Source organism: Ptychodera flava, chromosome 17 (assembly GCF_041260155.1).
Source record: "Ptychodera flava strain L36383 chromosome 17, AS_Pfla_20210202, whole genome shotgun sequence".
Lineage (NCBI taxonomy): Eukaryota > Metazoa > Hemichordata > Enteropneusta > Ptychoderidae > Ptychodera > Ptychodera flava.
Window position 1 is genome coordinate 1,860,416 of NC_091944.1, and position 72,089 is coordinate 1,932,504.

General features: G+C 38.4%; 2 protein-coding genes and 1 long non-coding RNA gene across 10 annotated transcripts; all 3 read right to left on the minus strand.

The window, feature by feature from the left end:
• Window positions 1-821: 821 nt before the first annotated feature.
• Window positions 822-4,611, minus strand: LOC139116582 (uncharacterized). Its single transcript, XM_070679178.1, has 3 exons — window positions 4,558-4,611; window positions 1,454-1,800; window positions 822-1,025 (listed from the first exon to the last, which is right to left on the minus strand). Exons 2-3 carry the CDS (start codon window positions 1,592-1,594, stop codon window positions 822-824), a joined length of 345 nt encoding a protein of 114 aa, XP_070535279.1. The 5' UTR covers window positions 1,595-1,800; window positions 4,558-4,611.
• Window positions 4,612-12,939: 8,328 nt separating this feature from the next.
• Window positions 12,940-57,473, minus strand: LOC139116583 (uncharacterized). The gene is made up of 9 exons (XM_070679179.1): window positions 57,046-57,473; window positions 56,335-56,666; window positions 54,367-54,558; window positions 53,422-53,598; window positions 52,731-53,214; window positions 51,681-51,828; window positions 14,095-14,259; window positions 13,524-13,752; window positions 12,940-12,947 (listed from the first exon to the last, which is right to left on the minus strand). Exons 1-9 carry the CDS (start codon window positions 57,471-57,473, stop codon window positions 12,940-12,942), a joined length of 2,163 nt encoding a protein of 720 aa, XP_070535280.1.
• LOC139115124 (uncharacterized) lies at window positions 28,402-36,633 on the minus strand. Of its 8 annotated transcripts, none has more exons than XR_011548057.1 (4): window positions 36,427-36,633; window positions 35,388-35,474; window positions 31,368-31,475; window positions 28,402-28,902 (listed from the first exon to the last, which is right to left on the minus strand). It is a non-coding gene; the product is annotated as an uncharacterized lncRNA (long non-coding RNA). The 8 variants fall into 8 exon arrangements; XR_011548054.1 differs by having other exon boundaries at window positions 31,368-31,481; XR_011548055.1 differs by having other exon boundaries at window positions 36,159-36,633.
• Window positions 57,474-72,089: the final 14,616 nt, after the last annotated feature.

Sequence of the window (72,089 nt, forward strand, 5' to 3'; positions counted from 1 at the left end):
ATCCATGACAGTCAACTCTCTGAAGCCCTCTGTAGGCCAACCTTCATCATCGGTTGGTTCAATGGCAACATGAGCGTACCCACCAATGTCCAGTATATCTATGATGTAGTCTGATGTTGCATTTTCTGGCATCGTTATCCATGTACGGCGACTCTTTAAGTTCAAGAAAACATTAATATAACAGCCACCTTGATAATGTTATTTGAAAACGTTTCGTATCACCATGGATCGGAAACTTTAAAACCATATTCTTTCAAAACCAAGAATAAAAGTTAGCAGCTACCATGTAAACTTTGGTAGAAGAGAAACAAAATAACTTTTTTTCACTGGTATTTGAAATTAAAATGGCAGCCACTCCCTTATTAACTCTATAAAATTTTGTTTTTGTCTCACAAAGAAAATGTTTGTGAAAATTTCACAGGCTTCAAAATGAGTTCCGATAAGCAGTAGACCAGAAAACGTATTGTAAAATCATGAAAGTCAAAACATCTGTGGCATCGGAACAATCAACCTTCGATTTCAGTAAACGTTAGAAAGTATACTTGACAGAATGTCTGACTTGTAGTAAATGAACTGTCGTATGTTGCTAGCCAAACAATCTGTGTTGTTAGTCGTATTTTTACATAATAATTTGCATAATGAGAGATACAGAAGAATGTTTAGTTACCAGAACATCGTGGCGGGACTTTGGGAATTTTAAAACAACATATCATATCAAAAATATATGTATCAGATTACATACAATGGCAATGCATTTTTGTTGGACAACTGTTTATAAATATTAATCGATTTTGAGAATGGCTTCATTATTTACCTGTTTATCAGCAAGTCAAAGTCATTATAAATGCGGAGGGTGTTGACTCCTCATCTTCAGAGATCTTCTTCAGATAGACTGTTCCTGCAGCGCCATGTTCATTCTCACCACTTCCTCCTGCCGACTCAAAGACGCCATCAAAGTCATCCTCCTCATAGTAGAGGGCTAACCGTCCCCCACTGCCACCACCATGGCCATTACCACCGTTAACCTGAAACAAACAGTTGAAAATGAGTGTCTGTCACAAGAGAAAAGCAGAAAGTCAACAAAAGTCTAAAGCCTTTGGGCTTCATCAGTCTAATGTGTGGTATCAACAGATCAATTTGCTCTCTAGAATCAGATCCTGATGTCTTTTTGGTAAATTCCACAGAATATTCATCATGCTTTTAATTATGGAAATAATCAGTATAAAAGACACTTTTCAAATATTTCAAACCAGCAGATGATTTTATAAATAATCAGATCAAAGTTACAAATATTCATATCAAAATTATGAACACTCATATCAAAGTTATGAATATTCATATCAAGTAAAACTGGTGTCCCCATAGTTGCCTTTGCATTGTACTATAATGTATTATGTGTAAAACTAGGGCTGGACAGGAAAGTGGCATTAGTAAAGCGTCTGTTATTTCATACCTGAATACTACCCATTCCCTCAAGTCTTTTCGTGATAATGCTTAAACTACCACCACTTCCACCACCAGAGTATTGGTGTGGTGCGTCAGCTCCATTAGTGTGAAGAGCGCCCTCAACCCTCATGAAACTACTGATATTCATGGTCAGAATGCCTCCTCCCACACCGCCATCATGATGGTGACCGTGGTGGTCCACTCCTACTCCTCCGCCAGAGCCAAACTCTCTTGGAGCAATGAAAGATCCGTATCCAGGAGGGGATTCTTCCACGGCACTGTGACAACTTCCGCTACCCCCGTGGCTTCCTCCTGTACCGTAGCTTCCGTATGTGATACCTGCTCCAGGGCCTTCTGGATATGGGATGAGATACACATTAATTTTGTATGCTGTGTCAACTGCAGGCCTAAGGCTGGTTCAAAACATTGTCCAATATCAAAGATAAATAAATTCTTCATCAAAGAAGATTACATTTTAAAGCCAATGTGGAGAACATTTTAAATTGGGTCATAGGGATTGTCTTTCTTGAGGTGCAATAATAGATAAGAAAAAAACCTTTCTGCTTTGTTCTGAAGTTTGTTTTGTTCTGGTATAATTAGAAAAGTACACTCAGTCTGGCTAAACAATAACATTAATTTGCAATTCAACAACTCTTAACAATGTTGTGGAAGTACAGGTATGTACGAGTATCTCAAACCATACACTCCGAGTTCCAAAACCGAGTCGGATTTGCAAGTCTGAGTACTCGGACTTGCATACTCTGAGTAAAACTGCTTACTCGGACTTGTATACTCCGAGTACATGGCCTACTCGGACTTGTATACTCCGAGTACATGGCTACTCGTACTTGAATACGCCGATATGTGTTCCTTAGTGCATATTTTGCCATACCGGTCAATAAACGATCTGTCGAAAAATGTATTTATTACTCACGGAGTTTACGGCTAGCGCGGATCGATATGTCGAAAATCTGCTCTTTTGAAAAAATAATTCATTTTCACGATGTCTTGTAATCTGTTGCGCAATGTATTTAACCACGGTCCCTCCACAAGGAGCGACCGTGATTTTTACCATCAGAAGAAAGCTACTGCCACGGCCGGCAGCGAAGTTTTTGAAAGATGACTTAGACGTAACATTTACAGTAAAGCCAATAAACTTCAGGCAAGTCCAGCCAGTTACTCAGTTCGATATCGCACAATCGTTTGATTAGCGAAATAAATGCATGACATCACAGGTCAAGTCAGGTCATTGTTTACGACCAAGTGGTCACTCGCACTGGGTTCATACTATACACGAGCGCACTGTGCTCATTTTATTTTGAAAAATATTAGTTTAATTATTTTATCAAGACATAAATATGCCTAAAATGCTTGGGAAAGTCTATCATGGCCTCGCAATGCCAGCAAACTAAGGCCATGACGTCACAGGTCGACAGAATTCTATTCGATAATGGCGTCCGTGTTCTAATACATGTAATTCGCCGCGATGCATCGCGGTGATCATGAAACGTTGTTGTGCCCATTCAAGTCATGTATCAAATCAGGATCTGATCCGGTAATGAAACGAAAAGACAAGACAAACTAATAATTTGCGTGACGGTAGCTACACTCGACAACGACAATGACTTGAGCCACGGACCCACAGGCGCTCCTTAGCTGGGTCGTCTGCTAAGTAGATCGATTTCGGATCGATTTATCGATCCCGTAGTCGATATGCCCGCCACTGCAACCTAAATACTCACAAGGTGTGCAACACAATCACTCAAAAAACACACCACCCCGTTTGTCTACGGCCGTGCGCTCACACAAAACATTCAGAACTACACTCCAATATACCTAGTTGGATCACAAATTTAACCATCTCCTCGAATATCAGGCCAAAGAGCGTGTTACTCGCGTCATCTTGAAGAAATCGGCCGTGTTTTGAGACTAAGCGGGGTGAAATGCAGCCTGCAGAACGATTCTACCATATGACGTAATTTTTTTCCACTGCTGATTGGTTCAACTGTACTCACCAGTGACGTCTTGCAGTGACCTTTGTTTAGGCCGTTGATTAGCCAATCAGCAGTGGAAAAAATTACATCATATGGTAGAATCGTTCTGTAGGCTGCATTTCACCCCGCTTGATCTCAAAACACGGCAGATTTCTTCAAGATGACGCGAGTAACACGCTCTTTGGCGTGATTTTCGAGGAGATGGTTAAATTTGTGATCCAACTAGGTATATGGGAGTGTAGTTCTGAATGTTTTGTGTGAGCGCACGGCCAGTAGACAAATCGGGTGGTGTGTTTTTTGAGTGACTGTGTTGCACACCTTGTGAGTATTTAGGTTACAGTGGCGGGCATATCGACTACGGGATCGATAAATCGAACCGAAAATCGATCTACTTAGTAGACTAACCAGCAAGGAGCGCCTGTGCACGGACCGTGCTTGAGCGTGTGTTGTACAAGATGGTATTTTACACAGATCAGAGATCAGACAGATCGCGTTAACAACTCTTTTCTTTGAGCGACTGGAAGTACATGTACTGTATACGCTGTTTGCAAATTTTTATCACAAGATCGAATATTTCCTCTGTTTTTCCAGCATTGTTTTTCTATAAGGAAGTGTAACTCGGCGTATTAAACTCCGAGTAGGCCATGCACTCGAGTATACAAGTCCGAGTAAGCAGTTTTTACTCGGAGTATGCAAGTCCGAGTACTCGGACTTGTAAGTCCGACTCGGTTTTTGAACTCGGAGTATGCTGTTGAAAGCACTCTTACATACCTCGGAAGTACTTGAAGCTTTTTCTTGAATGATATACCGGTACATTTATGCTGACAATAATTATAATAGTGACAATTACAGGCAGTATTCATGAACCCTACATGGCCATTCCATATTGTATATTTTAATGGCTAATACCACAAGTTCAACATTTGGTGAAAAAAGGAATTCCTCGGACGATGATAAAAAGTAATAGCTGCCAATTCAGAATTTTAGCAGAATTTATATGTAGTTACCAAGTAACATACAGTGAAAAAGGTGGGAGGGGCTATTCCTGCATGGTCAGTTTCAGTTTTTTTCCAGCTGTGATAGAGGAGAAATAAGTGGAATGGAAAGAAGCATGTACCTTGACTTCCATAGCCAGCATTGTCAACGTTGAGTGACCCAAGGGAATCAATGATGACCTTGTTGCTTCAATGTGGAGGTTCACGCCAAACAGTTCTGCACCCCCATAAACACGAATGGATTCTCCCTTCAGAGTGCGTCTGTTGTTGCCATTGTGTGTCTCCATGGTACCATGGTTACGAACGTTGCAATGCTTAAAGACCAGTGTCTCAGTAGGTCCCCTTCAATGTTGATCATTTCATGCATGTGTAAAACACCTATAGTATACACAAAAAAATAAATGTCATCGCTGGAAACAGTAAAATGCACCAATTGGTACATGTACTTTGAAATTTTAATTCCACAACATGCGATACATCGAAGAAAGCATAATCTAATAATTATTAATTACTCTGTGATTCAAAAACATAGTTTCTGCATTAAAACAAATAGACAACCCTATCATCACTTTGTAATGAACTTTTTATCATTATTCCACATAACTATTTTTATGTAGAGTCAACCATGAAACAAAAGATTAGAATTAAATGTCTTGATTAAAACCAAACGATACAAACAGCAGGTATCTCATCAACCGTTTTTAAATCAAGGTCAAAATTTAAGTGTCAGTACACAGAAAGTCACTTGAAATTCACAGACTTTCAATGACCTTTTCAGCAATTGTCTCGGACTGTATAATATATAAAAAAAACATTTTCCGAGTAACATTTTATGGTAAATCATCTCTACATCTCATTTCAACTAATTTCCACAATATCATGACTAATCACTTTGCAATTTTTGAAAGTCAATATCGCTTATCAGCTTTCCAAAACGTTTCAGGATTTGACTTCAGTTTTAAGTACTGTTTCATACAATTTCATGGAGGCTTTAAATATCAAGGTCGTTCCAGGAGTATATGGAACCTGTTTTAAATACATAGTATATGGCTACCTCTTATTGACAAACAAACTAATTGGCAATGGTGAAGTTGTATGTTGTGAGATGCAACATACCACTGTCTGATATGGAAATATTTTCCAGGTTTTCCAAAACACCTTCCACATTTACAGTTACTCCATCCACTTTCAGTTCACCATGAAGTGTGGCTAAACCTCGCCTGTACACAAACATGTCCATCGGCATGGGAGAATGCACGGAATAATATGTCTGGTTCCAACCAACATGAAGACGTCCTGTGCGATCACCATACACAGTTCCTAGTCTTATGTCTAGTTCATCTGTTGGTCTTTCTGGCTCTACGAATGCAATATGGCTGCCGCCATATACATGAAGCTCATCAATAATATGTGCTCAGTGAAGTTGTGACTTGGTTCATTTCTGTCACTTATCGGTGAGGGTTCACCCGGGATGATCCATGTCATTGTTGACCCAAGCTCAAGATTGCTGTAAATGTCGGTCAAATTACGCATCATGTCTCGAGGGTATCGTCCCATGTTATTGATGTACAGTGTTCTGTTGGACAGGACCCGGTGACGTTTGAATCATGAGAAATTCGGGCTTCTTCGCTGGTCCCGTCAAGAAATGTAGTTCCATTGATTTGTTGAAGTTTATGGAGGTATACAGTCCCTGCACCTCCTGGTTCATGGCTGCTGTCACCACCATAGGCAAAGAAATCACCTGCACCATGGAAAAATTGAAATAAACATCAATCATTTGGTGCTCACACTTTGCTTATTTGCATTATGATTATCTAACCAAGATTTGATATAACCTGGTAGTTTTTAATGCGTATAACTTCAAGTATATTTCAAAATTATATTGAAGAAAATGATATTTTCTCTTTCACAAATGTATTTTTCATCCATGAAAACAGACAAGGAAAGTACATGTATTGACTTACCAATGAAATGATTTTCTGCATAGTATACAGCTATTCTTCCTCCTCCACCGCCACCACCATTCATGCTGCTACCAACATAACCATCACCCCCTCTGGCTTCAATATACCCATCACCGTCAAGGATTTCAGTTTCAATCCATATACTGCCACCGCTACCACCTCCAGCCCTTGGAGATCTCCACTGTCCACCATTGGAAGTGACGTAGCCATCAACAACTAGCCTCCCTGTGACGTTGAGGAAAAGTCTACCACCTCCAGCCCCTCCAAGGTGTGGGAAGCTTTTGTGTCCCCCATCTCGACCAAAGGTGTCTGGCTGGAGGAAAGAGCCAAAGGCTGTGCCAACAATTGATTGACCTCCCCCTTGACCACCACTACCGCCATGTCCACCACCAGAACAACCCGTGGAACCCGTCTTTCCATGGCCAACTCCTTAAGATGTAGAAAAAGTTAAAAGTAGTATCATTAACAGGTAAAATGTTGCTTCTTGTCCTTGCAGAACGTGAAAGTGGTGGTGTTGTTTTATGTACTCTATCTTATTTTTGCATTATCTTTGGCTCTTTTGTACACTACCATTTCAAATGTAGTGGTAAGAAACAAAAATTGGATTTTCAGCTCAAAAATCACAGCAATAAACAGAAGCTTTTGTCTTCAGTTCAGAGAAGAAAGCGTGGTACCAGCAAAGAAGGATGTTTATCATTGATCTTCAAGTTTTTCTTAAGTATTTATGAAGTAGGAAACAACAATGTACAGAGTACATAATTTGAAAAATATTAATGTTTAACTCTTAAAAAATGATCAAGTTGACAAAGATGTAAGTAATTAAATAAAGCTACCTTTTTCTCCAATTGACAATGGAACACTTTCATCAGTTGACAGATATGCATATGGCTCCACTGTCACGTTGCCATAGTGAAGCACAAGATCATTTGAATACACCTGTTATAAAAGCAAGTATTTCAAATATTTCAACTTAGCCGTAGCATGATAATTCACACTAAAAAAACTACAAAGGAAAGATTAAACCTAGAAAAAGGAGCTTTACAAAATATTACTTTACACACGTTCAAAACTAATTTTGGAAATCCGACCAAATTTTGGAATTTCCTTTTAATATCAGATTTTCTTACTAGATATTAATGTTACTATAATACTGAATATAATTGTACCATAACTTTCCACATAAGATATTTCATATCCAAAAAATTGTCGTTTTAAAATTCATATTCACTAAAAAATTCAGCTGAATTTTTGGATGAACAGGTTGTTCAATAAAAAATTCAGCTGAATTTTTGGATGAACACCTTGTAAAAATTCGGCAGAATTTTCAGACAAGCACATTGTTCAGCAAAAAAAATTGCTGAATTTTTAAAAATCGGCTGAAATTTTCAGCTGAATGAAATTTTCTAACAATTTCTAAACAATCAGCTAGATTTTTGTCTAAAAACAAGATATGCGACTGATTTTTCAGATAATATCTAAAATCCACCTGATTATTCTGTTAAAAAAGAAATATTCACCAGAATTTTTCAGCGTGGAAAATCATCTGAAAAATTCCGCTGAATTTTGACAGATTAAAGTGATCCCAGGAAATTTCAGCTGAATTTTTATGCTGATCACATACTTTTGGAAGGGTGTGGCACAAATTCTAGTATACAAATGTAAATCTAGGGTCATTGTGTTGAATTGACCCTTCATGATCCTTACTAGATTTTCAGAAGATCGGCCTCTATCTTTCTTAAGGCCCTCTGACACAAAGGTCAAGAAACTTCTTGGTAAAACAATTAAAAGGTTAAAGATTAAATTACACCCACGCAGACACGTTTTTCTTCCACTGTCTTAAAGCAAGTAGACATGCCACGTGGATCTCACTAACACTCCAGCCAAAAGTAGGACTGTAGGCGCAACGATGTAAGTTGATTTCCTTTTATGACTTTCCAATTATTTAGAGGACCATTTTGAATGCAGTGCTTAGATATTTTTAGTAGAATTTAGTTCTTTTATTCCGTTTACTTTGAACTTGATTTACCTCGACTCTTCGATGTAGACAATGAATGACCTTGTATTTTAATCTCTTTATTTACCCAGTTTTCACCGCTTCTTGAATAAATCTACTCTAAACTAAAGCAACTGAGGGTGGTTATTTCTTGGAGTGGTTGGCACTTAGCGGATACAAAAGTAACTGGACTCCGCCACAGTCGTATTTGTACACCTCCTAAAAACATACACTCATCACATAATATGGATTCAAGTAAGAGTAGTATTATTTTTCGGACTTCAGAATTCCGAAATTAGTTCGGATTCTGTTTTTATATTGTTTCTGTGTATGTGTTACATAATATTATACATGATCAGAGGGTATACAGTCCCTGCATCTATATGCATTCCGATCAAATAAATATTTATTTTTAAGTAAAAGTAGCTGGGTGCTGTTGATGTCAGAATATTAAGAACATTGAGATCTTAGACTCTAACAAATTATTTTCTGATCCTCAGAAGATTTACTTGAAAGCTGCTGGCATTCATTCTAGAAAGGTCATAAACTGAGATTTTTGGCAGTATTGTCAAATTACAGTAAAATTTATGTAAAAGAAATATCAGAATGCTTTTAAAGCTTACCAGGCCTCCACTTCGAATTGAGAATGAAGCGCCCTCTAGAGCTGTCTTGCTTTCTCCTGAGTGGTTACTCTGAGTTCACCATTGGTCTTGACAACCACGTGATCAAGAAACATTGTCATAGATCTAAGATGCTCCAGGGTAAATTGCATCCACTACTGATTGTAAGGTTTTCCATGTTGTCAAATTCACCTGTCATTGAACAGATACCAGTAAGATATATGATTTAATAATAATAATAATAATAACAAGGCAGTATTGCTGAAGGCAATGAGTACTTGGGCCGTGATAGAGTAATTTTGAGGACAATATATACTACTATTCAAATATGGTCTTGAATTTCCTCCTGTCAATGAGGCATTTGATTAACTGGTTATTAAACGAAGCAATGGCATGACAACGGCAAAATATGTCTAGCAACTTTTGTGGAGTTTGAGGCAGGGGTTCTTTATTTATAGCGGGAATTGCTTAAACTCCTTAAATATTCAAATTACAGCAAATTTCTTTTGTTCTCGATGGTAGATGTCTAATATTTAGATGGGCATATTTAGATTTCTACCCTATAGTTATCCCTATATACCAAAAATCGGACATCCAGCTCTATTGGCGCGCTCAAAATTATATATGCGCATAATTAATGAGGTACAATATGTGGTGTCATAAGGTGTCTTATCATACCAAATATGAAGGATGTAGCACTTGTGGTTACTGAGTTGTGGACAAATATATATATTTGAGGTCAAAGGTCATTGAGGTCACGTGACATTTTGTCATAATAATTGTATTGCTAAGTTATTCCTATATACCAAAAATCAGACCTCTAGCTCTATTGGCTCGCTCAAAATAAGATATGCACATAATTAATGAGGTACAATATATGGTGTCATAAGGTGTCCTTTCATACCAAATATGAAGGGTGTAGCACTTGTGGTTACTGAGTTGTGGACAAATATGTATATTTGAGGTCAAAGGTCATTGAGGTCACGTGAAGTTTTGTCAAACAAATTATATTGTTAACTTATCCCTATATACCAGAAATCAGACCTCTTGCTCTATTGGCTCGCTCATAATTAGATATGCACATAATTAATGAAGTACAATATGTGGCATCATAAGGTGTCCCGTCATACCAAATATGAAAGGTTTAGCACTTGTGGTTACTGAGTCATGGACAATAATGTATATTTGAGGTCAAAGGTCACCAAGTTCACATGATATTTTGTCAAAATGTCTGAGATATCTGCGTGAACCGATGGACTCACTCAGCACTCACTGACGGATATGAGCCAATCTATAAGCCCCCTGGACTTTATCCGTGGGGACAAAAAAACTGTGTCACTGCATCCTTTAGGCAATATGAATACCATGAGAAACTAAATTTTTATTTTTCTTGGCATCATACATGCGAGTCTTTGGAGAACTGCCTTATACATGGGAGTCTATGGAGGTGTAAACTAAAAAGTCCTCTAACACGGCCAAATTTGATAGCATTGTGAAACAAATCGACGTGCATCTGTATGGGGTTGGGTACTGTAGGCGTGAACGGACGGACGGACGCACGGACATGACCAAACCTATAAGTCCCCTCGGACTTCGTCCGTGGTGATTAAAAACAACACAACAGTTATTACAGCTACACCGGCGGTAGGTTCATATCCAGAGCCCCGTACGGTCTGCCGCCGTCGCTTGAAAACAATCTCATGCACCCGGCCATATGGGCAGCTGGCCGGATCACAGTTGCTCGAGAGCTATTCAGCTCTGGGACTATTCGCCCCATAGACGAGTACACAGAAGCGAGGTATTTCTCGCTTCTGTATACTCGTCTATGGGGCGAATAGTCCCAGAGCTGAATAGCTCTCGAGCGACTGTGGCCGGATGCATGACTTCCCGGAGAAGGCGAGCTGTCACGTTCAAGCTTAGGATTATTTGTCGATCAAATTTCAGTAAATTTACCTTACCTAGATGAAATTTTGTCTATAGGCTGAAATTTCGCCGAAGTTTGACAAAATTACATCGATTTTTCAGGTTCATATGCGACATTTTTTAGTTTTGAGTGCAGACAGAAATAAGTTTTGAGGCAACATGGCTGCGACCCCATGTTGACCCCTCGCCCTGCGTACGATGCTATGTGCTACAGCTAACACACAGCATCGTACGCAGGGCCAGCGAGAGAGTTGCCGACATCGACGGTTATTTACGAGAAGTGAATAAAAGACTGTCATTTTTGGAAGCGATCGAGTAGCTGAGGTAGGCTGGATACGACTTGGGCCCAAGAACGCTGAATTTCGGCAGTAATTTGGCTTTTTACGTCAAGTCCCAAAATGGATTTGAAGTCACCGACCCAACGTACGGGTCTTTGCAGGGCTGTGGTGGCGGGGCGGTTAGCTGAAGCGGAACACACAGCATCGTACGCAGGGCTAGTTGACCCCCAAGTGAAAATGTGTTCGCGATCAAATCTTCCTATATTTTTTTCAGAATTTTCAACAAAATCATTGCTTCTTACATCTTTTGTAAAATATAAAATACTAAAATAAAACTGCGATGTGCCATGTCTCCAGATTTCTAAAATATTGTTCGTTGACCGTTCGACGCAAACTTGTGACGCAGTTGAAATTCAATACTGACCGCAAAATAAATGAGACGAGATCAGTCTAGACATCCTCCAAATTATCCAACCATTCTCATCGGAGTTCAGCTCGCTTAGAGTATCATAACATTTTTCGGCCTTTTAGATCGACCCTAATATCTCCCATTTAGGAAATAAATACACAAGCTACCTCGACAAAACTTCGTGCACCATCCAAGACCAAACGCACTACAAATCTGTCTTGACGTCATCATCTCCTTACATGGTAATCGGCATACCGTATTTTTTAGCAAAGGGGACACAGAATACGTCGGAGTATTCAGTTTCAAAACGTATTACATTGTGTGATGTTGTCAAAAAAAAGTCATGTTACTGCAGTGGTATAAATTACAAAACACAAAAGTTCAAATCAGTTTATTTTGGACTGGCTTTACCCAACATTTCATATTGTTTCTTATGCCAGATTTGACCACGTGCTTACTGGCGACCCCTTTTCATGCAAATTTTGTGTCAAATGATGTGTTCCCCTGGAAAAACAAACGTACGATTTCTACATGAAGGAGGCGAAATTTGCCCTCAAGACTCGAAACCACCCCTTACGGGGTGTACCTAGCTATTTTTAACGAGCTTCTCGAATCTGCAGCTCTATTTCGAAATGATGGTCTGGTTTTCTCAGCTCAAGGATAAGTGTTCTCCATCGCTGTGGGCGTTACTATTCTCAACCGGGGGTACAGTTTCCAGTCGTAATGTTTTTCATTGTGTCCAGGATATAAAACCTTTCCTTTTCAAACTTTCTCTTGATTAACACTAATCCACATCTTGTCAGTGATTAAACATGTTTCAAGTTTAAATGTTAAATTCTGGTCTCGAGCCCTCCTGTTCGACCAAACCGAAATTACCCCTCCCACTTTGGCTCGTCCAGTGGGTGTAGCAAGGGTCGTGTCATCGCCTAGTAAACGGAGGGTGCATTAATTGTTGCATTTCGATGCACATTTTGATTATATTCAGAAGATTTTGTGGCAAAAACTCAGATAGAGAAGCATTATATTCACATCTCACTTATTCAGACTGGCTGAGAGCAGCACTTCCATTCAGTTAACATCATTACGCCATTTATTATGCCAAGAAAGATGAAGCCAATACATTTTGCCCTCCCTGGTCTCAGCCAGAAATGGTTATACCTTACAGTTTTTTCCCACGGAATGAAAACAAATGTACTTGGGCTGAGGCCCAAGTACAATAACAATAATAATAATAATGGGTTCTTATATAGCGCACAGATCCACAAGTACTTGTGATTTAGACATTTTACGATTATTATTACCCTTAGTCACTTCCACTCAACTCCCTGGGGAGCAAACAACAGCACACATTACAACCATTGTCTTACCAGGTACCCATCACTCCTTGGTGGGGAGATGCAATGAGGAATAAAGTGCCTTGCTCAAGGACCTGACATCACTTCTTGGTCTTTTGGCCAGAGGTCCATATATCTTTCTTTCATGAATTTGACTTTCTTTGAGTACTGTCTATTTACTGTCTGTTCTGTGTTGTTTTGTGTCTTTGTTTACAACTATTATCATACGAATTCTGACTTAGTGTTATTGGATTATTAATTGGTATGATTGTGATTATTTTACACAACAACATGGCCATGCCTGGGATCGAACTCACCATCCTGTGATCATGTGTCCACTGCTCTAGCCACTGGCCCATGACGCCTCCATTAATTTAATTCCTTATATATACCAAATGTACAGGCCAGGAAAGTGGCCTCCATTCCACTCACAACAGCAGTGCTACTCAAGGTTTTACCCTGATGCAAAATAGCTTGACAGTCATCAGCTTCTTATTATCATGTATCACTTAAAAGGTTAATATCTTAGAATATATTTTGTGCACCCTGTTGAAGACTTTTTCTCACCTCGAATGATGAGTTCAACATTTTTACAGTCAAGGTATTCTGGTAAAGTCACAGCAGCCCCTGCATGTACCAACACTGAGAATGGCATTACTTCCCGGGAGAAAGTGGTATGGAGTTCTTGGCCTTCCCGTATGGTTGCCAGTCCACTGTGGTCTCCTGATATTCCATGTGCCGTGAGAACAGATTTTTCCTGTGTCATTCCGAGTGCTGCCCACCCTAATACTGAAAGCTGCGAGAAGGAATTATGAATGTTACAACTCTGGAGATGGATTGAGCATTCAGCAGGATTTTCCAACTCAACCACAGTAATATTTTTGTCAATTGTTTGGGTACACAGGTAAATGGTTTGGGTACACAGGTAAATGGTTTGGGTACACAGGTAAATGGTTTGGGTACACAGGTAAATGGTTTGGGTACACAGGTAGACGATTTAAGAACCCATGATCAATTTCTGTTGTCCCTTGATAGCATTGCATTGATTCAAGGTAGACAATGCCGGTAACATGACATGGGTAAGATTAACTGGAACACACTGCCATTGAAAAAATAAACACTTTTGAAGTTATCTCACCTCTTCCAGCTCAAAGTGGGAAACATTCTCATCCTCAGCAACTATCATTGCTGCTAGTCTGGAAGTAAATGGATCTTGTACAGTGGAGTTTGGTTCCTCTCGGATGTAAATTTCAACTTCATTCATTGATGCACGACTCGACAATGCTTTGAGATTGATAATAATCTGAATCATAAACAAAAAAGGGTAATTACAGTTTAAAACATTGAAAAGTCAGTTGATTATTTCCTCTTGTTTTGTCAGAGGGAATACGGTTGACACATCTGTATTGCATGTAAATAACTGACTAAGAATTCTATTGGACTCCATGGATTTATATCACTGTATATTGAATAAATTTGCAAGGTATGAACACTGGACGTAGCTTCTGTGGGCATTTATTATTAATTTGTGATATTTTTGTAACAAGCATGGTTCAAATTTTATGATCTGCATAACGAGTTTGGAAGTGACTTTGAGCATTTCCATTAGCTTTTAATAACAGTTTGTGAAGTGGTTTTAAAATTTGGTCAAATTCACCCATTTCAAATGACAGAAATTTAAAGAATACATTTATACTGGGCATCAAAAGAATTCGATTGATTTACACAGTTCATGATGAGAAAGAGAGAAAATAGGTAATTTATTCTGATTTTCGTCAATATTAAAGTGGCCATTTCAAAATTTAGTAACCTGGAATATGTCAGTTTTGAGCCCTCACGAGAACGTCATTGACTTTTTGTGTGAGCCGGTACAGGAGGTGAAATTGACATGATGCCATAATTACTGTGTATAGATTATGGTCATGAGCTTTTGAGTAGTTTCCTTGCAAAGTGATTGGATTATTAGGCCACAGTATCAGGTCTTATTGAGGTTTTTGTGAGTTATGATAAGAGAGAGAGTTTGTACAAAGGGTTCTTTCTTTGTGTGAGTGAGTTGGGTTTCCATTGCAAAGTGTATGGTCGACATAAAAGTACATAGACATCGAAAGAGATACAAAAGACACCTAACTCGATGGACCAGAGATTCAACCTGTTACGGTCAAATTCAACATCCCTTTATTTGGCCATAGTTCAAATTCAAAGTCATGTGAAATGATCGAGTCATCACTTCATTTCCGCCTTCAATGTTTACCTCTTGTATTACACAATGCACACATGTACCCATTAAAAGCGCGCTTTTAGCCACTTTAAGTTAGACCTTTGGAGAGTGGACATGTCTCTGAAGGCGACCGGCTATAGTTCTCGCCAAGATTGCTTGTAAAGACCATTTTGATGGAACAGCTTTGAACCTGTTGATGCGATAGTCTTATACAGCTCTACATAAATTCGGTGAGCGCTTCAGTTGATTCTTTTGTGACTTAAGCAGACATTCTTGAAGGAACTTTGAATAGCCTTGTTCCATTGTGAGACTATTAGCACGTGCGCCTAACAAAGGGCCAAGGACTCATTGAAGTATGCGAACAATGAACATTATAATGGACACATTCAATGGACTGATTACGTTTATAGTACATCTTTTTGAGACTTTTCAGTTAAAGTAGTTTTTAGTGATTGTATTCTTATGCAACTTTGAGTTAGTGATTGTTTCAAAGCAGCTAAATTGTTCACTCGTTAAGTCAAGGCTGCTTTTATGCAAATGAGATTTTGTCAACAAAAGTAAACGTTCAGTCACCGTTAGAGGGCATTTACTGAGGTGGGTCACGTGACCATCCCACCTATTATGACCTTTGACCCCTGAGTCATCTCAGAGGAGTATTACTTCCTGTTAGTTACTTCCTGTTTCCAATTTCCTGTGTCATAGAGTGTATTTACTTCCTGTGTCATAGAGAGTATTTACTTCCTGTGTCATAGTGTGAACGTAGCTTAGTTCTCACTTCCTGTATCCTTTTGTTTGATTTGTTTTCAGTTAATCGTTCCAATACGTATAGAGAATTTGTTATTCTCTGTCTGGAAGACATGCTTATATTCGAATAAACCACGTGAAACTTAGATCGGATATTTGCTTCGTCTTATTTAAGAGGGAACGCATTACGGAATATCAGCTGTAGACGACTATTGCAAAGTAGTTGCAGACAAATAATTTTGAGTCTTAAGGAATTTGTTTGCGCGCTACATTTCTCATTAACGATTTTTACATCGGACTTGTGATATTCACCTAAGTCAAACCATGGAAGACGAAGAACAGAATTTACAGGCTTCGCTATTGGAAAAGGAATTGCAAGAGCTCAGGCGTAGCAGCCGTGTCAGAACACCGTCTGAAAAAGGACTTGAAAATATGTTAGCTACTAAAGCTAGCTTCTTAGAGAAAACAGCGAGTTCACTAACCAAAAAGTCCAGTGAAGTACAAGCACTCATCGCTGATAAGGCAGACTTATTCACAATCAAACTGAAGTTTGAAGTGTGGAAGGAGCTGCATGAAGGCTTTGTCTCCACGGGCCATGAATACGAAGAATTACTCCCAAAGGATCAGGTGCCAGACGAACGCCTTCTTTGGCTGGTCGACGTCGAAGACGTTTTTTGGACCTTCTTTAAAGACACCAGTGCATGGTTGAGCAAACATGAAGTGAACCCAACACCAGTTCATCCACAAGATGATGTAGAACCAGAAGATAGTGTCTCTCAAGTGGGCACACCGAAACCGTCTATAGTCGGCAGACTGAGTGGAGTCAGCCACCATATGTCAATCAATCAATCTTTATTTACTCGACACATACTAACAGAGAGTATGGTATGGTACATCAAGATGTGTTACAAATGTAAGTGAACAATACAGAGAAAGAAAAACAACCATTCATCTCTGTAATACGAAAACATGCAATAATTATATTCATTGGAGCTGCTTCAGCTCAGTATAAACATGTGCTCTTTAAGAAAACAGTAAAAGTCTGAACAACAAATGAACAAAAGTTACCAGGACATTTTTCAGCCCGGAGCTGCTTGAGGGTTCAGCATACATTTGTATTCTTTAGAAATACAGCTAGATCAAGAACATTTTGTTCCATTAACTTTTTAACAACTTCTTCTTTTTCTAAGAGACTATAACATTTACAAAAATCTGTACCACTACTTTGTCCCAATAAAATTCTTTCTGAAGTATGATTTTTACATGCAAATTCGGATAGTTTTCAATCGGATTCGAACCCACAACATACGGCATCAGTCGCCTAGCTGAAAGGCCACAGACAGAACCAGTCGGCTATATCTCCACTCCCAAAAAAGAGTGGTTCAATAGCCGGCTAAGTTGTTACATTTTTCTGACTGATGCCGCTCAACACGTTGTAGAGTTCGTGAAGCACTCACGCACGCATGCTCACTATCATACATCGCACATACACACTTTATCGAAGCGAAGAAACGAATTTCAACGCTTTTAACTGAGCGAACGATAACCTCGGGGACAATTCTGTCCACAGCAGTGTTACCTACCCAGGGTAGAAAATTCGGATAGTTTTCAATCGGATTCGAACCCACAACATACGGCATCAGTCGCCTAGCTGAAAGGCCACAGACAGAACCAGTCGGCTATATCTCCACTCCCAAAAAAGAGTGGTTCAATAGCCGGCTAAGTTGTTACATTTTTCTGACTGAGGCCGCTCAACACGTTGTAGAGTTCGTGAAGCACTCACGCACGCATGCTCACTATCATACATCGCACATACACACTTTATCGAAGCGAAGAAACGAATTTCAACGCTTTTAACAATAATAAATGAAACTCATCATCAATTTCATTATAATCACATCTCTGACAGATTCTTTCATTCAAAGGTAATCTAGGTTTACTTTTTCTTCCCATTTCAATACCCAAGTTATGGTCACTCAATCTGAATTTGGACAAATGTTTACGGAGTGTAAAGTCAGACAAGCATTCTAAGTAATTTTCGAAGACAAACTGAGTTTTGAAAATTCTATATGTACGTAATTTGTTACCATTTCCATTTTTTCTTACATCATCAAACAGATTTCTCCTCCATGAACCCAAATATTCACTTGTAAGATTTTCTTTTATTTTCTTCTTCAGTTGACAATATGATTTCACTCCCAATGAACTGAAAACATGCATATGATTACAATCCCCCAAATTGCGATTAATAAATTTCACCCAAGGAGATTGAATTTTTCTGTTTTTCTGTGAGTGCCTTTTTAAGAATGTGATTTGAAGGCAAACTGTTCAGTCTACACCAATATCTTATAACAGACATATAAAGTGAGATCTTCAATGGTAGTCTACCCAACTCAGCTCTTATGCCTTCCAAAGGAGTACGTTTACTGACTCCTAGAATAAATCTGTAAAACGACATACAAAGACTTTCAAGACAATTATCAGTACTAGTGATTTCTGTTGCCCAAATTTCAGAAGCATATGAAAGAATTGGAACAATCAATGTGTCAAAAAGTTTTAAGCAAAGTCTAGGATTTAACATTCTTTCACATAAAATTGACTTTTTTATGCTGAATAAAGCTTTCATTGCTTTGTTTTAAGATTATTCTGTTTTGTTTGAATTTTCATTAGGTGTAATAAGAACACCAACATATGTAAAATGTTTCACTGTTTCAATCAAATTGTTTCAAAGTAAAATTGCACATTGTTTATGAAATGATTACTCTTGTTAAATACCATTGTTTTTGTCTTATCTACATTAACTGTGAGACCCCATAATTTACTATAAGAAAGTAACTTATTCAGACAATTCTGTAAACCTTCTGCAGATTTTGACATAAGTATTAAGTCATCAGCATACAAATACAACTCATTTTCAGGTCTCCACATGTGTGCCATATGTGCCACAGTGCACTCTCAGCTACCAAAATAGCAGACGAAAGGAAAAAGTCTGAATTGTTGGCATTGTCAGCCAAGCTTACGAAGAAGTAAGAAATTGAGCGTGCCAAGTATAAGCTTCAACTCCAAGAAGAGCGGCAGAGGCAAGAAATGGAGCAGCAGAGGCAAGAAATGTAGCGTACCATGGCAAGACATGAGCTATAACTCAAGGAGGAGCAACATGAACTTGACACGAAGAATACTGTAGCCAGTGCCAGACCTAGATCTCTGAATAAGTTTTTGGTGACGAATTCGAGGACGATATCGCCATCAATATTAAGACTGAACCACTGGAGGACAAGTCCATTGTGTCCAGAACAAAACCGCGGAAGACCACAACACCAGTACGAGTGTATAAGAAGAAAACTCCTACAATAGAAAGGGAGAATGACAGCGAGGCAGATGATTTAGAAGAGGCAGTTAGCGTAGCAGCTTCCAGAATTTCCATCAGAAGCAGCGGCAGTAGCAGGAGTAAGACAACACGTGACTCTGCACAGTGGGCGATGATCAGAGCAATAAAGAAAATTTCCACAGTAATAAAGAAGTTTGATGGTAACATCATGGAGTACAGATCATTCATAGATGAGTTTGAGACCAAACTAGTACCGACTGCCGAAGATGATAAAGATAAACTAACTGGGCCTTAGTTAGTGACCGCTACCTATCTGACTTATAGATTGATAAATGGCGGGTGCCACATGTGGGGCAGGATGCGCTTACTATTTTCGAAACACCTGACATCACTTCTTGGTCTTCTGGCCAGAGGTCCATATATCTTTCTTTCATGAATATGACTTTGTTTGTTACCGTCTATTTACTGTCTGTTCTGTGCTGTTTTGTGTTTATGTTTACAACTATTATCATACGAATTCTGACCTACTGTCATTGGATTGTGATTTGGTATAATTGCGATTATTTTACTCGATGAGACAGTTCACGGAAGGCACAGCCCATGAAATGTATGCAGGTATAGACGCAAGTGAAGCATATCAAGGTGCCATGGAGGAGCTGGAAGAGCGCTATGGTGATCCACACAAGATAGCCAACGCGTACCTGAGGAAGGTTTTGGACTGGCCTCCAATCAAGCCGGATAACGTTGCCTCATTAGACAAGTTTGCCATCTTCTTGAATCAATGTAAGACAGGAACCCAATGTGTTGATGTCCTAGAAATACTAGAACACTCAGAAAATATGAAGCGGATCGTCAAGAAGCTTCCTTACTTTATCCAAGATTCTTGGAGTAAACGCACAGCTAAGATACGCAAAGCCAAGAAATATAAATTATACTATAACCCAAATGGGATTCGAACCCCCACACACTCACGGCAACATCGCCTAGCTGCTAGGCCTCACACTAAACCAGTCGGCCACTGCTTCCAACCCAAAAGAGTTGGTCACAGTAACCGACTTAGATGTTTCAATTCTGTGCACGACCAAACAACATGGTAAGCGTGGAGCAGACGACACACAGACATAGTATACACACACAGTACACACATATATAGTAATCGGAAAAGCACAAAGCTTTTTACTGAGCTATAAGAAAGAGTAAGATTTGAAGACCTTGTCGATCTGGTGAAGTCCGAAGCAAGCAGACTGTCAAGCCCGGACTACAGCAGACAAGCAATGGCTAGTCTCGACAACCAGGTGAAAAAGAAGAAAGGCACGGACAAAGTGGAACAGTCCTTTGCTATCAGTGTTACGAACACAAAGAAGATGAGCCAAGGGAGCAAGAAGAGCAACACTTCGACCTCCAAACCACACAAAGCTCAACTGAAACCATGCCTGCACTGCCAAGATAACAATCATTCTTTGGACAGTTGCGAACAATTGATTGCAGCCAGTCAAGAAGGTACTGTTAAATTCCTGAGAAACCAAGGTGTATGTTTTGGCTGTCTGAAACCTGGTCACCGGAGTAAGGAATGCAAGCAGAAAGCTAAATGCCCCAAATGCCAAGGAAAGACCCAACAGTGCTACATCTGGATCGTCGACCGACAACTGATAAACATGAGGATTCAAAGAGACCAGTACAGGCGGAGAGTGTCGCAGTATACTGCACCACGGCAGAGGTGGACCAAGTACAGTCCTTTATGGGGACCTGTGGTCAAGATGATGACACCAGTGGTGGTGATGATAACTGCAAGGTCCTGCTGACTATTATCCCTGTCAAGGTGAAGTTGAAAGGCTCAAATAGAATGGTACAGACTTATGCCTTTCAGGACACAGGTAGTTTCATATCATTCTGCACAGAAGCGTTACAGAGAAAACTTGGAGCCATAGGCAGAACGACAAAGCTGACGGTAAACATAGTGAACGGCTTGGGCAGCCACACCTGCGACAAAGTCACGGGCATAGAAGTTTACAACCTAGACTGTTCAGAGCCACAGGTAGAGCTGAAAACAGTATACACTAAACCAGAGATAGGCGTCTCTGAAGACTACATCCCTCGCCAAGAAGATATCATGAGATGACCGCATTTGAAAGATATAAACTTCCAAGAATAGACACTGAAACAGGACTGATGGTAGGTACTAAAGAAACAGCAGTGTTTACCCCTCTGGAAATGATATGTGGTGCAGATTCAACTCCTCACGCATGCAGAACATGTGTACGATGGATCCCCTGGCATGTAGTCAGATTGAACGAACAAGGACAACATCCTCCCAGCTACAGAACAGATGTCGTTGCAGTAGGGATATGGAAGAATTGGATAAACTAGACAGGTTAGTGCGACATTCCATTGAACTTGATTTTCCTGAGCGCATGATAGATGACAAAAGAGAACACTCCCAAGAAGACAAGAAGTTCATGCAGAAAGTAAATGAAACCATAGAGCTAGTAGACGGACACAACAAAACGGGACTTCCATTCAAATCTGAAAGAGTTCGACTACCCCACAACCAGCAGTATGCCTTACACGATTTTAAGGCCTCGAAAGAAAGTTGAGAAACAACCCAAAGTTCCATGCCAATTACCAGAAGTTCATGGCAGACATAATTGAGAATGGAAATTGCAATACAAGTCCCTAACGACGATTAGATCGAGACGATGGAAAGGTATGGTATATACCCCAACATGGAGTATATCATCCGAAGAAATCAGAGAAGATCCGTTTTGTCTTTGACTGTTCAGCGAAGTTCAAAGGGGTGTCGTTGAACAACCTACTACAAGGCCCGGATCTGATTAATAATATACCAGGAGTGTTACTACGATTTCAACAGAAACCAATCGCTTTAATGGCAGATATAGAGGCTATGTTCCTCCAAGTAAGGGTTGGAGAAGAGGACAGTGACTGTCTAAGGAAGAAAGAGCTAAGGAAATTAAAGACCTGAAGCTGGAATACGATTGCCTACCAGTAGAGCGTGTCCTGGGTAATTCATGGTCGGTCGAGTCAGACACAGTGGGATTCCAGATCAACATTAAAAACTGGCCTGCAACAAGAAGAGGCATACTATCAATTATTAGCTCAGTATATGATCCCATTGGACTTGCAGCTCCATTCATCATACCTGCAAGAATACTACTTCAAGACTTGTGTTGTAGAGGTATTGGCTGGGATGCAAAGATCAAACAAGATGATTGGAAGAAGTGGTAAAGATGGCTATCAGATCTTCCAAAACTAGAAAACGTATCAGCTCAGAGGTGCTACAAACCAGCAGACTTTGGCGAAGTTAAGGTACGTGAAATACTTCACTTCTCTGATGCCAGTGAATACGGATATGGTGTCGCATCGTATGTTAGACTCATAAACGAAGACGGAAGAATTCAATGCGCCTTCCTTATGGGGAAAAGCAAGGGTTGCACCACTGAAGAAAATAACCATCCCACGCTGGAACTGACAGCAGCCACAGTTGCCGTGAGAATGAACAGAATGTTGGAGGAAGAACTTGACATTCAAAATGACAAGGTATACTTCTGGACAGACAGCACATCAGTGATTAAGTACTGCGCCAATGAAACCTCCCGATTCCACACATTCATAGCCAACCGAATTAACATTATACGTGAAGGTTCAGATAGTAAACAGTGGAAGTACGTAGACACAAAATCCAACCAAGCAGACGACGCATCTAGGGGACTGACGGTACACAAGTTCCTGCAAAACAAAAGATGGCTGCAAGGACCAAAAGAGCGAATGGCCTACACAACAGGACATCTCCAGAGTGCTATGTAATAAAGATCCAGAAGTCAAGCGGGATGCATCCATGTACAGCACCATACTAGTAGAGCAAGAGTTCGGGGTAGAGAAGATCTTACTATGCTACTCCAGCATGATGAAACTAAAGAAGACAGGAAAAACCTTCAAGATAGATGCCGCAAAAAACAAAACAAGGCGATGAAGAAACCAACGCAGATACCAGCCAAAAGAACTGTGAAACAACAATCCCACCTGTTTCACTAGAAAATCTGCAAAGGGCAGAAGATGCCATCATGAAGTATGTGCAGCGAAAGCATTTTCCAGATGAAATGGCACTCCTACAGCGAAAGAACCCTTACAAAAATGAGGTCCGGCAGGAGAGCGACAGGAGAGCTGCAGGAGAGCGACAGGACTGTTCTGGGACTAAAGCTGCAGAGTTCCAGGGCAGATTTCTGGCCCGCAGAATCTGCCCCGCTAGCTGGGCAGATCACTTTGTTACAAATCTGTCCGGCAGAGCGGCAGCAAATTACTTGAATGGTGCAGCATCTCTGCAGGAACATTAGTGGCCTAATAATTGTGGCTGATCAGATATATCTAACAACAAATCTGGCCCGTAGAGCGACAGAAAATGATAGGAGTGGAGCAGCATCTCTGCACTTAATGCATTTTGACTATCAGACCATGGAGGTAGCAGAGGACAGATCGACTTACATGTGTTCATAGTTGCACAGAGGCGATCAGTAAGCTTAATATTTGCTGCAGTATTGTCTATCACAAATATAAAAAAATAAAATAAAAATAAATGAAGTTTGCAGATGGTATACATAAGCCCCAGCGATGTATGAACGTGAGCGTGGGTTTGCAGTGCTAATAGTTCATTCACAGTGTGATAATTAATAGACAGTAAAAGCTGCTATGATGTGATTGAGGCGATCGAGCTACGAACTGCTAAAAAGGTATTCTGATGATTAACAATGCTGTTTCATGAGTACACTATAGGCAGCCACAAAAGATTCCTATGAAAATGTTTTCTTTGCCCATCAGGTTACTTTTGAGCCATTGATATATTAATCCGTAAGAAAATTCGAAATTAAATTCATGGCGGCAACGAAAATCTCTCGAAAATCGGCCGTAGTCCACGAAGGAAATAATAATTGATAACAATAACATTTCATTGCTTGCTTTTAAATATAGGATTTACATCACGTCTGTGACAATATTTGACTTTACAAATATCTCATCGACAATTATTTCCAAAACATCATTTTACTTTGATCAGTGCAGTTACTAAATCGCTGACTTTTGAACTTTTTAGACAAGGGAATAAATCTTGTAAATCCATTTTCATTATTGTTATTGTGTTCTCAACCCATGGATGCGTGTCTGTGCACGTAATACGTGTAAACTCAACTTTCCAGAGAAACACACGCGAACACAAGTTTACACAGTTGAACTGATGCGTTGGTTTTCGTATCTCACTCTGTCGCAAAGAATACAATTTTCATTGAAACTTGGGTCCCGTAAAACCGAAAAGGCACACTATAGATTTAGTAGTAGTACCTTTGTACGATACACAGTTGTAACTTGTAGCACGGCGGCATATGGGAATGCTATACGTAGGGTTTCGCCACTATATTCCTGCTATATTCTGACATCGTCATCGTGTCGAGACTTAGTCATGGCCACAGGAGCTCTCAATGTAGTGTTGCTTGGATAGTCGATCGAACGCTCTAGGTTTTTTCAATGAACTTTCCGTCAGTGTACTTTTTAAACGCTTTTGAAGTCCGCTGTACTTCATGCTAGTTACACTGCAGGATCGCGAGGACTTTGTACTGGAAGTAATAGTATCACGCATGATGACATCATAGATCATGTGAAGACTTCTTTATGATTGGTCAGATTGGTAAAACAATCAAAGGTCAAATCTCAGCAGCAAATTTGGACAGTTATGACCTTTGAATTACTGAGTAAAACGTTGATGATTTTTCCCTATAAGTTTGACAAAATTTCGCGTAAATTTGCTGTTTGAAATCGTCGTGACGACTTCATACACGCTAACTATGTATGTAAAACCTATAGGCAATGTTTACGATGCGTAAAAAAGTCATCGTTGTCATGATCAGCTTGTGGAGATCGATCGGCTTGTCGATTTGAACAATGATCACCATAACATCCCCGTGGATCTAGGCGATCGTTTAAACTTCGGTAAGTAAATTTTCGATTTGCCTTCTCTGCGAAGTGAAGACGTAGGTTTTTATTGTTTTTGTTTGGCGCAATTCTCGAGTAATACTGTTCAATTGTATGAATTCTAATAAATTGGTATAACTCGTGAGGTTGAACGTAGAGTGTACAACGATAGAGGGACCGTGGTACAGTGTACACAAAAATGGAGTACATGCCGATACTATTATCTACAATAATACTTCTCTCTTGCATTTGCAAAGGTAAAACTTTTGCTCATGTATACAAATTTCCCTCAATGTACGATATAAAAGGACAGATATAAAACAAAGAAAGAACAATACATGTAGGAATTGTTGGATACGAATTAAGTTCTCAAACTCTTGACCGAGTCTGATACCTGCTAGATGTATTCCAAAACGTACTTCTCTATGACATCAATATACATCTGTCTGCTTATAAGATCATTCTGAACGTGTGTCCTTAAAATTGAAGTTTATTTTAAAATTTTTATTAACGTATTTTGAAATTTGTTTATATGTAACCTGTAGATATTTTGCTGGCATATTGTAAGGGGAATCAGAAATTACTAGTATTTTACAATATTTCATTACAATATTTCATTGAAGTTCTACATGAACTCTTACATCACAAAATACGCATACAATATTCTATTGCATTTAATGCTGCTACCTTTTCATAAGCAACTTAGATATAAGCTCAGTACAAAGACCTACCTTTTTTCTAACTATGTTTCAATTTGGCTTTGGAAAGTTCATGTAGGTATGCATGAAGTGTACTCAAACCAAGCGAGTATTACATGGTGAAGTCTACAAATTTACACTGTGCCAAAAGTGGAGAATCCATTGAGGATTCTTCTGTATTTTGTTCTGGATACTTTAAGAATCCACCAGAATACTACAATATACATTATGTATTCCACCGGAATCCACTGGCAATCAAGCAATGGATTCTGTCAGATACGGAACATAATCCATTGTTTAATCCATTGCAGGATTCTGCTGGATTCACATGTAATCCATTATATATATATTTCAGGATACTGCTGGATTCTCTAATTTATAGAGAATCAAGGGACCAGTACTTTTTGCTTGATTGATTACATAATAATGGGAGGGACAGTTGCCGCATATATCCATACTTATTATTCACCAATTTTTACATAATTATCCAACACTGGCTTCAGGGGAACTGGGGTCTGGGGGTGGGTCGTCCTCAAATAACAGTAATGCTTTGAAGCTTTTGACTCATGTATTTCTACTCATACAGGCATCACATACACTATATATATATATATATATATATATATATATATATATATATATATATATATATATATATATATATATATATGTGTGTGTGTGTGTGTGTGTGTGTGTGTGTGTGTGTGTGTGTGTACGCAATGAGTACTCTTTTTACAAGACACCAATGTAATGATGCTTTCTACAGCAAAATAGAGTACAGATTGCATCTGAAAACTATACTGCAATTTAGATACACATATCCAAGATCACTGTAAATGATTCTTCTTTATTCCAAAGAAATGTGTAAATGTTAGTAAAATAAATAAAAGGCAATATAAAGCATTAAGTAAACTACACTGATTAAAAATACAGACAAAAACATTTTCCTGAGACACATTCAAAGTTATCTTCAATACTGTCAAAAAAGAATTTCCATAACCTTGATAACTCTAATATCAATCAATGCAGTCACTTTTAAATATGCCTGGGCCTAACAGGGAGAAATATGGTTCATCACAACAATTTGATATCTTACCACTATCATTCCTATTGACCTGTATCAAAATTTTGAAGCTGACCTGTTTCAAAGAAATTATTTTAAACAAAAACAGGAAAATAACCCAAAATACAACAAGCAACTAAAAATCTGCTTAATTAAACCCCTATGACAATTTTAAATTATAATAGAATTCATTGTTTCACGGCCTGATCAGTGAAAATAATACCAAGTGAATCATGTGTCCCAAACAGCAACATAGTGAAATTAAATCCTGGTGAAAATTAATGCTCTTTACACTATGCTGTAAATTTTGGCAATACGTTAAAGATATATGTGTTTAGTATTCCTAAATTATGTACATTTTACTTTGTGTCAATTGAGATGTGCCAGCTAATGACTGTGTAATTCACCAAATTACAAGATCAACTATGTGTACCTTTAAATATACGAATAAAAATCATTTCAAGAGTTTCTTGATGAAAATGAAGCACTCAAGCTATCTACACAGCAAGAAAATGCAGACACATGCCTGTAACAGAGGATAATCATTACCTGTAACAGGCCAAGAGAAATAACCTTTTTTGCAAGACCAGTAAAAACCTGTCAGATTTTAGGGTTGTGTACATTCTGATTCATGGTGGTACAGGATTGTAAACAATGCTGTAAATTCTGACTGTATCAAGACCTATAATTGCAGCACTGAACCACTGGTGTGTGTACAGTGGTGTGTCAGCTACAGGGCCTGAAAATTTGGATGGATTTCGGGGTGTAAATTTGTTGTAAATATTGGCAAATTGTGATGATAGAAGCAGAAAGAAGTGTTATTGTTTGAACACTGAAAAATTTCAGACCCTGTTAGAGATCTGTGTTCACAGCACTGTGTACAAGTGCTGTAACAGGTAGAAATACAGCCATGTGTTTACAGTACTGGATACAGACATGTGCATCTACCCCTGATAGAACTTCTGTGTTTGCTGACGCAGACCTGCATCACAGTTTGTATCAGGGCCTGTGCAGGAACTGTCACGGGGGTGAATTTTTTTGTAGTGTATGTTTAATTAACTCTTACTTATCACATACTACATGTATGTGTACTGTTAAATTGTAGCTTTTGTTCAGTTCATCAAAATCTCAAAAACTCGAAAAATTGCTCTGAAAAACACAATCTTGCATATATCAGGACAAATTGATTAATGCTTCAATTATATTATCCTAGGAGACCTGCATTTAAAATTTCAAAGCAATCTGAAAAGCAATTTCAGAGAAATTTTCGGACAAGAAATAGAAAGATACCATCAGTAACACGGTGTGGCTCACATTTGTTTCAGCATGTTTAAACACTGTAACTGACCTTGATAAATTCTTGAGGACACAAAATCCAGATAGGTCAAAGTGACAAATTCAGCAGTACTTCATTAGATGTACTTGTGAAGTATTTGTAAGTTATGCCTTGGTTATACTAAACTTTTCTTGGTGTCAACTGACCTGTGCCAGCTATATGGCTTTATATTTCACTGAACTTACAACACCAGCTCTGTGTACTACTTTTCAAGTAAAGCAATTAAAATTGAGAACAAATCAGTTGTTGACCAACAGAGGGATGATGGATAATTACTCAGAAAAGCTATGCATCACTGTTCTGTCTCACACAATTGTCACTGAACTGTTTTTATCAGGTGGTCTCTCACTGGCTCTGCCATACTTCCTCTGCAGTATGTAGTGTCTTGAATTAGAGTCATTAAGCATTCGCTGATTGAGTGTGTCTATCCTATCAAATCGTTTAGTTTGTCAGATCGCCAAGAAGGCCTGGAGGCAATTATCCTTCCATCTGGTGGGACCTCCTCATCAGACATCAGGTCTGCAGTTACATCATTCCAGAAACCCTTCTCATCTGCATTGATCACTGCACTTCTCCTCTTTAAAATCTGTAGGTAGAAAATGATAAATGATGGTTATTTAAAATAATGCAAGAGTGAGATAAATGATGGCATAATACTTAAAGTCACTGTCATAACTAACAATATGGTACATTTGATATTTTAAGATCAGCTCTGGTTTCATGACTTATTACTGATTAGAACATCATTACATTGCCTTCCATTCCACCTATGCTTAGGAACATAAGGAAATTCATGTATCATTTTAACATTGGCATCCTTGTCCAAAGACCTTTGAGCACATCAGAATGGAACTGTCAATTTACATTACCCTCAAATTAAGTAAGTTTTGCTTTGTTAAATTTTATTTGAACCCATTAGTACATTTGTACAATTATTGTGACAAAATTGTTGACTCTGTGTATCTATTAGTGCTAACTATGCAAAGACCCCAACCCATACTACAAATATCCCATGATTCATTCTGATTTGTACCAACAGAGATTCCCTAGTCAAGTCATAGCTCACATGTGTAGAGAAAACTGTATACTAAATAAAAATTTTGAAAACATGCTTTGAAGGAGACTCATTGTCAATTACCATTTCAAATGATTTTCAATATAATGCATTATTTAGAGTACACAGTGTTCTCCCCAGGCCATTTTAGCGTAGCGGTCCCGCTACGCTTTCGCCTCTCCCCGCTACGCTTTGATTCTCCCCGCTACGCTTTAAAATATTCCCGCCATCCTTTAGTTCACACGCTATCGCTCTGCGTCGCTACCAGCTGTTGCATGCATTGTCTACACATTAGCGCTCACAGCAACTTTCAACCTGGTGAAAGAGTGGAAGGTGTGAAGTATGGTATGCGTCCGATAACTTGTCCATAAGTGTTGAGAGGAACGTTGAAACAATAGAAGAATCGGCTGGGTTGTTCACAAGTTTTCATTCTACAACGACTATTACGACCAACAAAGACCTTTTAGTCGGTATACATCGAGGCGGGCATCGAGGACAAGTATGTATTCACAGAGTTAGGCGGTGTAGCACTAGCTTTGATCACATTCCCATGCTTTGATCAACGAAATGATGGCTGGTTGAAATTGATCCCCGTGATGAAACATTATTCGCGGTGTTTGTCGTTCAAAAATGATATAAAACTCAATTACATTTGAATTGTGTAAAGCTTAAACTTATGAATTTTCCTCTTTGTTGGCAATTTTTGACAATTTTATTAGCAATATATGTATTAATGAAACTCCAACCAGACGAACCATTTCTTGCTTTCAATCTGAACTTACTGTTACTGTTTGAATCTTCTATTTTAATTGCAGTTGTACTATACTGTGCAGTGTGATGATTTATTTAAGTGTAATAAAGAGTTTCCATGATGTTCAAATTGCATACTTGTGTGTTACCATTGCATTTTGTTGTGAGTGTACATGAATGCTTGGGTGCATGTGCAAGCTTATATCCATATGCAAATATAAATTAATGATATGCAAATGATTATGCAAATTAGCCGCTACGCTTTTGCTTGATCCTGGGGAGAACACTGGTACATATCATTTATATAATTTTCAAGAAATTATATAGACAGCCATACAGAAAATTTGAAGTATAATAGAGATACTTGAAGCATGGACTGACTGTTGTTGAATACTGTTCAATAACTGTCAGTCCAGCCATCAAGTAAATACTAGTTAAGAACTATATCCTTGTTCCCAGCAGTTTCTCATTGGGTGCAACACTGAAGCTGTTTTGACTATGCAAAATGTTTTTATGAAAAAATGTATATTAAGTTACATTTTGTGAAATAAGGCAAGAGTTTTCTTGCACACAGTTGGTTGTTCCAAAAACAGTTTCGTATATTGTTAATAAAAGATAAAACTATGGTTTTTAGCACATCGTGTAATCTGGAACATGTTATCAGAGCATTAGCTTGTTTCATCTTTCAATATTAAATTTGCAACAAACTCTTGGACATGAGTTTGTCTTGTGATATTGTTTCAAAGTTGTGTTCCCAGACAAGGTTCATAAAATACACTTCATGGATTCCTTCAACAATATTCTGGCCAGTTAAAAGCTGTTAAAAGTGTTAAAAGCTCATCCTAAGTTTGACTATGCTATTATTGAATGTTATGTTATGTATGTGTGTTTTGAACTCAATCTAAGAGCCCCTTAAGTTGTTTCAACACTATGTTTCTCTAAAATAATTTGCAGGGTTTACACATTTCATTGTGATCTCAAAATTTGACATTGAATAAGCTGCATAACTATCGATTACATCTGTATCTTCAAGGGAAGGTTAAAAAGGCAGATTTTGTCGCTTAAAGCTGTTAGGTGCTCTGCAAATGTATTACCAAATATCAAAGCTCAACTAAGTAAAATTGATTTTACTTGTGTCATGATGGTTCTACCATTTACTATAATTCACCAACACTGGTGCTTTGGTTACCTTGTCCTTCAAAGTTCACTGGTTTAGACTAAAAAATTATCAGTGTAGTAGTACATACCTCTCTTATTCTCCTGTTGTTGGCATGCCTTTTTGTGTAACTCTGTCTTTCCTTGGGACACTACCCTTTCCCTACTTTTTCAGTGCCTAATAAACATCTCCAAGGGGCCTGCAACTTGCAAGGATATAAATAAAAGAGTTAAAAATCTTACTGTGAAAAATCAAAATATCTGAAACACAGATGATGAATCATCATATTTCATGTGACAATAATGACAATGAATAATCATATTAATCTGACAATCAATTGGTTTTCACATTTGAATCAGACAACAGCATTCCCATGGCCTACAAAGGCTTGACATCATTGGATTCCCACTGCACTAAGCATGGATGAAAGATTGACTCTTTTTACATCCGTGGTTATACAATAATCCAAAATGTTCGTATTGAAAATAAGACCACATTTCATTTGCAACAGAAATTGAATTAATTTAGAAAGTTGGAAATGAAGTGATGCAAAATAAAATGACATACCATGTTTAGGTACGATCAGAATTATTCTCATGTTTACTTAAAGGCAGATGAGTTGCAACTTTTGACATTATTTTTATGATTTTTATATTTAGATTAAAATCAGTTCATAGCAAAGTTCTACATAACTCAGAGATGTTTACTCTAGTGTAATTATCCACAGAATTGGATGGCATGGGGAAATTTTCGTAAGACAAATAATAAATGGGTGCCGCACCCAAATATGGCCGCCTACATGCAACTACATGATAAACAGCGTAAATGGTGCATGTACACATTTGAATCTTTACAGATACAACATGGTGGGATCCACTAAAAGGACAGGAAAAGGGATTGACTCCACTTAGACAAAAATTCTTGTTTTCACCTTTTATATCAAGATTTTGAAAATGACGGGAAATTTAAAATTAACAAAGATGTGCTCAATTTCTTGTCTATTCTGCCACAAGCAAATGCTGTTGAGGCACAGTTAATGACTATATCGTTCAATTTGTAGATTGCAATGAATATCTGAAGAAATTGAAGGTACTTTGAGGTTGGACAAATTTCACAAAGTTGCAGCTCACGGCCTTTTAAACCCCCACTAGCAGTATCTTTAAGCATTATTTTATGCCTTAACCCTTTTCCTGCCAAGTCCATATTTCACCATCAGGTCAAGATGGTTAAAATTAATGAAACACAACATATTCCATATGGTGTACTTTAACATAATACTGTACATTTGAAGGCTGTTGAAAACATAAATACTGTAAGCTTGATTTTTTTTGGACTAAAGATGCTATAACAGGCCAAGCCAAGCGGTGAAAAAATGTCATGTTTGGGCTCAATACCGCTTTTACTGACTTGGCTGATTGGGAAGTAATAGTCTTAAAACTGTCTGGCAGGAAAAGGGTTAACTTTCAATTTGAAATAAGTTTGTGAGAATGTATAAGATGGTGCGTAAGAAGCTGGGTAGAAAGGACTGATATAGGGTAGAGCTGTGTGCATGTGACATGGCCAATGAATGTAAACAACACAAAATAGACTGTGCAAAATGGCGATAGGCTAGTTGCGACTTGGATTTTTAATGCCAGTAGTTGATGCACCCCTGTTTTAGACAAAGATGATTGGGCATGCCCTCGAATTGAAGCGTCTGCAACGTCTACCACCCATACAAAGGTTGAACACTACAAGGCAAGCATCCATGTAGGGCCAGCTATGATCGTTTTGAACAGCAATATTTTAGGTTGGACATCTCTGATTTTCCAGAGAAACAGCGCTATGTAAAACCCTTAGGTCAGAACCAATGATCATAAATTCGAAATACATACAAGTTAACAGTATGTTTAAGAGTGTGATATATACTTTATTTAAAGTTCCATAAGCTGTATCTTTTAACTATTTTTTCAGAACTTTTTTTTGTGGTTTTCCTACACTTTCTGCAACTGAATCCCTAAACTGTAATTCGATGCCAAGTATTTAGCATATCAACACAACCTAAATGAGAATAATCTACGAAATTATTGTTGAAAATTACATTAAAGTCTGGACTACAATTCATTTGTAAACAATAAACAATGATACAAGCTATGTTGACAAAAAGAATACTCAAAATTTCAGTATGACAAACTGATTAGGGTCAGACACGGTTGTTGATATACAGAAGCAGAATACTGAAAACTTGCAAAAGTTACAGCTTATGTCTCTTTAAAGGGGAAGTTCACCAAGGATGATTTTTACATATGTGCTAGCTTTGTGGTCACTTACCCCGGAAAAGCTATTTTCCCCATTTATAACTTGCACGATTTTTACAAAAACCGATAGAAATAGTACAGGAAGTTGCCCATGTAATTTGAATCATGGGAAAAAAGCGCCAAGCTTGGAGCTTGCATCATGTGATATGGAAGGCACCATATTCCCATGGGTATGGCATTGTCTGCTCACCCATGCTTAAACCAGGCTGTGCGTATTTACATAACTTTTGTTTATACTGAGTATCCTTGCATAAATGGTGAATCACTTATAATAAACTGTCCACTGTCAGATTTTGTGTTGCTGTTTACTACTGTATTACTGTGAGTGGACAATGTGGGGGGCCATACCCATCCGAAGATGGTCCCTTCCATATCACATGATGCAAGCTCCAAGCTTGGGGCTTTTTTTCCCATGATTCAAATTACATGGGCATTTTCCTGTACTATTTTAATCATTTTCGTAGAAAATCGGGCGAGTTTATAAATGGTGAAAATAGCTTTTCTGGGGTAAATGACCACAGAGCTACCACATATGTAAAAATCATCCTTGGTGAACTTCCCTTTAAATCCCACGTTGACAGAATATAGTATTTTCCACAGAAAATTCAAGGGTTTTACATGTGTGTCGATGCCCCCCCCCCCCCCGATTTTCTAAAATGGTCCCCTTGGGACAGGAGTAGGGGTTTACAGTGACCCCCTGTTTTGACATCCTAGATTGAACACTGACAGAGGTGAATTTTTTCAGCTGTGACGTTGCATGTTCTGTTCCTTAGCAATATTACCAAAATCAAAATGACTGTTAAAATTTGAATTTACTCATCATATGTTTCACAAATGTATAGTTTCCTACTGCAGTAAAAGCCAATATCCTTCAGAGCTGAAATAAGTTTGTGAAAATACAGTAATTTTGGTGTTTGTGTGTGTACACCAGCTGGGAGAGTATGTGCAATTTTGCACAAGGTAAAGATTGTGCTGTGATTAAATATTTGCCCAAACATGCAAACACTGAGGATACTGTGCATACCTGCACTGAAATCTTCACATAAACTGCACAGAGTAGTCTAATGTATAATGCAGAGCGCTGAATGTTTTCAACTTAGACATTGTATGTTCTATGTCCTTAGTAATATTACCTATTTTTGAAGATGGGGAATTGCGAGGTGTATTTTCCTAAAAGTTTATTTTCTAGAATCGATTTTCATACTAACATTACTCAAAGTTAATGCTTTTGATGTTTCGGAATGCTGTGGAGTTTGCCCACGCGCATTTTGAAACTTTGATCGCACAGGTTGGTTCTTCGGTCACCAAGTTTTTTCTCCCTTTCATGTTTTGAATCTTATCCAACTCAGCATATTTCAGTCATTGAACATTAAATTTACGGTACTTTACGAATGGTGAGACACTTAATTTGATGTTTTTTTCTTCCGAAACAATGATTTTTGGAATAGTGATTTTGTTTGTGTCTTTGTTTATCCATTTCAAACTTAGGGATACTGTCGCATACAGTTGTCTAGCAGCAATTCCTTGCAAGCTCTATTTTGGAGGCCAAAAGAGTACGCGACAGCTTTGAAAAGAAATGAATTTTTATGTATAAAAATGTGAAAGAACCTTGAGGCTCCAACCTCTATATCAAAACGTTTATGTTACAATATATTTTGGTCTCGACAAGTTTATCCAGCAAAATCGCTGTAGTGAATATCGTCATGCATTCTGGTCATTTTGGATAAAATTAGCATATTTTTAATGCAAATTCACGTACTTGTCACATTTAAGGTGTCAGAGATTCAGAGATTTTTTGTAATTGATATACTTACCAGCAACGCGGCTCGGAGCAAAGAAACAGGAGCTGTTTCCAGACCGGTGGGTGGAGGGACGGTGATTCACTACTGTACACATTGTATCTATGAGGAAACCATTAAATCTTATTTTTCAATACAGAACTAGCCACATCTGTGTATTTATAGATGCTTGATTATTGATATTAATGTACTTAATTAGACTGAGCTGGTTACTAGTGAATGTTTGTGCGAGAAATTTGGTTTTTCGAATATTACCGGATGATGAGAATAGCATTTAAAAGCAGATGTTAACAACAAATATGCTTGGACTTTCATCCAAGTGGTTACATATATTTCTAAAGGTTTATGGTATTCTTTGAAAGTTCAGAGGTCAAATAAGAAATTTTACGCCAATTATTAATAAAACATCAAATCAGACTGTGACACAAAGGACAAATGAAAGTTGGGGGCAATCTTTTTCTTGAAAACACTTTTGAAGGGTGATTATTCTACATTTTCGAAACACCAACCAACACCCCAACCCTACCCCCCCCCCCCGTAATTTCTGTACAGTCCCTCGCCGCGAAAAGGTCACATTAGCATAAAGTTGCCTGGGAATTAGATGTTCATTGTTCATTTGAAATTATCAGCAATATCGATAAGATAAACAACAAAACGTTAGACATTTTTGCAAGATAATAAAGACATTGCTGAACACGTTTATACGAGAAGGAGTAGACGTATGTAAGAAAAGACACTTGGGCTGGTTACATATGGCTGGTTAAGAATAAGAGGACATACCTGTACCTGGTATACTGTACACATGTACTGTACACGACCGCCGTCAAGCTGATGCAGGACTCAGCAGCGATCGAGGCCTTAAAGTGCGTGTCGACCTTTCGCTAGTGCGATAAGAGTTGCCCTCTTCCGTCCAAATTGCTAAAATGGGTTGTCGAGTTTCGTCCAGATTGAACGGAGAATAAAACGTGCTGCTTGATGGTGGAACCAACGAGCTTCTGGTAGTAGCTCTATCTGGACAACGTAACTAAGTTCATGACACGATTGGACGACTCACCAGTTGTACTAATTAAAACGTACAGCGTAGTCGTCGAGATGGTCCAGGATTTCAAGGGTAGACTTTAGACATTCCTAAACACGGACGGGACATGTCAGTAAACGCTAAAAGATGAACGACTGGAGATTTTGATCATTGTTGGCGGTAAGCGACGCCACACCAGCACCGGTCGCACCACACTGGGTCTTCTGATTGACCTTTGACCAATATGGCTTACGGCTCCTTAGGTTTTCAAATATTCACGAAACGAACTGCGAAGAACTTGATGATAACTATCATTTTTCACTCCATCTTGAAGAAAATGTTATTTTTTCGCTCTCGTTAGACAAGAATATTGCTAACTTGGCCCTATCTTCGTCTTACGCCAGGTAAATGTACAAACTCAAGGGCAGCAGGCTAGAGGGTCAAGTTTTGCTGTGCTATCAGACTGCGGCTTGTAAATATTTACGCAATTTGTTATCCTCATGAATATTCTGTGTTACGCACACAGACGTGCCAAACCCGTGCATAGAACAGGAACATCGAAAAAAGCTGTTCCAAGGCGATTTTTGAGGGCAGGGGAAATTTTAATTTTGCTCAGGCAGGGAACATGTTTTTAAGTGGCAGGGGAGCAAATTTTAGTGTTTGTTTTGTAGGGCAGGGCAGATATCGGTTGATTTTCCTGGGGACAGGGCTTGGCGAAAAACGAGGAGAGAGAAAGCTACTTTTAAAACGGGGACAGGGGAAGTTGAGCCATGGTGTTTCCGGGGATTGGGACACAGGGCTAGTACTTATAACTTTTCATGTCTGCAGGGGAAAAGGAATGACAACATTTTGAGGGGATTTTTTCCAGGGCAGGGGAAATTGGCAAGCTTTTTCGCCATAGGGCAGCTTCAAAAATTCATAGTAGGGAGGGGAAACGGGCAAAAATAAGTGGGGAGTGGGTAAAAACGAAGTTTGAGTGCGGGAGGGTAGGTCGAAAAAGTGTTAGTGGGAGGGCAAATTATGAATTAATTACCCTCTTGACTGAAAATTAGTCAGTTCACATTGCTTGCCGTGCACAATATATCTTATAATTGTTCGTTGGCTGCACCTGGCTGAACCGGATATTTGGCGAGGTCTTTTTCAAAATAGTAAAAAATAGCAGCAATTAGGCCTAATTAAAAGTTTGGGTAAGGCCTGCAATCGTGTGTCAGTCATACTACAGAGGTACCAAAACGACTGAAGACAGTATTTCCGAACCAAAAAACGGGGGTGTCAAAGAAAGTCGATAACTAAATTTTAAAAGTTGAATAAAATATTCATGGTCGTTGCTCACTGTGATTAATTCGTGGAAAGTATCGTGTCTCCCGACTTCGATTCAACATACCCCTCTCTCTTTCTTTCTTTTTGTCGATCGATAAAAGTATTTTAATCTTTAATATTCCATCATTATAACCGATGTCATATTCAAACCTACTGTATTTAGTTTCTGAAGAAAATACAAGGACGTGTCCAATGCGCCAACGTGATTCAATATGTTTTGAGACATGAAGAACTATTGTAGTTCGGCCGTGCTCAACCAGGTTGCTCCAGAAGTAAGGATCTCACAACAAGGTCTAGGCGAAAAGATAACGAATCAGTTGTATAAAACACGGTTTTTGGATATCGTATCTGTTTCAATTTCTGAATAAGCTTTGGAATCAGCCTCGGGTATAATAACTATCAACCTATAGGCACCCCCCCCCCTCCCCATGACAGGAAAAGCGAAATATAAGCACTTTTTTAAGCAATTCATCATCACGGTCGCGATTTCACATGCGGAACTGAGTTCAGTGTTCACCACAACTTGATGTGGGATTTGATGGAGCTTGGAGGTACCGGTATATGAGTTAGGTAGTCAGAATAACAATTATCACAAAGATTTATGCATCAAAAAGATTTATGCATCAAAATGTACAGATTAATGTGACTGAACTATCTTATGATTTGTTTGCTGATTGACGTTTGGGGCAAGGCGGCGAAAGTCCAAGGCCAAAAGAAGAAGTACGCAGTCGAATCACATATTTTGTAAGAAATAACCACCGGTTTCCATAGGTACATTTGTACTGTGCTCAATCCGGCCCTGACTTATGCTGCCGTCCTGTTTCCGAGAATAAGTTTTCGAGCTGCGTTGCCAAGCCATGTCGCTAAACAAACGTGACCTTGACTCACCTCCGAGCCGATTTTTGATGTCGTTGATGCCCCTGGTGAATGTTAATGAGAGTGTATTGGTAACATTCGAAAACACATCGGTACAAAATGTAATGTAGCTCTCCTAGTTATGTGTCAAATAATCAATTTTCTTCGCAAGTCACATCAATTTTAACAAGAGAGTGTCGTCTGCTGACTGCATATATTTGTCATCTAAATGAGCGACATTTGCGATGGCAACCCCTAACAAATTGAAACGAGAGCATTTTGCTAAATATTATGATCTTAGTCGTCCGCGGATTATAAGATTATAAAGTTGTTATAAAACGTGCCTATCTATAGAATTCTTTGGAAGTCTTGATCGCTTACGTCGTACAATGATTCACAATAAACTGGACAAGTAGAATTCGGAGGTCCGTCAATTCTAAATCTCTCACGCAGGATTTTTTTACTTCATCAGGCAGTCTGGTATAGACCATCTTGTAAAACGCTCCATCTCTACTCGCTAACTCTTTGCAATTGGAGTGCTATGCCTGGGAAAACAATACGAAAAGTTCCGACATGTCGCCATACGGTATATTTTCTATACACTTCTGGGGAAGAACAAAATAAAAAAGCTTCATACTTCATAATTGATTTTATTTGTATTATAAACAGATGAAAGCCGATGTACATCAGCTCTCCTCAACTTTATTACATTTTGACTGTATTTTGGATAGTGTGCGATTGTTGGTGTACTCTTTACATGTAGCTACCGCGAGACACATCTGACTGCGTTTCCGCTGTATATCGTAAATGTTCTTGTTCTGTACAAGTTTACGAGCAATTTCCTCTCGCCAGTCGTTAATAACCCGTTCCAAACGCCAATCATGTGATTTTACCCATCCAGCAAACAAACAAAATCTGCCACACATCCAGTTAAAATATTGTTTCACTGCCCTTAAAATATCCACTGTCATTAAAAAATAAAACGATTCCCCTGCCCCTTTTCGATGAACAGCTCCGTTGGCTACCTGTACCTGAAAATTTAGCGTTCTTTCAACTGTCCATGGGTCTGGTTCTTCGGCCTGGGGGACCTCAGGCCATGGAATTTTACCCGAATAATCGCCGTCACCCCACAAAATGGAGTGCCATGAATTAACAAATCACACAAATTGCGTAACTTTGGATTCCGAGGCAGACAACTGAGGTTTTAAAACTTTTGAGCAGATACTGACAAGCTCACCCGTAGGATGGGACTGTTAGAGACTTGTGACCACTGCTTCTGGGAATTAGTCTTTGACTGCTGAGAAGATTTTGCGGTCATGTAACGTCTCTTGTCTTACCAATCAGATATTGTTCATTTATATGTTTATCATCAAGGGGGGGGGGGCATTAGAATCTAGTTTCGCCTTATGTTTTGTTGATCCTTTTCAGACAACAACACCTTAAATATGCTATCGGCGCATGCCATGGGACCGCAAAGTCATGCAAACATGTGCTTTGATGCAAATACTGTATTGCTGATGCGTCAGTTTTCGGTGCGGAGCTAAATCGTGGCGATCAACAGTGCTCAGTGAACGATGGCTTGAAGCAGGGAACCTGGGCGATCTTCACCGCTCCTAAAATTAAAGGCTGTTTTTTCAGTGAAAACCGACTGTTTTGGAGAATGCCCGAAATGTCACCACCATTATCGTTTCACCTCTTTGACACTGATAGTACTCGCACCATACACCATAGGGGAAAGAAATCAGTCCCCTGGGGTGGGGAGGGAGGGTTTTTTGTGCAACGGTTTACCTTATTTTATTTTATTAATTTTGACTGTGATATTTCAAATAAAGTTCAACTCTAAACCGTCTGACTGCTTTCTTTATCATCGAAATCTTTATTTGAAATACCACAGTCAAAATTAATAAAATTACTTTTATTAATTTTGACTGTAGTATTTCAAATAAAGATTTCGACTCCACACCGTCTGACTGTTTTATATATTACCGACAAGTCCTTATCTCGTACGTGTGTATACACCATTGTAATTGCTCCGAAAACATTGCCAATTTGCTAATCCGCTGTCGGTATCAGCGGATTAAGTGATTGAGTCAACACCACAGCCGTCCCACACGCATTAACTACGTGTGGGACGGATGTGGTGTTCACTTAATAAGCCAATCCGCTGATACGCTGATACAAGTTGGCAATGTTGTTTGCGCAGCAATTATAGAGTGGTATGTGTACTGGTTGAAGAGGAAATAAGGAAGTTTGAAACACAGTCAGACAGCTTGGAGTCGAAAGCTTTATTTGAAATATCACAGTCAAAATTAATAAAATCCAATAAGGTAAACCGTTGCACAAAAAAAACCTCCTCCCACCCCAGGGGACTTTCATCTGCCCCTTGTGCATACACAGTGAACCATTAATTACAACACCGTCCCTCCACCCAGGTGGGTGTAGGGACGGTGATTACAACATCGCTTCAACCCGTGAAAACGACAGGTTGAAATCTCATTTCACATGCATATGTGCAAATCCAAAGCCAAGCCGGCTTCATTTAGATGCAAATGAACGAAGGGATATCAAACAAAGGACAGCCGACTTCTAAGAATATTCATGGAGTAGTATTAACATTAAACTATTTCCCCATCGATCTGCGTATCATAATATGAAAAAGTTCTCTTTGAAGGAAAGCAATTCTATAATTTTAGCGTAGCATTGCGGTGTTTTTGTCCAACAGTAAAACCATATACAGAAACGAAGCCTGTGGTTAAAAATGAGCTTACGCGGACCACGGTCCCTTGGTGGAGGGACTGTGCGCGGACAAGTACAATGAGACACACTGATTTTCTTGATTTCGTTCATGCTTTCCTCTGACTAATTTTTCTTTGATTTTTTTCTTATGAGTCCACCAGTAGAATTGAAAGCCATCTAGTCGATCGACACCCGTGACACACTTGTCAGATGTTATCTTCGATACCTCTGATGTCCGATGCAACATTCTCTTCGACAAGCTTGCTTGTCCGTTCTTTCGATACCTCGACACACTTGTCCGACAACCTCTAAAATGGGTTATTTCTCCGGGAATATATTGGCTATGAAATGCGGACCTGTGAACTTTTATCTCATTTTTGTACTAAATTGAACTGACTTGGCTTCAATGTTTGTCGGCTGAAATATGTTTTTCATGATTGTTTAGAGAGTTTACTGGCGCAATGGTAATTGACACGTTTTGTACAAACAAGAAAACACCGTTTGAAGGACTTCTTCTGCGGGAGAAGCGTACCCGTTTCACACGATCTACATTTGTTGCATAATTGTTCATGTCAGTGGCTTTTCTGCATTTTGGAAAAAAGTTATCTTTCTATCATTTGTTTTTCACTCGTAGTTCTGACATCGCGATGGTCGGACGAATTCTGATCGCATCGTTTTGATGTCAAAGGAAAGTTTCACAAAAGGCGATTTTTTAGAAATTCTCTCGGACATTTGAGGAAGCCATTAGGCCGATTACCTCACGGCCATGATATAGCTGAATGATCTGCGCCCTGACCTAGACTTTGACAACTCATTTTTATCTTGATCTGGCACTTTCTCCCACATTTGATAACAAACAGCTGTTTGTTTTAGCTCATGAAACATGTTACAATTTTTTTCCAGTGGTGCTTGACTTCAGGTGGATCGAGTAGATTTGGGCTGAAATAGTTGCAGTTAGGCCAATTTCTGCACTTGGCGGCTCCCCGGAGTCCCCGGGTATGTACAGGGAGTATTTAGTGGGAACCGATGTCATGAGGCGTAACCTAGTCAGTAGCATTTATTGCATTGTTTACAGAGTGCACACTCGTAGTTATAATAGAACAACTGTATGCTTGTTTTCAAGCTCCGATTGTCGCAGTTCCAGGCTTTGACAATATCCTAACTCATTTTATCAAGTTCGGGGACCCGCTAATATATTTTTATATGAATGCATTAATCATTGCAATATAATTCAACAGTATCCATAATGGATATAGAGGTGTATTTTCTATACCTGCACTTCTTACACCCCCAGCAGATCTGCAATGCATTATGGTTAGGGAATCCAGCAATATCCATAGAGGATTACAAGATGTATTCCCAAAATCAACTCCAGAGAGTGTTTAACTGGATACTAATAGAATCCATTGTGTATTCTACAACTATATTCTCTAAACTGGATAGCAATGGATTCCCTTATGGATTCCGCTGTATACTGGTAGAATCCACTGAACTATATTCTAGTGGATTTTGATAGATACGGAACATTTGGCACAGTGATGGAATTACTGCAGGGGATAAATCATCTGCAAATTAAATTTTGTTTTATGCCAATGATTCTACTACTTTCCTAGTTTGAAGCAAATTGCAAGATGAACAGATGATACTAGACTACTGCTATAAATGACATTTTGTCATTCACAAGTTGAGGGAAAATTTTCTTTATTTTATGAATACATGCAAATTTCACAGTCTTCAATGTTTGATGGCTGTTGAACGAGTCAAAATTTTCAACCCCAAGGAGGATTCTAACTTGCATACGTAATTTTGTCATAAGTTAGATAAACTTTATATCTGATTTGAACTTTTTTATATTTTTTCAGCTTACACATAGGACAACTTCAAGATGACAAGTCAAGCAATAACCAAAGCTGTAACAGACAAGTACAAGTCTTTCAGAATAATCCGTCGATGTGACGATATGAAGTTAAGGACTTTACGGACACTCGAAAATTTTTTGAACATTAAGTATTTATATTGGTCATGTTGATTAACTTTAAAAATATGGTGGATTAAATTTTACTCCTACCAATTTTTTAGCCCTTGCATTCTTTTTTTGGGGGGGGCGCCAGCAGAGTGGTGTAGGTTGTGAGATGATGGCTTGATAGCTGATTTTCAGCAGCAGTGATAAGTTTCAGGTTGTTGGCGTAAATGCTAGTCAGAGTGCAGAAGGTATGTTGATTTTTGTATGGCAGAGCAGCAGCTAGCCTGCCTGGCAGAGCAGTAGCTAGCCTGCCCGGCAGAGCAGCAGCTAATCTGCCCACCAGAGCAGCAGCTAACCTGCCCGGTAGAGCGACAGCTAACCCGCCCGGCACAGCGACACCTAACCAGCCCGGCAGACACTATAGGGAAAAATTGCGAGACTAGGCGAGAAAGTGACGCTTTTTCGCAATTGGTGAGAATCTCTTGTCATTCTCACTGCTACCGGTGAGAATTTTTGAATTCACACTGATGATCAGTGAGAAATCAACTCTTAGTGAGATAATACATTCTCACCGGTGAGAATGGAAATTCTCACCAAGCACGGTGAGAATGGTAATTTTTACAGTGAGAATCAACCAGACTCACCATTCATTGGTGAGAATCAGCTGGACTTGCTGTTCACTGGTTTGAATCAATCTGGTTAATTCTCACCAGTGAACAATGAGTCTGGTTGATTCTCACCGAAAAAAAATTACCATTCTCGCAGTGCTTAGTGAGAATTTCCATTCTCGCCGGTGAGAATCTATTATCTTACCAAGGAAAGCATTTCTCATTTCTCACTGGTGAGAATTTTGAATTCTCACCGGTAGCAGTGAGAATGACAAGAGATCCTCACTAATTGCGAGAAAGCGTCACTTTCTCGCCCTAGTCTCGCAAATTTTCCCTATAGTGAGAGCGGCAGCTATAACCGTCCAGCAGAGCGACAGCTAACCTGTCCTGCAGAGAGACATTAATCTTTCCGGGAGGGATCCACAAACCTAATGGGTTAGCAATGCCACGCTCTCCCCGGAAAGATGGTCCTGGAGAGCTCCTGGACCACTGCGGGACCTTTTCTGGAGAGCTCCCAAAAATCTTGTCGGGAGGCTAAAATTTTCATAAGGGAAGCAAGTCAGGAGATACAGCCCATTATATAAGCTGGACCCAATTTTGGATAAAGGAATAATACGAGTTGGCGGAAGCCTGGAACGTGCCTCAGTGTCACCAGACAGCAAGCACCCAATCAATAGTGCTGCCTAAAGACTCACCAGTGTCAACAATCATACTCCAAGACACCACAAAGAAGTCAGACATCTTTGAAGGTAACTCAATGCAGGTGAAGCTAAGAGAGAAATATTGGATTCTACGGGCGCCTACAGCAATCTGCAACCTCGTAACCAAAGTGTCATCTGTAGAAAATATAGAGCTAAAGTTTGTGAGCAGAGGATGTCAGACCTACCAAAGGACCGCATCACTCCCAAAGAGCCGCCATTCACTCGTACAGGTGTAGATTACTTTGGACCAATGGAGGTCAAACGTGGCCGTGTCACTGAGAAGAGGTAATGAGTGATGTTCACATGTATGGCAACTCGTGCGGTACACTTAGAAGTAGCCTGGTCATTAGACACAGATTCGTGCATCAACGCCATCAGAAGATTCATAGCACGCAGAGGACAAGTTAGGTCAATCAGGTCAGACAACGGGACTAACTTCGTCGCAGCCGACAAAAAGCTGAAGGAGAGTATCTGGAGATGGAACCAAGAGAAGATAGCTGAGATGCTACAAGACATCAAATGGGAATTCAAACCCCCCCCTGCAGGTTCTCACTTTGGAGGAGTATGGGAGCGTCACATCAGAACCATAAGGAAAATCATCTTTTCCTTGCTCAAACAACAACCACTTCGTATGTCTGATGAAGCACTCAGAACACTGTTATGTGAAGTGGAAGCCATAATTAACAGCCGACCAATCACCAGGCTGTCAGAAGATCTGAACGATCTAGAGGCATTAACACCCAACCACCTGTTGATGCTGAAGCCAAAACAGGCCCTGCCACCCTGCTTGTTTCAGAAGAATGACAACTACGTACGCCGTCGATGGAGACAAATGCAGTACCTGGCAGATATATTTTGGAAGAGATGGATGAAAGAATATCTCCCATTGCTACAAGAGAGACGGAAGTGGCTTGAGATCAGAAGAAACCTCAACGTTGGAGACTTAATGGTGTTGATCGTCGACAACACAGCGCCAAGAAACTCCTGGTCCATGGGCAGAATCACCCAAGTCATGAAAGACAAGAAGGGACTTGTCAGGTTTGCAGAAATCAAGACCAGAACGACTACTCTGCGACATCCAGTGGATAATTTGTGTGTGCTTCTGGAGGCCGACGCCATCGAAGATTCGTCTGAAGGACGCAAGAACAGCTAAGAGCTTTAATCTTTTTTATTAGTGATATATGAACAGTATATTATTCATGTTTGTTTAGTTAGATTGGATTTTGACCAGTTTAGAATATTGGATTTATAATTGTTCCGTGTCACATCTACACAATTAGGGGACCGGAATGTTACGGTCAAAATCAACATCCCTTATTTGGCCATAGTTCAAATTCAAAGTCATGTGAAATGAGTCATCACTTCATTTCCGCCTTCAATGTTTACCTTTTGTATTACGCAATGCGCACATGTACCCATTCCAAGCGTGCTTTTAGACACTTTAAGTTAGACCTTCGGAGAGTGGACATGTCTCTGAAGGCGACCGGCTATAGTTCTCGCCAAGATTGCTTGTAAAGACCATTTTGATGGAACAGCTTTGAACCTGTTGATGCGATAGTCTTATACAGCCCCACAAAAATATCGGTGAGCGCTTCAGTGATTCTTTTGTGACTTAGGCAGAATAGCCTTGTTCCATTGTGAGACTCTTAGCACGTGTGCCTTACAAAGGGCCAAGGACTCATTGAAGTATGTGAACAATGAACACTATAATGGACACATTCAACAGACTCTGATTACGTTAAATATAGTACATCTCTTTGAGACTTTCAGTTAAAGTAATGTAGTGATTGTATTCTTATGCAACTTTGAGTTAGTGATTGTTTCAAAGCAGCTAAATTGTTCACTCGTTAAGTCAAGGCTGCTTTTATGCAAATGAGATTTCATCAACAAACCTTTGACCCCTGAGTCATCTCAGAGGGAGTATTACTTCCTGTTAGTTACTTCCTGTTTCCCATTTCCTGTGTCATAGAGTGTATTTACTTCCTGTGTCATAGAGAGTATTTACTTCCTGTGTCATAGTGTGAACGTAGCTTAGTTCTCACTTCCTGTATCCTTTTCTTTGATTTGTTTTCAGTTAATCGTTCTCAATGTTCCAATACGTATAAAGAATTGTTATTCTCTGTCTGGAAGACATGCTTATATTCGAATAAACCACTTGAAACTCAGATCGGATATTTGCATCGTCCTATTTAAGAGGGAACGCATTACAGAATATCAGCTGTAGACAACTCTTGCAAAGTACCGTAGTTGCAGACAAATAATTTTGAGTTTTAAGGATTTGTTTGCGCGCTACACTGCTCTTCTCAAGAGTAAATTTGAAGTGTTATTAACTTTGCTGGCAATAGGTTTTAGAGAATTGGTTAAGAACTGAACATTTCTTACAAAAGTTGAGAACTTTAAGAAAACTGTCTGGATGGGGAAACTCCATTAAGCGTGTTAGATCCAGAACTTTCTGTGTGAGAAGTTTGCTGGAAAAGAGCACAACAAGTGTGCACTGTTACATATTGAGAGGAGAGACCCAACGATTGCAGAAGGACTGTGAAACAAGTAGGTTGTGGAAGTAGTGATGTATAAGTTTGATAGAGAAAACTCATCACTTTTTGAGAGGATCTGCATCCACCTGTGATCTGGATTTTCACATGCGTGATGTCCTTTGCCTTGTGATACAGAAACTTCGAGGGAAAATCACTGAGACTAAACAACAGACAACAATTGACGGCGGTTACCAGAACTTTAGGGAATTTCTCGCTGCTACTGCAAGGACTGTAGAGAATTTCTGTAAAGTCGAAAACTTTGTATTTGGATATTTTGAATGGACAGTGTGATTCAATTGTTATTTCATAGAGTTGACAAGTTCTGAGTTGAGTATACAGAGTACACCCTTTGTACTGTAATAAGTGAGTTTCCGAGGGAAAACTGATGATTGTTTGATATCATATTTCTGTGTTTCTAATTTTCAACATCAGAGAGTAATTATTTTCTTATCGAGGTGTATTTACACATGTATTTTGGAGATTGTATCTGTTGATGAGGGTTGAGTTCTTAGAGTTTACTGCACCCTCTAGAGGTCAGATACAAGAAAGTTTCTTCCCTTATGAAAATTTTAGCCTTCCCGACAAGATTTTCGGGAGCTCTCCAGAAAAGGACCCGCAGTGGACGGGAGCTCTCCAGGACCATCTTTCCGGGAGAGCGTGGCATTGCTAACCAAATTAGGTTTGCTGGATCCCTCCCGGAAAGATTAATGTCTCTCTGCAGGACAGGTTAGCTGTCGCTCTGCTGGACGGTTATAGCTGCTGCTCTGCCGGGCTGGTTAGGTGTCGCTCTGCCGGGCGGGTTAGCTGCTGCTCTGCCAGGCAGGCTAGCTACTGCTCTGCCAGGCAGGCTAGCTGCTGCTCTGCCATACAAAAATCAACCTACCTTCTGCAATCTGACTAACATTTACTCCAACAACCTGAAACTTATCACTGCTGCTGAAAATCAGCCATTACCAAGCCATCATCTCACAACCTACACCACTTTGCTGCGCCCCAAAAAGAATGCAAGGGCTAAAAATTTGGTAGGAATAAAATTTAATCCACCATATTTTTAAAGCCAATCAACATGACCGATATAAATACTTACTGTTCAAAAATGTTCAAGTGTCCGTAAAGTCCTTAACTTCATATTGTCACAACGACGGATTATTCTGAAAGACTTGTACTTGTCTGTTACAGCTTTGGTTATTGCTTGACTTGTCATCTTGAAGTTGTCCTATGTGTAAGCTGGAAAAAATATAAAAAAGTTCAAATCAGATATAAAGTTTATCAAACTTATGACAAAATTATGTATGCAAGTTAGAATCCTCGTTGGGGTTGAAAATTTTGACTCGTTCAACAGCCATCAAACATTGAAGACTGTGAAATTTGCATGTATTCATAAATAAAGAAAATGTTCCCTCAACTTGTGAATGACAAAATGTCATTTATAGCAGTAGTCTAGTATCAATCTGTTCATCTTGCAATTTGCTTCAAACTAGGAAAGTAGTAGAATCATTGGCATAAAACAAAATTTAATTTGCAGATGATTTATCCCCTGCAGTAATTCCATTAACATTGTAGACTTCACCATGTAATACTCGCTTGGTTTGAGTACACTTCATTGCATACCTACATGAACTTTCCAAAGCCAAATTGAAACATAGTTAGAAAAAAGGTAGGTCTTAGTACTGAGCTTATATCTAAGTTGCTTATCAAATGGTTGCAGCATTAAATGCAATAGAATATTGTATGCATATTTTGTGGTGTAAGAGTCAACTCCAATGAAATATTGTAATGAAATATTGTAAATTAATTATTGATTCTCCTTACAATATGCCAGCAAAATATCTACAGGTTACATATAAACAAATGTCAAAATACGTTAATAAAAATTTTAAAATAAACTTCAACTTTAAGGACACACGTTCAGAATAATCTTATAAGCAGTCAGATGTATATTGATGTCATACTATAGAGAAGTACGTTTTGGAATACATGTAGCAGGTACCAGACTCAGTCAAGAGTTTGAGTTTGAGAACTTAATGACGATAATTCCTACATGTATTGTTCTTTCTTTGTTTTATATCGTACATTGAGGGAAATTTGTATACATTAGCAAAGTTTTACCTTTGCCAATGCAAGAGAGAAGTATATTATTTTTGTGTACACTGTTCCACGGTCCCTATATCGTTGTACACTCTACGTTCAACCTCACGAGTTATACCAATTATTAGAATTCATACAATTGAACAGTATTCACTCGAGAATTGCGCCGAACAAAAACAGTAAAAAACTATGTCTTCACGTCGCAGAGAAGGCAAATCGAAAATTTACTTACCAAAGTTTAAACGCACGCCTAGATCCACGGGGATGTTATGGTGATCATTGTTCAAATCGACGAGCCGATCGATCTCCACAAGCTGATCATGACGACGATGACTTTTTTACGCGTCGTAAACATTGCCTATAGGTTTTACATATATAGCGTGCATGGAGTCGTCAGGACGATGTCAAACAGCAAATTTACGTGAAATTTTGTCAAACTTATTGGGAAAAATCAGCGACGATTTACTCAGTAATTCAAAGGTCGTAACTGTCCAAAATTTGCCGCTGAGATTTGACCTTTGATTGTTTTACCAATCTGACCAATCATAACGAAGTCTTCACATGATCTATGATGTCATCATGCGTGATACTATTACTTCCGGTACAAAGTCCTCGCGATCCCTGCAGTGTAACTAGCATGAAGTACAGCGGACTTCAAAAGCATTTAAATAGTACACTGACGGAAAGTTCATTGAAAAAACCTAGAGCGTTCGATCGACTATCCAAGCAACAGTACATTGAGAGCTCCTGTGGCCATGACTAAGTCGCGACACGATGTCAGAATATAGCAGGAATATAGTGGCGAAACCCTACGTATAGCATTCCCATATGCCGCCGTGCTACAACTGTGTATCGTACAAAACCTTAGCCTTTTCGGTTTTACGGGACCCAAGTTTCATGAAAATTGTATTCTTTGAGACAGAGTGAGATACGAAAACCAACGCATCAGTTCAACTGTGTAAACTTGTGTTCGCGTGTGTTTCTCTGGAGAGTTGAGGTTACGTGCACGTACGTACACGCATCCATGGGTTGAGAACACAATAACAATAATGAAAATGGATTTACAAGATTTATTCCCTTGTCTTAAAAACTTCAAAAGTCGGCGATTTAGTAACTGCACTGATCAAAGTAAAATGATGTTTTTTTGTAAATAATTGTCGATGAGATAATTTGTAAGGTCAAATATTGTCACAGACGTGATGTAAATCCTATATTTAAAAGCAAGCAATGAAATGTTATGTTATCAATTTATTATTTCCTTCGTGGACTACGGCCAATTTTCGAGAGATTTTCGTTGCTGCCATGAATTTAATTTTGAATTTTCTTACGGATTAATTTATCATTGGCTCAAAAGTAACCTGATGGGCAAAGAAAACTTTTTCATAGGATCTTTTGTGGCTGCCTACAGTGTACTCATGAAACAGAATACCCTTTTTAGCAGTTTGTAGCTCGATCGCCTCAATCACATCATAGCAGCTTTTACTGTCTATTAATTATCACACTATGAATGAACTACCGGTATTAGCACTGCAAACCCACGCTCATGTCATGTTCATACATCGCTGGGCTTATGTATACCATCTGCAAACTTCATTTATTTTTATTTTATTTTTTTATATTTGTGATAGACAATACCGCAGCAAAATTAAGCTTACTGATCGCCTCTGTGCAACTATGAACACATGTAAGTCGATCCGTCCTCTGCTACTTCCATGGTTACAGTCAAAATGCATTAAGTGCAGAGATGCTGCTCCACTCCTATCATTTTCTGTCGCTCTACGGGCCAGATTTGTTGTTAGATATATCTGATCAGCCACAATTATTAGGCCACTAATGTTCCTGCAGGGATGCTGCACCATTCAAGTAATTTTCTGCCGCTCTGCCGGACAGATTTGTGACAAAGTGATCTGCCCAGCTAGCGGGGCAGATTCTGCGGGCCAGAAATCTGCCCTGGAACTCTGGCAGCTTTAGTCCAAGACATTCCTGTCGCTCTCCTGTCGCTCTCCTGCCAGGACCTCATTTTTGTAAGGGTTAACAGAGTGTAAGAGATTGAGCACTTAGTTGAAATTTATTTTTGTTCATTAAATTATTATTTGTTACATTAAGTTCTGCTGGTGTGTCATGTGTTGCTCAGATGTAGCACAGACTGTCTATGCCAATGCTGTGTCCATAATTAAGAGGTCATTTGAATGAAAGAAATTGTTTTGCTCCCTTTATGTGCAACCACAGCCAGGTTTGACCAGGAATGGGTGACAGAGACAAGAGGGTTGGTAAATTCGAAAGCTGTACTTCATACTGAAACTTCATGCACATTTGTTTCAGAAGAAAAATAGATGGTCGAATTAAAAGAGTAGTCAAATTGATCAGTTTTACAGTTACACACGCAGAATGAATTTTGTCCATGTATCAGTCAACAAGACAATGTCATGCATTCATTGCTATATGCATCTGTTTAATGAAATCCTACAATGAGTGTCTCTGTTACCTTGTCTGCTTTTCTACCGACATCAACCCTTCCATAGATGTCTTCACTGTCTGTCTGTACAGTGCATCCATATGTATCAACATACCCATCGGTGAGATTGACACGGATGCCTCCAAGTTCACTCCAAACCTCATAATCAGATGCATAGCTTGAAAAAAGAAACAAAGTGTATAAAACATCTCGAACACTGAAAGACTTCTAAAGCACCTTTGTAAGCAATGTACTACGAACTATATGATTTATATTTTTCATACTTAGTAAAAAAATTTGTACAAAAATATTTACGCAATGTTTTTGAAGTAAATTATCTGTGCTTTATACTGAGATACTCCTCACAATGATTTCGATTAATGTATCAATGATGTGCTTGACTAGACAAAAGGTTGACAGAGCTACTTCACCAGCACTAACATGGTCACATTATTCAGGTATTTGGATTCTAGAATATGAAGTCATTGCTTTGTCACTGAGACGCTGGGCAAATTGTACACAATTCAGTGATATACCATGATTGGGATTTGGAAAGATTTGACACCATGCTCATAAACCAGCCATGAGGATTTCCTAAGTGGCTCTCTATTAGCTTTGTTAAGCTTTGTGAAGAAAAAGGACATCCCCAGGATCATATTGATTTTACACTGGGAGCCTATCATATTTCAGTCTTCTCAACTTCAGTAGATGATGTCAACAGGTCGTGGTCATATCCTCAACGGCTGTGTGACTTACTTATTCATAAACATTGCGCCATATCGGTAAATCGGAAATGAATGACAAGCAAAAGTGAAGCAAATTCAGCATTTGATTGGTATTCTTCATAGTCACCAATTTTGCAATTTTTTTGCCAAATAAACTCTGGTTGTATCGTTATAATCAAGCTGCTTGAGATATGCTAGCTGTCATCAGTTTTGGTACAGCCGCCATTTACAATTTTTGATATGCACAACGAATGTTGAGATATGTTGTGCATAGCAACAGTCTCCCACCCATCGTATGGGTCGCATATGTGCAGCGGCATACAGGAAAAACCCTCCCTTTAAGTCTTCAACATACCTGCACTGGGGATATAGACGTACATGATCTACATACAATGTGAATGGAAACTCATACGTTATGACAGGATTGGAAGCTCTTGTCGAATAGTAAACATCTTTTCCAGATCCAGACCCAATGTTACGCAATGGATGACGGTTAGATGAGCTGCAACAAATACTGCCCGTGGTGCTCACAACAACTCCGGCGTAAGTTGTAAAAGTTGTACTCGTTGATGAAACGCCATAGCCTGCAGAGCGTATTTTGTGTAGCTCTCCAACTCTGGAAGGTTCTGTGTACACCTGGTTGTTATCTAAAATCAGCTTACGAATCGGATCATCCTGGTTAGACTTGTCTTGTACATAAACTGTACCAGATGAACCATAGCCTTCCCGGAAGTCTGTGTGGTGTGTGGTTCCTCCGTATGCCTGCAGTTCACCAATGAAGTCATACCAATCTGTATACACAGCAATTCGACCTCCACTGCCTCCACCTCCAAGATAAGCTGCACCAATAGAATAAGATTTTAAAGATGATTGACATTTATGCAAATAAGGCCTTATAGCTGCAACTTTTCAAATAACATCTACCACCCTGATAATGATGCATACAATGAATGGTCTGAGTGTTCCTGTTCATCAATCCGTCAGATTTACAGACTGAACTCTTAAAAAGACAAACAAAACGGAAATATATAAATCTCTGAACACACCTTCACCGCCATTGACCTCAACAGTACCACTGCCATCAAGATGACCGACATGTGCCATGATGCTGCCCCCAGCACCACCTCCTCCACTGCCATCACTGTCATGCCTGCCATCCTCCCCGTTGGCATGGAGACGACCCTCAACACGCAAAGTATCATGAACTTCAAGATGTATCATACCTACAAAACAAAGAACACTGAACTTCATTCCAAATGTACACAGAACAAGATCATGCAAATTTGTCATTATCATGTAGGCCCCTGTCAGTCATCAAAACTCAGATTTGATTTACAAAAGACGATTGATTATCTTATGTTTATTAATTTTTTTTATAAAATCATGTTAATGTTTAAAGTGAAAAATGCTACACAAGGTAGTCCTGTAGTTAAGTAAAGCTAAAAATGTTGTTTAATCACAAATTCCTGACAAGCAAGAAGCTATAATAGCAGAAAACATTATGGATATCTTCTATGCAACTAATGTTATGACAGTGCATAAATCATGAGAAAAAGGGTCTAACCAAATCTAGAGTGGAAAGTTATAGTACAAAATGTCATGGAGCTTTGTATGAACCTGTATGTTTAAAATTGCTGGAGCCAAATATTGTGCACACAAAACTGTATTTTAGTTAACTGTCTACAACCACAATTTGCTATATTCTAAGTTTCTCACTATGAAACTCATAGAATTATGATGCAACAGTAACTGTGGTACAAATTACAGCAGGTTGTTTTCTAAAAATTTCATTGGCATTCAATCGTACTGTATACGAATTGAAGAATACAATCACTTTGATGAAATCATAAAATAACACTGCCATCAGGTGGATTGTCCAATGAAGTTTATCCTAACAGCAAGTTCACATCTTGGTATTTGTTTCTTAAAGACTTGTAACATCCCTACCTCCACCACGGCCACCATTTTTCCAATAATCTCTGTAGACGTACCACCACCACTTCCTGGCTGAGATGGTGTATACATGGAATCATATGCTACAGATGAGTAGAGTCCATTATCCCATCGACCTCCTCTTCCGCCGTGAGCACCTCCACTGGCACCAGTGCTGTAACTGGGTTTGTCAAGACCAGAGCCAGGTCCATCACTAGCAGAGTGCCCTGACCAATCAGCATGTACATCACCTGATTGTCAAGCAATAAAAATCAAATAAAAAATCTACAATCAGGATAGAGTTCTCTTCATTTTCCTCATCTGAGGATCTACCTCATCCGTTAAATTGCCATGAAAGTTTACATAAACCAAAATGATCACTTTAGTTTTATTTAAAATTATAGGAATTTATATGCTAGATGAGAAATTTTATACAACATAGGGCCAATGTCCCTGAAGCTACTATAGATGTACAAAGGACATACAGAGCATAATACCAGATATAGTGAGTGCTGAGCTCCTTTGGCAATACAGTGTATAGAACTGTTTCAGTATGACTTATTCTTACAGAGCCCCTATAGACACAGACATTCATCAATAGCCAGCATAGAAAGCTGCCATCTATGCTTATAAAACTGTATAATACCAAATATCAAAATTATCAGACAAGAAATTTCAGAGAAACGTAATTTTTGACCAAAAATGGCAAAAATTGCCTCAAAAATACAAAATTGTTGATTTTATCATAATTTGAATATATCACATTTTAATCATCCATACAGACCTGTGTATGAAATATTAAAGCTATAAGACAAGCGGTTTCACGAAATCATTTTTTTATAAAAATAACAAAAATTGCCCCCGAAATACAAATGTGCATATTTCTGCACAATGTTGAGAAATCTGAAATAGGACATCCCTAGGGACCTATATAAAAAGTAGTCAAAGCTGTATGACAAGCAGATTTGAAGAAGAAGATTTTTAAAGATGTTTTGACCAAAAATGACTATAATTGCCTTAAAAATACAATCTTACATTTCATCACACTTTGAACAAATCTAAGTAAGGTCATCCTAGAGACCTGTATACAAAATATCAAAGCTGTCTGACCATCTGTTATGAAGATTTTTTACCAAAAAGGCTTTTTTGAGCTAATTTGCATATTTTTAACAATATCGAAAAATTAAAAAAGACAGGTTGTCATAATCATATGTTGCATCAAAACAACAAATATCAAGTCTGTAAGTATGTGGTTCTCCAGAGAGTGGCGATCATCCTCACAAACAGACATATGGTACATACATACAGACTGACGATGGACGCTGGTCGGATACCCATCCCAATAGCTTCTGTAAACTATAGTCTGTAGTAGCTAAAAGTTTCCTGATGGAAGAAAATGGTTCATCAGTTGCGACACATGTTTTGATAGCTTCATTCAATTCAATGTCTTCAAACAACGCTTAGTGAAACTTAAAAATCTAGGAATTCCCCAAAAAACATTACAAAGCAACAGTAAAACCTTTCTTATAACATGTTTCAAGGCTTTAACAACATTGATTTTTGACAAATACGGACAATTACAACACATACCGGAACACACAAGTACAATGAAAACATGACATAGTGTATAAGGTACAGATGAAGTAATCCATAAGGAGAAATAACAGAGATAAACGGAATCGGATAAAGAGGCTTTTTAATTTTGGTAGGTTAGAAAATTTGATTTTTTGGTTTTGGTTTCTTATTTCCAAACAAGGCGTTTTTAAGAAGAGCAATTTTTTGATTCACTTTGGTCATAATAATTACAGAATTGCTGGGTTTATCAATGACATCTAGAACACAGAACATGTTTTTCTAAGGGGCCAGTTTCATTGAATTAAAAGGCTCATTTATCTTATAAATTTGCAGAATACAGTTCTGCACACCTCACCCTTAGCTAACTCTAGCCCCAACAAGTGCGTTGAAAATGCTGGGGTGCAAACCATCCTTGTATTGAACAGGCATGGAATCTGTGATGGTTAAATTACCTGCAACATCTATTGTGACATTTTCAGCAATAACCAACATGTCATTGGTCCTCACATAGCCACCAGCCTTGACCTCCATTAAAGAGGTCAAGTTCAGCACCATCCTGTTGTAATCAGCCACAGTCAACAGCTCAAATTTGCCATCTGCTCTGATAGTCATGTTGACAAACTGGTAGACACCATCAATCTTGTTGCGGGTGCTGCCATACGACCAGAAATATAGAAGACCTCCACTTTCTACAGTGAAATCTTCTATATCAGATAGGGTGCCATTTACTTCCATCCAGACGTCGCGCATAACAGCTCGCCTAGGGAGCTCTAGATGTCCATACCTGTATGGATGGGTTAACAAAATATTATTCAAAACTCACATTAAACTCAAACAGGGTATAAGATACTTTGCATGAAGGTCATGCATCTCTTTCATATCATATTATTATGTCTTTGTTGAGTCACAACATTTGCTTTGTGCATACATTTTTTAAAGCAAATAATTTTTAACCATTCAGTACACCAAAGATAATGTGAACATTTAGACAATGTCACTTGAGCTTTCCACCACTCAAGATATTTAGTAATTTAATATGGTGCAGGAAATGTCAAACATTGAAGGATGTAAAGTAGTTAAACATGATAGTAAAATATTAGAAATTTCATAAAAATTGTAATAATTATGATTTTAAAGACAGGGTCAACTGTCAAAGCACAGACCTGTATACTTGAGTGTTAACTGGTATGTAGATGTCAACCCAGTCAAATCCAAATGTCTGTTGTTGGCCAACATGTAAGACACCAGTGCGATCACCAAACATCTTGCCACCTCGTACCAAGACCTCCTGCGTACTTGTGTTTGTAAGAATAGCTACATGAGCTTTGCCATGAATGTGAACTTCATCAAAGATGTACACATCAGAGTGATGCCACAACCATGTGATGCCACCGGAGCGACTGATATCTACATAATCACCATTCAACAAGTCTCGCAAATCACCATGGTCGTAGTTGGCAGCTCTAGGATATCCTAAGCCATTGTTGTCGACTTTCAGTGTTTTGTGGATAACTTCACCTGTGTCTAGAACACGCTTTTCAAGATAGACTGTACCTGAACCACCTACTTCATACGAGCTGGAGCCTGTCATATACGGGAAGTCAAAAAGAGGTAATTGCAAAATGTAATTTGTTACATTGGATGTAATCACAACTGAATTTGATTACAGTAGATCTAGATGTAATGACAGTTACCATTTGTTAAGCCAGATGAAAAGACAGTTGCAACTGGTCAGGCCTGACAAAATGAGTTGCCATCCGTCAGGCCATATGAAATGACAGTGCTACTGCTGGATGAAATGGCAGTTGATACTGGTCAGACCAGATGAAGTAACAGTTTCTATTGGTCAGAAATGGTGTAGTCAAAATTGCGTTTGGTCAGACTGGATGTTATGATAATTGCATGTCAAACATAACATTTGAGCAAATAAGAATAACACACCTACTCAAAGCAGCAATGGTCAATTTTAACTATTATATAGTCTTGCAAAGAATACAAAAGGCTTTCAACAAATTGAGACTCTTTCTCTTTGGTTCAGAATTTCTCTTTACAACTGGTTCTGAAAATCAATTCACAAATGAATCACTGATTCTCTGAAGGATAAGAATGAGTTCAGTCATGTACCTCCATAGGCAGTGATTGTCCATTGAAGTTTTTCATATCCTGGTAATAGACAGCAACTCTTCCACCAGAACCACCGCCAGCTCCGCCTTCACCACTGCCAGCATTTACTGAAATGCTGCCATAACCATCCAGTTCTTCACATTCAATCCAAAGACTTCCTCCAGCACCGCCCCCTGTCAAAAACAATTATACAGTAAATAGGAAGCAGTAAAGGACAAAGTTATACTGTCATAGGGAATATTTTTTTGCAAATTTCAATAACTTGAGGAGTCAGTTATGGTGCTTACAAATTCCATTAGCTGCTATAACTTTTGGCAATCTTTTCAGTAGTTTTTTTTTTCAATTCGCCAACTACAGTTGCTGGTTTGACTCCAAAACGTAAGATGAACCTTGATGTGACAGTCAACACCGCTTTGTGTAAACTTGAATTGAAGGTTTGCTGGGAATCACTTGCCAAAAAAAATATGGTACATTGACAAGCAGAATAGTTTGGAGTTAAGCATGTTAGACCAGTGCAGTGACCAGAGTAAGATGGTATACACGTACCTAATACACTTTAAAACACTGAAATATGATTAAATGTCATAGCTACATTAACCGTCACTTAAACATAGTAATAAAATAATAATTATAATACTTTATTTATAAAGTGTTTATATCCACTATGATTTAAGTAATCAAAGATGCTGCCTTGCAAGTTACACCGCAGCTATTAAAATACAAAAGACACAAGAAAAAGTAGAAATGTTCTTTGCTAAAAGAAATATGTATAAGTGTCTAAATTTATAAATCAACAAAACCAAAACTTTGCACATCAACTCATCTCATAAACTCAATTACACCAACCCTAAAAAGTATAGAAAGGGTTAACTAAAACCCCAATTTAAATAGGTGAATAAAACATACCTAAAGAATGCTTGAATTCATATACTTTCATACATATATGACAACGAGAACAATGACATAGGTTTTTAGTAGAAATGTCTGTCCACGAAAGCAAAAATCTGTTTAAAGAAATACGAATGAAAACCATACCTGACTTCTGTGCATGTGTACTGCTTGGTGTTTCACCGTCAGCCGTGATTGTACCATCTAGCAGCATGTGACGGGTGCTGATTTTCAGAGACCCCCTCCTGCACCTCCAAGACCTCTTCTGAGCACCCTGTTGCCATACCAATCATCACCAAAATACAGCTCACCTGGCAAAAGTAACCAACTAAGTAACTTACAAACATGGCAGAATTTTATCAATGTTGTTGAGTTGAAAATCTAACTATACAACTACAATGTACATAAAATTTAAAAGGGTTATAATTGAAAAATACATGACAGATCTCTCTCTGTCTCTCTCTCTGTCTCTCTCTCTTATGAAATTCAGTCATTGGGCAGAAAATGTGGCATTATGATAGAGGTTTAGTCAACCACTGAAGCAATGAGACTGTCTTTTACCATATTGACTTCCATAACCACCCACACATCCATAGTCTATCGGTTCATAGATGGAGCCATAGGCAAGACCAACAAGATCATTTCCGTTTCCCGGCCACCACTTCCACCATGTCCGCCACCACTTCCTCCGCTGGTACTTCCTTGAAATTGTAACATATCAAGTTAGTGAAGACTTCAGCATCATGTAACATATCTACATCATAATTTTGAGATGACAATTAAGGATGACACAGCTTGATAATTTTCTGGCTCATGATTCATAGGCCAAATTTCAAAACAATAATTTCTGCTTTCTGCAATCAACATCTTTTGATGTACTTGTTTATGATGCATTCATGTCTGTGCATCAATCCTTGTGTTGGTATAAGAAGTAGACACATAGCAATTTACATTTCCTTTCTTACTTGCAATTACAGTCAACTCGCACCTTTTCCAACCCGCCCAGAACCCACTCGCTCGATTCCAACTCGCCCGATACGAACCTGCCCGAAACCAACTCTCCCGATACCATCTTGACCGATACCAACTCGCCCGTTGTTTGAGATGTACAATGTAACATATAGTATAATAAAAATCTGGTGTTATAGATTCTACACGTCTTGTGTTGGAACATTTACAGAGTGTCAACCAACAGGTGATTGTCAAAAATTGGGAGCCTGAAATTGGCTGTTGATAAACAGGACTTTTTCACCAATATTCACCACATTTCAGATAAAGAAACTGCTCTTCTTCCATTTGAATGAAGAAAAACCATGTTCTACCATGTGAGAATTACAAAATAAGTACAAGACGTCAAAAATTCAATATATTGTACGCAGTAGCGAAAGCCGTCATATCCTGGCGTCATACGCGGTAATGGGGTATCGCCTAAGAAATAGCATTGCGTTAGCCACGGTCCTGCACGTGCATTTTGGCCGTATTTTGATGTCGATTTCATGTATCTTGCGTCGTGAATCCTCCCTTTTAACTAGCCGGACGTCGATGATTCGTCAGGACGAGGTAGTCATGAAAAATATTGATTTCGGGTGAGTTGGTATCAGGCGAGTTGGTATCGGGGAAGTTGGTGTCAGGCCAGCTGGTATTGAGCGAATTAGTATAGAGCGAGTTGGAATCGGGCGAGTTTGTTCTGGGTGGGTTGGAACACAGTCCCTCCCTTGGTGGAGGGACTGTGGTTGGAAAAGGTGCGAGTTGACTGGTACCCTGTTTTACAGAAAGTTCAGCCTTTGATTGTTGCAAGGCATGACTGCTAAGAAATGTGAAAACTTTAATGGGTCAATAGTAACAATAACTTTTTGTTTCGCATTATTTTTGTTCTATACATTTTCTTATTCTGCTTCCTAGATATGTTGAAAATATGTTGAAATGCAAAGTACAGTACACAACATGCACTTAACTTCAGCTGTTAACAGAAGCATTGGGCCTTACAAGTATATATGTATAGGCTTTGTTGGAAAGTTAAACACTTGGCCTTTCAACATGAATTTATGAAAAGAACAAGAACCTTTATTTTACAGAAAGAGCAAAGTTATTGGCGAAAATTTCAAAAGTTACAGTTGATGACATTGTTTCTACATGATAATTTAATAACTCCCAGGGTAGAGTACATCACAAGCGTTTCGTACGTACGGGATGAGATAACTTAGTTGGAGAAACGACATATGAACAATCGAACGCGAACATCTCGCGAGAGGGCCCTAGTTATACGAGAAAGAACGAGACAGCTATTTTCAGTCTTCAGAAGCGTGGCGAAGGTCGTGGAAGTTGGAGTGAACAGCACAAAATTCCAAAGTCCCTGATAAGTATCACTGAAATCGCTTGATTTCACATATTTTGAAATGCCTTGTTTTACAATGGCTTAGCATTTGATCGTTAGACAGTCAAAAAATTTCGATTGGAATGCTCGGGTATGCATCGCGTATGGCGCCATTGTTCGATTATTGTTGTCAAGGGCCACGGGTGTATGACGCGAAATTTGCAGCTAAATTTACCATAGTAGATCAATTTTTATCGTACTCAAACCAATTTTTTTACGTTCCTTATTATCGGAAGAGCATTTTTAGTGTAGTCTCAATGTAGGGGTGATTTTTTTGAGCTTTGGGCTTTTTTTTTCTCGATCGTGCTTTACCTGTAAACCTATGGAGCGCCGTATCTTGCACGGCAATAGTGCTGTGAACGCATCGAACGCGACGGTCTAACATGACGTATGCGCCGTACATACGTTACTACAACGTTGTTCACTTCAAAATTTTCTGTCACATTTACGCTCAAAATCAAATAAATCTTATTGAAATCGTAATTTCTCAGGTTTTTGTCGATTTTTTATTGTGTTGAGTGTGGTCGAATTGATCGGAATTTCTTACATTGCTTCAGTCGTATGACGCCTCCCCGTGCAGTCCCGGCCGATCATGAAAACTGGGTCAGATCACAAATGCTATTCAACGTTGTTCAAAAATAACGTGTGTCCGCTTATAATATATGACCAAGGTAACTGATATGACAGTGGTACGATGTACAATTGTTTACAATAATAGCTGTCCGAGTCAGAATCAGGTTGTGGAGTGACCGTGATTGAATGGACAGCCACAAGTCTGAGACATCGCGGCCGCGAATATATTTAAATTTACATGTCTGCCTAAAACTCAGTGGCAATCAGTGGCATGTTTATTCGAGCAAAACAAAGGTCAATTGGCAGGTAAGTATGGTAGATCATTCCTTACTTGCCAAATGCGTTGAAGAAAGTGACGAAGTATAATTGAAACACGGTCAATGTTAATTCAAAAGATTAAATTTAACCTTCCATATTTTGTTACTGGCTATGCCCTTTTCAAGGTCATTATGATAATATAAGCCTTGCTGTTTCAGTAGTTTACCAAACAGAGGGGTGGGAAGTTATGTCACCTATATATATTCAAGCTAACGTTTTATTCTCATAAGAATATTTTTTGTATTTTGTGTCACAGCTGGTACTCTAAAATAATTACCCTCATAATTGTCAGCTGACTATTCGTCCAGTTGTTTGAACTTTGAACATGTAATTTTTTTTCACAACTGTTTATAAATTCTTAGAAATTATTCCCTGTTTCACACTGCACAGAGGGGGTTATTTCCAAAGTCTACTTTTCAATGAATTCAAAAATGTTTTGGAGAAGGATGGGAATGTGTCCATGCCAACATGTACAGTGTTTTTGAGCATGTGATTTTATTTTTTGACAACACAGAGGCTTATATATACTTAGTAAAGGATTTCTTAGACTCACACAATCACATTTTTGGATCAATTACATTTTTGGATAAACACAAATAATAACACGCCATACTGTTGTAATAAACACTTAGTGTGTAGCCAACTGAATGTTCTACAACAGGGCAAACTGATTACTGTATAATTTCACTTTTATTAAAGTGTAGCGTCAGGGTTATAATTTTAACATAGTGTAGCCACTGTCTGTTCTTTTTATGTTTACTTTTCTGATGGCTACCATGATGTGATGCATATAATTAAGAGACATGTTTATGACATGACACAAACCGCGATTACATTAATCACGTACCATTTCAGTTTTTTCAAGTGATATTTCAGAGTTTCATTCCAGAAATGCAAAATTAATACCTAATACTGCAGACACAATAAAGATGTGGTATTGAAAAGAACACTTCAAACATAAGATATCATATCAGTTTATTTCTCAAATGCAAAATATTTTTCCAATAGGTGGGCAATGATACTGTATCATACACACCTAGTTTTCTATAATGATATGTCCCACATTCCTCAAAAGTGTTGGTTAATGTTTTTCTCTTTTGAGGAAATTTCTTTATAATGCAGACACAACACAAATATGCAGTATTTATCCTTGCTCTGATGAAATGTCATTTAACTATTTCAGTATGGGTATAGAATGATATAATATAATATAAATGTATTTTATTAGGAAAATAGTGTGTTTTGGGTATTGATGGCTAATATTTACCTCAACGCAAACAATTCAAACTGCACATTCCATTTCTTTTCATGTAGAAATGCAAAAAATCAGCAATATAATATTTTAGTTATGTTCACATCTTAGCTGAAAACTGAAATTAAGAATTATTTAAAAAACACTTTTCAAAAAATTGTGTCAAAATGCCAGATTTCACAACAACAGAACAAAACCTCAAAACTGTTCCTTCAACTTTCAACAGCATTTGTGGGAAAATGCTGATTCAGCACTTTTCCTTTTTGATAAACACATCATTGTGTACCTTCTATGTTTGATATTTAGAATACACTTTTTCCAAACAAACAATAAGTCTTTTTTGAAACAATATTTCAGAACCTAACACTGGTGGAAGGAAATAGAAAAACTTCAGTCTCAATTGATACCCAGCGTTTCAGGACCCAAATATATCGTAACGCAGGTTGAAGTACTTACTATAGTAGAAGACGGTGTATTCTATGCAATTGAATTCAGAAAGTGACAGAGGAGGAGTATTTCTCCTCATCTTATTTCTTGTCTCACTAACTTCTACAAAGTATGCATTTATACAAAAAATGGCAATATTTGCTCTGAATTTGCACTCAATGCCACTACTTAAAGTGTGCTAAAAATACTGTTTAACAGATTCTTTTAAAAATTTCCCTTGTGATATATATCATAAATTGCATTGCAATGATAATTTCAACTTTTATTTTAATCATAAGCCAAGATCCATTGTGAATTTATTCAGGGAAATTCTTTTAACAAGTACCATAAAACAATAACTACTGTCACCTCCAGGGCTCTTCTGTCTGTTATATGTTACGTTTGGCCGCAAGAGGGCGCTGTTCGACAGAGCGGAATTTTAATTGTTTGGTATTCTTTCCTCCAATTAAGTTACTACAGTTGAAACGCTTGTGACATGGGTTTGTGGATAAACTGGAAAGCTGATGGATAGATTACTCACCAAAGCCACCTCCAGGTCCTTTGTCTTCCGGCACATAGTATCCACCGCTATCCAGATTGATTGTGCCACCAGAATAAATCGCTACAAGATGGTCAGCTGTGACTTCAAATCGGTCGTTTGACTGAAAATGGCCGCCACCATAAACCTGAAAATAAAGAAATCATTGTATTTGGTGCAAGATTCATCACAAAGTTCACTAAAGAACTGCTGAGAGCAAGTCCTGTCACGATATTTAACAATCAAACTTGACCAATTCTAAAAGTTTCTGAAGAAGTAAAAAGTGACACAATGCTCTTTGCAAAGTTGTCTGGCTAGTGGTATAGCGCCACCAAAAGGTCAAGTACAAGATTTATCATCATCAAGTAGCCCAGTGATGAACATGCCAAGTTTGATAAAAATTGGAGAAAGAGAAATTATCAAAATTGCTTCTCATCTTTTGATATACAGCTCTAGAAAAACTGTAAAACAATGAAAATATCACGTTTTTCTGACACATTAAGTTGCAAGACAAATGTACAAGTTCTTCCAAAAGGTTTGTGATCTATCGTTATAAAATGCATAAAACTTACAGTGAGGTTGGTAAGCTTTATGGACATATCGATGTGTTTGGTGTAGGAAATGAGTTCAAAGGTCCCTCTATCCTGTACATGCAGTGACTTCAACTCCAGTTCACCAATGTTACTATGGTTACCAAGGCTTGAGTTGGTGTCAAAGGAGACGTAACCGTCATCAAACACAAAGAGATCTTCAATTCCGAGTACCTACAAATAGTTACAGAATACAATCTTGTATATGGGACAATAACTCAGCAAAAGTAATCTATAAAATCTGAACAACACAGTAATTCTTTCAGCACAATTTACTGTCAGAGGAAAGGTAAACCACTCAACTGAAAGAAATAGGAAGAACCAATGGCATTGGTGACTAGGAAGAGAGGCAAAAATGGATCCATAATAGAGTCATGGAAACAATAGTTTTTCTAAATAAGATATTATTGTATTCATCTTTTGATCTTACAGAAACTTGCAGATATTGTATTCTACTAACGTGACCTATAAACTATGACCTATGACCTCAAATAGGCACAGTAAGCAAGTGCAAGTCTTACCCTTCCTGATGATTGCAATTTGACTTTCTGGAAGAAAGCTCTCTTGTAATACTCTAGCTGTCCCATTTCATAAACACGGGTGTTGACAGGGACGTCTGCCTCAGCAACATCAACAGTGAATTCTGAGCATATCCGATGTGAATGTGACCTGTCATGAACAGAACATGAAAGTGTAAGTCACAAATTGATGTTCATATACCGGTAAGGCGCCCTATACATCATATTTTCATTTTACTGCAATTGGGTTGATAAACAGTGCATTCAATGGCTGTCTTCCAGTAGACAAATCATGAAGCTCCCCTCAGTCATCGAGGAAACAATAACAAAAACAACTTTTCTACTACAGCAATGTGATTTTTCATCATGTTAAATAATTCTCTCGACATTTTTACGTTATGATAAAAAGATCTTTAAAAGGTGTATTATTACAAAGTCCAATTGAAGAGCTTTTAGAAAATTCATGAGAACTAAATCTATGCCTGATCTCTTCTGACAATTAATGTCAAAAGAAAATGGTGCTGTTCACAAATGATGTCATCTTTCTTTTATGTACATGAAAACTAAATATTTGTTCTGCAATATTTTCTGCAAAAAAGACATAAAAAGAAACCTGTTAGAGTTACAATGGATACTAAAGTCACACTAATTTATGGCTTAGACTACAACTTGCAATAGACATCAAATCAGGTCCAATAATCGTTATCATTCAAGGTATGAAATTTACCAGGTCCAAGGAATATATCGAAAATGACAAAGGCAATGGGGTCATCTTGAACCATGAAATAGTGGTGGTACCAGGTGTCCGGAATGGGTAAGCGTACCCTGCCAGCTAGCTGCACCCGTCAAGATTGACCCAAAGCGACAAATCCATTGTTATTTGGTGAATTCACCAAATTACTTTTGTGAGTCAAAATTTGGTATGATGTCACTCATCATTCGAGAAACAGACAGATCATATTTTGATATTTTGATATTTCAACTACTGTAATAACTAAGCCACGCATGCAAAAATAATATTTTTCCGGATTTCAAGCTGTAGTGTCTGATGTCACAGGCTTGCGGCTAGACAAGTGCCAGTATTTAGTAACAATCCTGAAACCACGAACAGGCGCACTATTTACAAGCACACTATCATCTTGTGTCATAGTGCTAGAGAAAAACAACTTCCACTTTGTTTGGTTTAGAATCTGTAGTTTGTCTAAAAAATGATCAAAGAATTAATTTTTAGTTACTGCATTTGATGTTATCTAGCCATACCTGTTTTGTCTCCGTGGAGATGACCCATGTGCACATCGACAGGTGAGGTAAAGGAATCTTTAGGCATGACAGCAACTTGAGCATTGCCAGTTATGTGAGTCTCATCAAACCAGTAACTGTTGGTACCACTGTCTGGGTCTATCCATGTCCTTGCTGAGTCCAACTCTCGATATTTGTATCTGCAGAAAAAGTTGCCCATTAATAATAACTTTTTGTAAAAGAAGAATATGCTGAGCATGCAAATGTAGTAATGCACATTGCATTTTCCATCCCATCATACTGTGTTTACACCAATAGAGATATATTAAATAGACCGTTTCCCAGTTATCCCATGCTTTGCTGTAGTTGTGTCAAATACCATAAACACACTAAAAAACAAAAAACACTGATTTTGTGTCGTACAGTGGCTTGTTCTACAAAAATGACACAAATATGCAATGCCAAAAAGTGCCTCTGTCATGTGTTATATTTATCAGCAACGAAAATAAAGGTCAGGTTGTAACCTAGCTGCCATAGTGTTCTATGAGTAACATACCCTGTGCATACCTCATGGCTAAAAAGTTCTGTGACAAATGTATGCTTTGTATACCCTGGCGCGCACTCTATCATGGAACCGGTAAAAGTAAACAGACAGTGTTGCTTCAGTGCTAAGAACTGACCAAACAATCGATGCAACATAATTTTGCATAATAAACAAGTAAAGAGTTGATGAACAGAAATATTTTAATTGAGTCAAGGAGTTTGTGAATTCTTCAACACATCAAAAGAGTTTGTGAATTGAAGGGCTCATCAAAGAGACAGGTTAAATGTATTAATAATCTACACAAATCATGTCAAATTTGGAAGTCAGGGCAAGTATAGGAATATTACAGTACACGATTGTATTGCACCAAAATATTCAATCAATGTGTCAAAAAGAACTGCATGGAAGGGATAAAAATGTTATTAAGAATAAATCCTAGAGTCATTTTAATTCTGGAAAAATGAATGACAAAAAAGATCAAAATATTTACACAAGATTAAAAGGGCATATTCCTGATCAGATTAAAAGAAATCAAATACTTTCAACCAGCTGAAAATCCAATGGAAGACAGGGTGTGACTTAGGTACTCTTACACACAACAATGGTAATACAAATATAACCATACAGTATCAGAAATTATACCTTTACAGGAGCCAGCCACACGTAGCCTGAAAGCATCTGCCTTTAGGACAAAATGACCAACAATTTACCACAGAGATACAGAACTGTCATAGGAATTTGGATATATTGTCTACTTAACAGTTCATCCTTTTCAAAATTAAAGCAAGAGAGACTGAACTTGGGTTCACAGTAACTAAATTGCAACATGATCCAAGAGTATGTTACCATCATAGTCTTGTTTCTTGATTTGTATCATAATTTTAACATTTTCAGTACCACATTAGGTAACCAAAAAGTACAATAGCAAGAGACATAGCGAACAGAATGAAAGTAGTTCAGAAAAGTATGCAAGTACTGGCATATACAATTTTTATGGAAAGTTTTTCCAAAATCATTCTAGCTCTGTTCTCCTACAAGATCAGTATATTCATGTTTGTTTTCTATTCTGTAATGTATATGGACAGGCATGGAGTCCAAAATAAATAAGTAAGTAAATAAATAAATAAATAAATAAATAATTAATCATAATAATAATAATAATAATAATAATTTTTTAATAGTGAGTGAACCGCGATACAGCAACGTTATGCATAAGTGTGAGAGTGCTTTCCAAAAGCCTTTAACAGCTCAAGATATAGGACAAAACATTAAAGACAATGAGTGATTTAGTTCAAGGCCATTACTACAAGGGTTGTACCACTGTTGAGTTGTGAAGGAATTAACATACCTGTCATGCACATCAACTTCCTCAGTAAAAATTTCAATTTCAGACATGGCAAAGTAACGACATTGGCATGTTTTAGAACCAGACTCATAATAAAGTCCATGAAGATAAAACTTGAAACTGTCAGCATTTCTTCTAAGAGGAATGTCAAGAAATGATCCCTGTGTGCAGGATGTACTGAGCTTTACATAGTTGGTTGTCACGGCAAATGAGTCTCCAGCAAGATAACCATCAATCTATGCATGAAAGGTCAAATAGTTGACTTGTTACTCAAGTGGATGTTACTGCAAACAAAATGTTATTAAGCTATCAAACTTAAATCTTAAGAAAGGAAAACCTTGATCATTCAATTCTCAAAGTGAGCTGAAACACAGTTTGAAAGTAAAAACCAAACTGCCATGACAGGTAGAAAATCAGATGATTTTCAAAAATCGTATCAACAGGTGTTTTTGAATTAAAATAATCAATTGCATGGCATTTGACCAAATAAAAAATGTGAGGATGAAAGGAAACAACACTGTTCAAAACTGCCAACTTTTGGCTTTTTAACTTTCCCTTGTACCCACAAGCACCCCTCTTCTACCATGCCAGGTCTTGGCCTTTCCCAACAACAAATAAAACATAGTGCCAATGTTGCTGGAGCTACTATAGACTTGAAGACATCTATATTATAGTATATATTATTCTATAATATTAGATGTACTCAGACTAGAAATGATAGCCAGGAGAGAACTGTCTTGTAGGTCCATAATTTCCTAGCCATCAACCTCTAACATAAACTATAAGGGACTGATATCGCCATGTTTAGTGATGAAAACAAATGGTGAAAGAAATTTTACTGTTTTTTAAATAAAGAAATAATGATGAACAGCGCATATGCATATTTAAAGCATATTTCAGAACATGTGGGTGATTATGGCTTTGCTATAATCATTGTTAAAGTCTGGAGGGACGCGGGGAAAAGGGTTTAGACCTGGACATGTATGGGTCACCATGCGCCACCTACTCCTACCACTGCTGGATGCACTTGAGACGTAACCTTATATCTACCAACTGCCCTCATTTACCGTTATCAACAAATTGCATCACCCTTTCCACGTCATTATCCATGCGCATATCAGTGTGAGCAACGCTGCCACAACCACTGCCGAAGCTGGCTTACCTGACTGGCTCATAAAGACACTGGGCAGATGGAGGAGCGACGCATACCAGGTCTACATCAAGACTCCACGGGAGACCCTCGACGTAGTACCAAAGGTACTCACGGCACAGTAAGTGAGGCTACCCACAATTCCCCTTGATTTGTTCACTCAGACATTTTTTGCTAAAGGCTCTTTCAATTTTATCAGTTTCTTAACAATTTTTAACTTACAATTTAAGTTCAGGATTATTTGTTAAAACTATGTTCCAAAATTATTGATTATGTTTAAAATTCAAGAGTAAATTGAATGAAAAGTCGATGTTTGGAGGTGCTAAAAATTACACACTTGTCAAGATAAAGTTATCAGCAACTAAGATGGTCTCATCACACCATCTGTCAGACATGCAAATTCCCTTTGTTGCGAACATTAAAAAAAATCAATACCCTTTCTTTTGCCAACACAGATGCAACTTATTCCCTTAGTTTCCTTGAAAATATTGTGTATGGCTGTCAAAAATCTATGTCGACAAAATTACAAAATTGCTATCTCCTCCGCGGAAAAAAGGTTGATCTTCTTATTATTCACAGTGAGAAATCAGAAAATTATGATTATCAGATATATGTCGCCAGAATTTTGAAATATGGACCGAGTTGTTCTGTGTACAGAAGAAATTTGCTTCAGTTCAGTGAGTGATCTCCGTGTGTACAGATCATGGAGAATTGTGGGTAGCCTCACTTACTGTGCGCGGCTGGTTAACAGTTTGACGTAGGACTCTGCTCTCGCTGGACAATCCCAATGATGGAATGGCCCTACACGAACTATAGAGACATGAAACACTAAGAACAATGAACATATACTATGAGACATTTCCCAGTGGCGCATGGTCACCACGGGGGGGGGGGGGGGCTGTGTTACTGCCGCACCGCAGTCATAAATGCCCGCGGTTTGGCCATAATTTGGGGGGTACTGTCATGGGTCTGCTGCGGGCGACCGGTAACACGTTGCCCGATGCACGGTACCCAGAGCCCGGTACCGCCATCCAGGCCGCAATGACGCCTCGTCGCCCCCGCCATGGCAGTGCATGCATAACCCCGGATTTCGGCCAAACACTTGTCTCCGTGTCGTTCCTTTGCGTTAACTGTAGATATTTTGTGGTTTTGATGGTTGAACTTAACAAGTGCATAAAATTCTGAAGCCAAAGGAGAAGCGTTTCAGAGAAGCTGTGAATATGCTAGATAAGATAACTTTTTGAATTATTGATAAATGTCAAGGTTATCAGGCAAGAATAACTAAGACACATGTGGAAACAAAAAATTTGACCAAAAATGGCAAAATTTCCAAAATTTGAACAAACCTAAAATAGTTCACCCTATGGACCTACCTGCATACCAAAAATCGAAGCTGTCTGATCAGCAATTGTGAAGATCTTAAAGGTGTCATAAGTTCAATATATCATATTTGGTTCATCTGTAAGAACATGTATACCAAATGTCAAAGATATCAGACGAGTTTTTTGAGAAATAATTTTTTTACCATTAATGGCAAAAATTGCCCCAAAAGTACAAAAGTGTACATTTCATCATAATTTGAATATATCCTATTTTGATCATCCCTATGAACCTGTATAGCAAATATCAAAGCTGTCAGACAAGGGGTTTTGATGAAATAATTTTTGACCAAAAAAAAACCAATTCTTAAAAATACAAATTTGCATATATCATCACAATTTGAACAAATCTAAATTGGGTCATACCTATGAACCTGTATATCAAATATCAAGCGCTAAGACAAGTGGTTTTGATGAAATAAATTTTGGACCAAAAATGACCAAAAAATTCTTAAAATACAAATTTGCATATTTCATCACAATTTGAACAATATAAGTTCGGTCATCCCTAGTGACCTGTACGCCAAATATCAAAGCTATTTGACCAGCGATTATGAAGAAGAACATTTTTTATCAAAAATGTCTTTTTGAGCCAATTTGTATATTTTCAACAATATCAAAAAACAAGAAAAGTTTCTCATTTATCATATTTTGCACCTACACACGAAATATTAAATCTGTTAGTACCAGGGTTCTCAAGATATTTGAGTGAACGGACATCCTCACAAACGTACGTACATACATACATACATACATACACAGACAGACAGACAGACAGACAGACAGACAGACAGACAGACAGACAGACTGATGATGGACGCCGGATGGATAGCCATCCCAACAGCTTCTATAGTCTATAGTAGCTAAAAATTAGAAAATGACAAATGTCACACTACTGCCCTCTCCTACCACAGAGTTACATTCTCCCAATCCTGCATGAATCACTGCT

What these genes read in the sequence shown, in the direction of transcription:
- LOC139116582 (XM_070679178.1), bottom strand. Translation starts at nt 1,594, where the DNA reads ATGAATATCAGTAGTTTCATGAGGGTTGAGGGCGCTCTTCACACTAAT. An exon ending in AGGGAATGGGTAGTATTCAG is followed by an intron (nt 1,026 to 1,453) that starts GTATGAAATAAC and finishes TGTTTGTTTCAG; the next exon opens with GTTAACGGTGGTAATGGCCA.
- LOC139116583 (XM_070679179.1), bottom strand. Translation starts at nt 57,473, where the DNA reads ATGACAGGCTCCAGCTCGTATGAAGTAGGTGGTTCAGGTACAGTCTAT. An exon ending in TGTCACAATAGATGTTGCAG is followed by an intron (nt 54,559 to 56,334) that starts GTAATTTAACCA and finishes CTTGACAATCAG; the next exon opens with GTGATGTACATGCTGATTGG. An exon ending in CCCACTTTGAGCTGGAAGAG is followed by an intron (nt 13,753 to 14,094) that starts GTGAGATAACTT and finishes TCCTTCTCGCAG; the next exon opens with CTTTCAGTATTAGGGTGGGC.